A 72,089-nucleotide genomic window follows, 5' to 3' on the forward strand; every position below is an offset into this window, starting at 1 on the left:
AAAAAAAACTTCGGATTCTGCTCTCACTGAAAGGGGATGGAACAGAGCTTGAGCTTTAATGTAGGGTTGCCAATCCAGACCTTGAGCCATAAGGCCTTTCTTGCAGAGTTTGATAACACTGCTGCCTTTGCAGGAACTTGTACTGATTGAGTAGAAGCATCCGCCAGGAATCCTGTACCTTTCTGTAGCAGTGTGAGCCCAGCAGTCTTCTCAAGGGGTACAATGGGTGAGGTGTTGCTCAAGCTGACCCAGCCATTTAAAACAGAGATGTGGCTACGCATGTGGAAGCCAAGCTAGTTTTCCATAGGACCACCGACATTTCCCAGGCCTTTCTCAGTAGGCTCTCCATTTTGTGATCCATCGGATCCTTTTGCTGTGAAGAATCTTCAAATGGGAGTCATTCTCTTGACTACTATGGACACTTGAATCTCCTCCTTCGGGACTTCCCAGCAGTTGGCAGGATCATCATCTAGTGGGAACCTGTTTCTTAACTCTGGAGGGACTCCTAGGCGCTTTTCTGGAGCCTCCCAATTCCTGAAGAATTAGGTAACAGATGTACCAGGAATCCCACTTCCTTTTGGGGTCTTAAACTGCCGAACATTTCGTACTGCACTAATCTAGGTGTCCTTTCTTCCTCAACCCCCATAGTGCTTTTCACTGCTCCCAGACGTTCTTCTATGTCTTTTGCTGAAAAGAAGTACTTCTTATTTTCCAGCCCTGTATCTGAGGCGGATATAAAGTTGTCTTCATCTTTCATTTCATCAGGCATTGAAGATGGACCCTCCAAAGAGTCAAACTCTTTTTTGGAATTAAACTTCCTTTTTTTTGGTGTTGGGATTACTGAGGAGAGAGACTGGGAGAGGGATGCAATAGAAGACTGTACTTCCTGACGCACAAAATTTTTAATTTGCTCAATGAGGGAAGACAGTTCTTCTCTAACTACATGATCAGTGCAGGGTTGGCATAATTTATTATGGGAGGATGGGAGCTTCTTGGCGCACATGGCACATTTGTGGCTTGAAGTTTTCTCCTTTTTGGGTGCAGGATTCTTGTCTCCTTAAAAGGGGGAGAGAAGAGTATGCAAGAACCTGCCCCAAACGGATTGAAGAACTCCTACATATGTAAGAGTCTACACACAATGCATATATACATGCGACCCGACCCCCAAAGTTACAGTATACTCACTGAACCGGGGACAGCACTGGGCTCCACAGATGCAGAGCGAGCAGAACGATCACCCTACATTGCAGTCCTACCTGAGTGTGTCTTCAGGCTGGGGGTTCCTATGTATAAGTTCTGGTCATCAGCTCCAATTCGACCACGTGGATGACTCCTCCTACTGATGGTCAGGAGTGTAGGCCTCGGGATGAGGTGTACACATGGAAATGCTGCGACCCTGGAACAGCACGTGCGTTCCACTGTGGAACACATACTGCTACAAGTGACGTCAGGTAAGCGCCGCACGCCGGTGACGTCACTTCCTATGCGCCCACACGGCCGCCGCACGTGGAAGAGGAGGAGGTGCCGGAGAGCTCAGGGAGGCCTCCAGCGAGTCAGCCTGCTCTGCTTTACCTCAGCGAGGAGCAGGAAAAACAGGAAGGTCCCGAATGCCAGGAGATGGAAGCAGCGTTGGAGGAGGAAGCGGGTGAACTCTCTTTGGCAGCAGCGTTCCGGTCACTGGCCACAGAAGCACTGCAGGTAACCTCTTCATGCCCCAAAGGGACAGGAAACAACACTGGAGATGGGAGAGGTTATTTAACCTCTTTGTGTCTCCTGTTCCTATTAGGGCAGAGAGTTAACCTCCTGTGGTGCTGTCTTGGAGGGTGACTAGAGAAATTATGTATGTTTGCCAAATGTCAAAATTATGAGAGAGAATGTTTTAAGGCATTTTTTTACTTTCTGCAAAGTCAAAAAAGTTTACATACACAAAAAGTACTATGCTTTTAAACAATGTGGGACAGCCCATATGATGATATCATGCCTTTGGAAGCGTCTGATAGATTTATAGGCAACATCTTTGTTAGAGACACACCTGTGGATATATTTTAATGCACACATGAAACACTACTTTTTTTGTGTATCATCATGGGAAACTCGAAATAAATCAGCCAAAATCTCAGGAAGAGAATTGTGGACTTGCACAAGTCTGGTTCATCTTTGCGTGCAAGTTCCAGATACCTGAAGGTAGATAACAGAAAGAGGTAGAAACCGGGTTCTTCAAAGCCGCGCCAATGATCACCAGCCAAAGGATCAGATCAATGAAGCTTTATTGTTGCATCGGTCTACGCGTTTCAGGAGCCCTGCTCCCTTCCTCAGGACCATCAGATACAAGCATACATCAAATCTACCAAAGACCCTATTGCGCTTTATTTTTCCACAGCTTCTTCTAGATACCTGAAGGTACAAACAAGATGCGAATGTCCAGTCAGCATACTGCTTAAGAAGAAGATGGGTTCTGTGTATCGGAGATGAAGGTGCTTTTTTCAGACATGTGCATATCAACCCAAAAACAAAAGCCAAAGACCTTTGGAACATGCTGGCGGAAGCCGGTAAGATTGTGTCCTTATCCACAGTGAAATGACTACTGTATCAACATGGGCTGAAAGGCCAATCTGCCAGGAAGACGTCATTACTCCAAAAGAAACATAAAAATGCCCAAATGCACACAGGAACAAAGACCTTAATTTTTGGAGACATGTCCTATGGTCTGACGAAACTAAAATTTAACCGTTTGGCCATAATGACCATCATTACGTTTGGAGGAAAAAAGAGAAAAGCTTTGAAGCCTAAGAACACCATCCCAACTATGATACATGGGGTGGGGGGGGGGGGGTGGCAGCATTATGTTGTGGGGTTGTTTTTCTCCAGGAGGGACTGTTGCACTTCACAAAATTAATGGCATCATGAGGAAAGAACATTATGTGACAATACTGAAGCAACATCTCAAGACATCAGCCAGGAACTTAAAGCTTGGGCGGAAATTGGTCTTCCAAATGGACAATGGCCCGAAGCATACCGCCAAACTGGTTAGAAAGTGGCTTAATGATAACAAAGTCAATGTTTGGAGTGGCCATCACAAAACACTGATCTCAATCCTATTGAAAATTTATGAGCAAAAAGTTGAAAAGACCGGAGCGAGCAAGGCGACCTACATACATGGTTCAGTTCTGTCAGAAGGAATGGGCCCAAATTCCTACCAACTATTGTGAGAAGCTTGTGGAAGGATATCCAAAACATTTCACCCTAGTCATACAGTTTAAGGGCAATGGTACCAAATACTAATGAAATGTATGTAAACTTTTGACTTTGCAGAAAGTAATAAAAACGCCTTATAACATTCTCCCTCGCTCTCATTATTCTGGCATTTGGCAAATATAAATAATTTTGATAATCCTAATTAACCTAAAACAGGAAAGGTTTATTCTGATTTCATGTCAGATAGTGAGAAAAACATGCAGATGTGTCTTTTTAGATAGTGTATGTAAACATCTGGTTTCAAATGTATAATACATATATGGCATTAATCCACTAGAGAGGGAACCACTTCCATACAGAAGTGTCCTGGTTGTGTTTTTTTCTTCAGCAGGGTAATTGCAATCAGGTTTAAAATTCACTGAGAAGGACAACAAATCCACATACCATCACTGAAAAAGGCATTAAAAGGTGTTTTTCACTACTTTTTTACCTACTTGCATATATCATAGCAATACCTTTTGTAATATACTTGGATGAATATCTTCTATGAATGCATCTTAGCAGGGATCACATATTGCTAGATTGTTATGCAAATTATTCTTCCTTCTCCGATGCTTCATTTTCCAGTACAAAAATCAGACCATATGAAAGGAAGCTGTCACTGGGCTCCTGATGGTGGGTGTAGATGTTTTAGAATGAATCATAAATTAGTCTGCATCACAAAAGCTAAGCTGACAGTTTCATTTAGCAGTAACAGCAAAGGCCTTTGCGTTTGAAATGCAGATTGTAGCACTTCACTAGGAAAGGGTTTAAGTAATCTAATCACAGACATGGACAGCTGAAAAATCGCCAAAATTTGCATAACACACACAGTGACAGGATTTTATTGGTCATCACGCAATTTCCAGATGGGCTGGTACCTACCTTGGGCTGCTCTGATGACACTTGGTATCTCCCAATATATTCAGCAGCAGAGTGAAGAAGGGAGGGGGAGTGCGAAGTGCTGGATCACAGGCTACTACAGTGCATTATAGAAATTATAGTAATAGAGAACAGTTAGCCTTGGAAGAGGAAGGGATCAGAGCTGCTACTGTCAGACACCAAGTGATGCAATCTGCATGATAAAATAAGAGTATGGATCTATTTGGCACATACTAGTATGATTCATGACTAAAAAAAATAAATTAATTATGGTAGTGGTTAACTTCTTTAATTCTCAAAATAGTTAAATACATTTTTTTCACAGTGATGTGTTTTAGATTTGATGTCTTTTTCAGTGAATTGCTCGTAATTACAGTGTAAGGACTGGCAATACTTTGAGTTCCTATGACGCGTGTTGTGAGCTTGCTTATTTTGGCCAAAATATATACTAACACCATCTCCTTCCAGACAAATAAGGGAAATGAGAAGAGTTAAAACCAATTTACTTTTCTATATAATCTTTTTAAATTCCTTTTGAAAAACACTGCGTTTGTTAAGGAAAGCCCTATATTTTAACCTATACTCACAGGAGAAATCAGAAGTCAGATACAAAATTGCTTTCTTAAGGCCTTTATTCCATATAACGTGGTAAAAATGTATTGATAAGAAAGCATTTAAGCGCTAAACATTCATATTAAAAAAGAAACAAACCAGAAAAACTCGAGTTCTGTCTAAACGGTTATACTTCATTAGCTCTTAGGTAAACACTCCCACGAAAATTATTGACTAAACCCGTCTAAATGTATTCATAGTGTAGTGGCAGTGCGGTACTACAACCACTGATCGTCGATTTTCCTGCTCCGATCTTCTTCTGGGTCATGTGACTTCTATTCTGACTCGCCTGATCACACTGGGGTCTATATATGGCCTGGAAGTCACTTTTACAATGTTAGGCCCTGTGCGCATACTGCGTTTTTTGCCGCGGATTTGCTGCAGTTTTGAGTGTAGAATTGGTGCAGTTTGTGTTCATGAACTTCATGCAGTCCTTTCCCAGCAAAGTCTATGAGAAATCCAAAATGCTGTGCGCACATAGCTTATTTTTGAATTACAGGTTTTACTGCAGATTTTCTGCAGTGAAAATAAGAAGCATGTCACTTCTTTTCCGCAGGTCCCTGCGCATTTTTCCATTGTTAATGTTTAAAAAACGCAGAAACAAAAACGCAGCAAAACGTGGTAAAACCGCATGTGTTTTTTGGGTGCGTTTTTTCGCCGGAGAAACAAATTTGCAGTGTGCGCACAAAGCCTAACACTTTGTCAGCAGATTTCTGCAATGTAATCTGATGACAGCATGCTGCAAAGGTTAGAACAGAGAACTTATCCCTGCATCTGTTATGTTAAGCTGGGTTCACACATAGCGACAGCGACAACGACGTCGCTGTTACGTCACCATTTTCTGTGACGCAACAGCGACCTTGTATGTCGCCGTTATGATCGCTGCTTAGCTGTCAAACACAGCGACGCAGCAGCGATCATAACGTCGCTATATGTGCAGGGAGCCGCGCACACTGCTTAGCGCTGGCTCCCTGCACTCCTAGCTACAGTACACATTGAGTTAATTAACCCGATGTGTACTGCAGCTAAATGTGCAGAGAGCAGGGAGCCGGCACTGGCAGCGTGAGAGCTGCAGAGGCTGGTAACGAAGGTAAATATCGGGTAACCACCTTGGTTACCCGATGTTTACCCTGGTTACAGCTTACCGCAGCTGCCAGATGCCGGCTCCTGCTCTCTGCTCGCTTCATTTCGTCGCTCTTTCGCTGTCACATACAGCGATCTGTGCGTCACAGCGGGAGAGCAACAATAAAAAAACGAACCAGGGCTGTGTGTAACGAGCAGCGATCTCACAGCAGGGGCCAGATCGCTAATGAGGTCACTGCTTCGTCACAAAAACCGTGACTCAGCAGCGATCTCAGCAGCGATCTCGCTGTGTGTGAAGCACCCCTTAGTCTTTTTTTGTTTCCCTGCAATGTTAGCTTAAGCCTCTTATCTTTATCAATAGTGGGTCTAAGCGGTGCTTGAGTTGTAGTCCGACTCAGTCTCCTTCTGTGATCAGCAGCTTCTGTCTATGGAAATGTCTGTGTGGGCGGGGAGAGCTCTCAGCGCTCTACTACATGCAAAATCTCAAATCAGACACTGTCAGAACGGCTGCATACACATTGAACTCAGGATCTCTTTGCCTACATCATGCTCTCTCAGATGAGGTAACAAAAACCTGCTGACATATTCCCTTTAATATATATTTAGACAGATTAAGGCAGTCAATGGTTTTGAGAGAGTGGTGCGTTAAATAAAAAATTAATAAGTTAAGTATTTATATATATATAAAAAAAGATAATGCATGGTGTCTAAAATCATAAAAGCATCTTTCAGTTCATTTTGCCTCATTTTCTATCCAGTGCAATTACCAATTACTGTAATTGGTATGACAGTGGCGAAATCATTGATTTGGATATCAGACAGTAACATGAGGCAGCAGTGCTTGCGAGTATATAGGTAAGGCTGAGTCTTCAGAGTTTGATGAAGGCATTATCCTGGGTCTGCTGCACAGTGTCACTGAGAGGAAAGACCATAGAGATGGCCAGATCCACAATGCCTTGGCAAAGTTCTGCATAAAGCTTCCTGGAAATCAGGAAAAATACAAATATTAGAAATACTTGTGCTCGCCACTACATTTCCAAAAGTTAGAGCTTGGTTACACCACCACATAAGTCAGACAAGTTATACATATAAAAAAAAAAAGAAAAGAAAACAAACAAGGGATTAAACTCAGATCAAATGATATTCAATGAAGCGGTACTGAATGCAATATTTCTCACATTTAATCTGTGTCTGAGAAAACAAAAAAAAACTGCAGGCTGCGATTTGACTTTGAAAACAGACAAGACTCACCTATTCAAATGCAATAAAAAAATAAAAATTGGATGCCATCTGATTTATATGGTAACAGCAATTCTGTAGCATAGTTAACTATTAATCGTGCTGTAAATGATGAGCCCCTTCATAACTTTTGACATATATGTACGTCAAAAGTCATGATTCTGCCTTTGATGCAGGCTCACACGCAGAACCTGCATCATTCCCTGCACATGATGGCGGATTTAATCTGCTGTCATATGCCTCTGACAGCAGTGCGTGGATTGGAGCTCCAGTTAAATCCCACTGTTAATCTTGGGCAACAGGATTTAACATGTGTCGGCAGGGGGGGGGGCGCATCATTCCTTACTCCCATCAATGTGCACGTGACGTGATCTTGGAGCACCAGATGATGAGACCTGTCTCCATCATTACGATCCTCCTGTGAAAGCTGGCTACGAGCTGACATTCATAGGAGATCATGAGGCTGAAGTATATCACTCCTATCAATCCCCAAACAGGATTTGAAAATGTCATTCCATGCACAGGACCTCTGTTTGATGATATACTTACTGTGCACAGGCAGGGGCACCATTGACTTCAAGTAACCAGACATTCAACTCTTCATCCACCATGAAGTCAAAGCCAAAGAGCTGAAAACTCTGGTAGGGTAAATGCTTTGTACTGATTGCAGGTTCTATACAAGTCAGACAGATCCTAAATGGAGAAAGAATTATACAAAAGTTACAGCAATATCCACAGGTTAGCCGGCATATTATGAAGATTGAAACATATTCATTAAGGCAGACATGACACTTTTTCCCATTTGTACTGTGTTTAGCACATTCCTACTCACTAAGGCAATGTCCACATAATGCGTTTATATATAATTGCCATTTTTGGTGAATAAAACTAACTTTATTAAACATGTATCGTAGACAAATTCCTAATCTGCATGTGAAGATGAGGTTGTGGGTTGTATTAAGGCCCGTTTCACACACTCGGCATTTCGTCGGATGCCGGATCTGGAACGCATGCAGTACAGTAGATTAATTTACAGTGGAAGCGCGACACCATGCGGTTGTATGCTTCATGCACAACCCCATTTGTCCGCATGGTGTCGCGCTTCCCATGTAAATTAATCTACTGTACTGCGTGCGTGCCGGATCAGACATCCGGCAAAATGCCGGATGTGTGAAACGGGCCTAATCATCTAGGCAGATTAAAAATAATTGCATAATTATTCTTCCATCCATGGTCTTAGGTGTCAGCTCCATTGGCGTTTTACTATGGCCAGTGTAATTTGATAAAACATCTCGCACCAGTGTTAAACAAGGAGGCCGTTTACATCTGCTATTTTTGTTCTTATGCCATATTGGCATAAGAAAATAATCACTGCATGCTGCGTTTGGCCGCGAGTCTCAGCTCACACGCACCCATACAAGTCTATGGGAACGTGTGAAAAATCGCACTGCACTCTCATGTCATCCAAGTGTAAGGCGATGGATGCCGAGACAGGCAGTGGAGAAGAGGGACAAAGTACTGTCTCCCTCTTCTCCGCAGCTGTGATCTGACCACAAGTTCGAATCTCAGTAACATGACTCGCATCAGAGCCTGAGTTGAGGGTCAATAGCATATCACATCTGATGCTCTCACATTGGAAGCAATACACAAGTGGAGCTGAGGACTTACAGCAACTCCGGGTAGATGGTCAAAACGAGATCCCAAACTGGGACCAGTACTTCTACTGCCCCCGTACGAGGCGGTAGCTGCTTGTCTCCCAACATTTGGGAGGCCCACAGTTTTTCTATTTCCAGTATGGTCTTAGTCATAGCCTATACTCATCTAGACGATGAATACCACAACCGTAGCACATGTATCCAGCTCCAGCCAGCAACATCTCCCATCCAGTCATCAGTCCAAGCCGCCCCCTGGGATCGAGTCAGGCCCCCAGGAAACACCCACCCCCGCCAACGCAAACTGTGCATTGGTGGAGGTGTTTTCTTCAAGCAGAGCCCCTCACCTGGGACTGCATATGAGCCCCTGCAGTGATGGCTCCACTGGGTCTACTATCACCATCCACATAATGGGTGAACAATGGCTTCATTGAGGCGCCTGTGACACTAACGTGAGTAAAGGAATGATTGTGTGTCTAATTACCAGTCTTGTGCCTGGCCTTCTGTGTACATAAAATCCAGCCAGCACATTTCTGCCTCATTACTCCAGGGGTTTGGATGAGCACGATATGCGTACATGTGAACTGTGTCTCCCACGGTGCTCCTTTCAATCCATTACCATTTTATTGTGAACCTTAAACTGTCGAGCAAAAAAATATCTAATAAAAAGGTAGCAATGAGAGTGACAGAACCAGTGCTCCATGCTTGAAAAAGTCTGCATCCCTTAAAGCCGAGGACTCTGCTCTACGTCCATTGGTCCAATAGACTTTATTCGCAGCCAGCTCCTCAAACAGCATAAAAAAAACAAGCAAAAAAACGGACCGAATTTTACTTTTTATAAGCTGCTTTTTTACTACCAAGAGAGCAGATTTTGCCTGCGGGAAAAAAAAAATCCGCTACAAAAACACAACATGTGAATATAGCCATATAGCTCACCCCTTTTAGCAGGATTTGTGTTGCCTAGGGAAGTAATACAAAAACAACCATACAAATGACAACAAAATGTGTCTTTTTTTCCCCGAAAATGCTGTTTGGGTTCACAGACAGCATTTTTGAAAAAAGTCACAGCTATGAATATACAGATCACTTAACCATATAGCATTTACATACCAGTCAGAAGATTGGATACTGTCCTTACATTCAGGAAAGGTTTTTGATAGAGGATTCCAGAGAGCAGGCCTCGTTAATATAGTTTTGTGAGGTTTTTTTTTTTTTTTTTTTTTATGCGATTAATGTTATTTTCTCTCAACTAAATTCTAGAGCATAATATCAATGGCTTTCAGTCCAAGTCTTAAGAGTATGTCCCCTTTCAGACAATATGTTGCCCCGGTGAATAAAATTACAAACCATAATGTACTCCGCTTCCCTGGATCTACAGGTGAGTCTCTGCTGCTCCTGATTTTTGACAATGGCTGAGGGCTTAAATCACGCCGATAGCCAATCAGTGAGCTTTGCCTGAGTAGTGCCACTTAGTTCACTGATCGCCTGCCATGCTATCGATGATAACGTCATAGCAAATTCAAGATACTGGGAGCAGGGGCAGAGACTCACCAGTGCTAACGAGGAAGGAGAGTACAGCCCTTTGTCATTTTGTATCTCAAGCTAGGGCAGAACACTGTCTGAAAAGGGATGACACAAGCAAAAGACACAGGGTTCATCATGGAGGAGCGGTGCTGATCAGAAGGTAAGTATACATTTTATTTTTTTTTTATGAGAACAGACCTGTCTGATTGCCATGATGTAAAATGTAGTTCTGTGCAGTCGCCAAACAAGACTGTACTAACAAGTGAGCAGCACGTCACAGACCAGTAGCCAGAAGGCAGTGAAACTGAAACGTACGTCGGGGCCTGGCACCATACTGTGCGGGAGATCATGTTGTTATATACACTTTTTCTCTTCCACCCTTTCCTTTTATTTATATATCTCAAACAGCTGTTTAATGGTTCTTATTAACGTCATAATCATTTGTATACTACTTTACATTATCTGGCTGTGTTTTGGTCTATTCTGCTATACATGTATCTACAGTGGATCCAATAAATACTATATGGGAAATTTTATATGATTATACTGCCAAATACCCTCCTGACATTGTGTTGTGGTGCCACCTGCTGGTTTCCCCACTTTTTGACCATCAACTTCTTTTCAACATACTTTTTAATAGGCACCAGGAACCAAGCTGCAATGTGCACTAGTTGTGCAGACTACCACATATATCTATCTTTATTTTTTTTTTTATTTTAAATAGGAAAAGAAGCGTGATTCAAATTTTTATTTTATATATGTTTAGTATTTTTAACTTTTTTTTTTAAAAAAAAAAAAAACTTCTTTGCAAATGTATTGTAAAACCTAGTAAAAAAAACAGGGTCTATTATGAAAGCTAGTCACAGGCTAATAGGTTAACAGAAGCGGGCGGCGCTCCACTCGCCATTGTTAGCAGCAGATAAGGGCTGTATAACATAGCCATCATCTGCTGATAATGGTGCGGGTTCATCACCTTACCTGCACTATACCCATGTCAAGCTTCGTAAATGCGTAGTGAAGTGGTTTATATATATATATATATATATATATATATATATATATATATATATATATATATATATATATATATATATATATATATATATATATATATATATATATATATATATATATATATATATATATATATATATATATATATATATATATATATAAAAATAAAGATGCATAAAAATAAAGATCTACACAATTTGACATAGAAATGGTCGGTACTCTAAATACAATGCTAACTATGTGAACACGTATAGATACAGATATACCGCCATCAGAACTTCTAACTTAGGTCAGATACCTTATTATTTGCTTTATCTGATAAAGGATGCTGTTCTCTAGATTGATATTTAAGGATGTTAGAAGGTATTGACTGAACTCTTCAAAAAACATCTCATTTCCTTCTTCGTATCGCCCATAGTTTTTAGAATGTTCTTTCTGGATGCAGTGATTAGTTAAGTGGCTTGTCATGTCTTCAAAGTCAGAGTCATTGTATGGTTCAGACGATGTTCTTAAGACTCCCTCACGATACAGGAAAATGTTGTACTGATTGTCCACGAGGACCCAGCTCCTGCAAGACATCAATATTGAAACAATACAGATTATTTTTTTGTCTATTCGGTACCATATTTCCACAACTGACTTATCCCTATTCTTATCTTAACATTACAACGTTACGTTTACTAAAAAAATGTTCAGGATTTTTGTTAGTGACCACCAGGGCTGTGGACTCGGTAAGCCAAACCACCTTTTCCATATGTCTCCAAGATGGAATCAATTTTAGGGGTTCTGGCAGAAATAACTAATTTTCTCACTTTGCCAATCAATCAATGTTCCAGCATGTCCCTCTTGCATGTCTTATTGCCGGCTGCAGCGTGTGCAGCACACAGAGCATGGGACGAAGAGGACAGCGATGTGAAGCAGCTTCAACAAGATCATCTAATTCTAAAAAGATGATTTTATTTGCTGTTCTTCTGTAATAATATATATTTGTTCCTCCTCAATTACAGGAATAGGACTGTGGCTCCATCTCAATCACACTGAATCTGACGTTTTCTTCCATCTGCCGTTCCCCTTCATTATTCTCATTCATCAGTTTAATTGTACTTATCATGCTTGAAGCATTTGTCAGTTGCAATAGCAAGAACCTGTTCTAGCAGTTCTGAGATGAGTGCAGACATTCCTTCCTTCCCAGTGTGATTTTTACTCTTATCTTATGTACATAAATTGCAGCACAGATTCATCTCAACTAAAAGCCTAGATCCTTTGATCAGGAATAGAACAGTCATTTATAGGACATTTCTTAACTTTCCCAAATTCTTATGAAAAACACTATTCAGCACTGAATTACTGTATCCAATTTATTATATATTTTAGGAGTCTGTCCATTTTAGACAGATTCCGACTTCACAAAAAATGGACACATACTCTGACTCTACAACCCTTGTGGCCACAAACATTACGTAAATACCTGCTGTGTTCTATAAAAGATGTTAAAGGGAAGTGGTCAATGGATACATTTAATCCGGCTCAAACCATGTATCCGAGCCTGGCTACAAGACGGCAGCCAGGTATATTTTCCTCTGAAAAGCCCTGGCATTTCAGAGATAATACACTGTACAGATTCAGCCGGGAACAATGGCGAGAGACCAGTTTAATCCGATGCCGCCACTGGTCCACTCTTCTGAGCATTGATGCAGGTGACTGACAGGTCTCACTATGTATACACAACCGAGAAACCTTTCAATTACCTGTAGTAGAGTTGGGATTTTTAAAAGCTGTCTCTGAAACGTCTCTGGAGCATTTTAGAGAAAAATATATCTTCCTGCAATTGTATAGATAGGCTGGGTTTCATGTCTGCTGTTTGAGCAGTATGTATCAAGTGGCAGGTTCCCTTTCGAGATAAAATTGAAAGGGAACCATGGGTGACTATGCCTTGTGTGTTCATAACATTCATGTTGGGTTACTTAAAAAAAAAAAAAAAAACCTTAAAAGAGGTTGTCCGCTACTTTTAACATTGATGGGCTATCCTCATCATTGTCTGATTGACTGGAGATGCTCAGTTCCAGAGCTGCCCCCTTAGTGGCTGTGGCCGGGCACTGCAGTTATCCTCCTACTGTTTTGAACTGGAGGCGGATGTACAGTACCCGGCTGCGGCCACTATCCGTTGACAGGGCAGCTCCAGATCTGAGCATTTCCAGCCTCCACCGGGGCAATGAGAACAGCTAAGGATAGGCCATCAATGTTAAAGTAGTGGACAACCTCTTTAAGTCAATTCTATGAACAATTGGGAATATTAATGTAGTACAAAATCAATATCAATAAAACAGACCAGAACAGTAAGGGGATCCTATCACCTGATATCAAATTTGCGGTGTCCTGGTTCTAGAAGCAGTGGGTTTTCTAGGTACTTCTGGATCACATGAACCTGACCTTGGTTGTCAATGAAGTCTAGGAGTTGTGTAGCATCAGAGGATATAAGGATTCCTTCTCCTGGAAAGGAAGCATAAAAAAAAATAAAAATATTAAAAAATATCGAGGTCTTACATAATATATTAATTATAATTGGAATTGCATAGCCATTCCAGAAACCTGCTGCTTGCTACGGACAAAAATTCTAGAAAACATTGCAAAGAGACTATGAAGTGCTGGTGTCCATGAGACTCTGCTGCTTCAGACTTTCCTAGTGATGTACCATAGTGGTGCTGTGAAAGTGTGACTACTAGAGATGAGCAATGTTCGAGGTTCGCCAATTTCATGTTCGAGTGATTTTGGGGGCTGTTCGACGAACTTGAGCCTTTTGCTAAAAGCTCGACAGTTAGAGTAGCGTTCGAGAACGGTTCGATCAACAAAAGCGTGGCTTTTCACAGTAAGGCTATGTGCACACGTTGCTATCTGCATGCGTCCTGCGTCCCCAGCACAATCCCGCTCTTTCCTACTCACCGACCACGGGCGGCTCGCTGAACGGCTGTCACAAATCTGCAGCGTCTTTTCCTCTTTTTAAAATGGCTGACACTTTATTATTCAGTTATTCCGTGCTTTCCCCTCCCACCGGCGCCCATGATTGATTGCAGTCAGACACGTCCCCACAATGAGTGACAGCTGTCTGACTGCAACCAATTACAGCCGCCGGCGAGCGGGTCTACATTTTGCAGTAAAATAAATAAAAAAAAAAAAAAAAAAATGCGGTTCCTCCATATTTGATACCAGCCAGGATAAAGCCGCACAGCTGGAGGCTGGTATTGTCAGGATGGAGAGCGCCACGGTATGGGGATCCCTCCAGCCCAGACCTGGGCAAGGGGCGGCCCGCGGGCCACATCCGGCCCGCCTGCTCTCTGTGACCGGCCCGCCCGTCTTCAGCCTGTGCAGTGGAGCCGGGCTGCAGCGTGCCGAGCAGGGAGAGGGAGAGAGCCTGTGCAGGTCCGCACAGTCAGTGCAGGCAGCAGAACGCAGGAGTCTTTCCTCTGTTCCCTGCCGGCACTAATTGTCAGTGACACACGCGAGCGCTCTGACGTTGTCAGTACTGCGCTGCGTGTGTCATTTCAAAAGTTCCCGCCCGCCCTGCAGGAGAAGGAGCAGCACAGCAGACGGAATAATTCATCTTGCAGGACCTGCGATGATGTCACGCCCATGTGACTGTGTGGGAGGAGACACGGGATGCCGGGCAGAAAGCAAGACATGCTGAATGCTGAAGGAGATGTGGACACATGATGACTGGTAATGAGAAAAGAGGGGACATGAGGGGGAGGAGGGCTGCAGGGTGAGTGCATATGTGGAAAGATGGAGTTGCAGGGTGAGTGCATATGAGGGCTGCAGACTGACAGAAGGATGTGAAGGGGTGCAGAGTGTTTGAGAGGGGTAAGTTGGGGTACAGGCAGGGTGAGATATGTGGGCATGGTGTGTGACATATGGGGGTGTAGTGTGTGTGATATGGGGGTGCAGGCTAGTGGGGTAGTATATGGGGGTATAGTGATGTAGTATATTACAGGTGTGCTATATGGAGGTGTAGTATATTACAGGTATGCTATATGGAGGTATAGTATATTACAGGTGTACTATATGGAGGTGTAGTATATTACAGGTATGCTATATGGAGGTGTAGTATATTACAGGTGTACTATATGGAGGTGTAGTATATTACAGGTATGCTATATGGAGGTGTAGTATATTACAGGTATGCTATATGGAGGTGTAGTATATTACAGGTGTGCTATATGGAGGTGTAGTATATTACAGGTGTACTATATGGAGGTGTAGTATATTACAGGTGTACTATATGGAGGCATAGTATATTACAGGTGTGCTACATGGAGGTGTATATTACAGGTGTGCTATATGGAGGTGTAGTATATTACAGGTGTGCTATATAGGGGTGTAGTGATGTAGTATATTACAGGTGTGCTATATGGAGGTGTAGTATATTACAGGTGTGCTATATAGTGGTGTAGTGATGTAGTATATAGGGGTGTAGTGATGTAGTATATTACAGGTGTGCTATATGGAGGTATAGTATGTTACAGGTGTAGTATATGGGGTGTAGTGATGTAGTATATTACAGGTGTACTATATGGAGGTGTAGTATATTACAGGTGTATATAGGGGTGTAGTGATGTAGTATATTACAGGTGTAGTATATGGGGTGTAGTGCTGTAGTATATTACAGGTGTACTATATGGAGGTGTAGTATATTACAGGTGTATATAGGGGTGTAGTGATGTAGTATATTACAGGTGTGTATATAGGGGTGTAGTGATGTAGTATATTACAGGTGTGCTATATGGAGGTATAGTATATTACAGGTGTAGTATATGGGGTGTAGTGATGTAGTATATTACAGGTGTACTATATGGAGGTGTAGTATATTACAGGTGTATATAGGGGTGTAGTGATGTAGTATATTACAGGTGTAGTATATGGGGTGTAGTGATGTAGTATATTACAGGTGTGTATATAGGGGTGTAGTGATGTAGTATATTACAGGTGTGCTATATGGAGGTATAGTATATTACAGGTGTAGTATATGGGGTGTAGTATATGGGGTGTAGTGATGTAGTATATTACAGGTGTATATAGGGGTGTAGTGATGTAGTATATTACAGGTGTATATAGGGGTGTAGTGATGTAGTATATTACAGGTGTGCTATATGGAGGTATAGTATATTACAGGTGTAGTATATGGGGTGTAGTGATGTAGTATATTACAGGTGTATATAGGGGTGTAGTGATGTAGTATATTACAGGTGTATATAGGGGTGTAGTGATGTAGTATATTACAGGTGTGCTATATGGAGGTGTACTATATTACAGGTGTAGTATATGGAGTGTAGTGATGTAGTATATTACAGGTGTATATAGGGGTGTAGTGATGTAGTATATTACAGGTGTATATAGGGGTGTAGTGATGTAGTATATTACAGGTGTGCTATATGGAGGTGTACTATATTACAGGTGTAGTATATGGAGTGTAGTGATGTAGTATATTACAGGTGTATATAGGGGTGTAGTGATGTAGTATATTACAGGTGTATATAGGGGTGTAGTGATGTAGTATATTACAGGTGTGCTATATGGAGGTGTACTATATTACAGGTGTAGTATATGGGGTGTAGTGATGTAGTATATTACAGGTGTATATAGGGGTGTAGTGATGTAGTATATTACAGGTGTATATAGGGGTGTAGTGATGTAGTATATTACAGGTGTGCTATATGGAGGTGTACTATATTACAGGTGTATATAGGGGTGTAGTGATGTAGTATATTACAGGTGTATATAGGGGTGTAGTGATGTAGTATATTACAGGTGTGCTATATGGAGGTGTACTATATTACAGGTGTAGTATATGGAGTGTAGTGATGTAGTATATTACAGGTGTATATAGGGGTGTAGTGATGTAGTATATTACAGGTGTATATAGGGGTGTAGTGATGTAGTATATTACAGGTGTGCTATATGGAGGTGTACTATATTACAGGTGTAGTATATAGGGGTGTAATGATGTAGTATATCGGAGGTGTATTATATAGTGGTGTAGTAGAATACAGGTGTATATGGGGGTGTAGTATATTACAGGTATATGGAGGGAGTGTAGTATAATACAGGTGTATATGGGGGTGTAGTATATTACAGGTATATGGAGGGAGTGTAGTATAATACAGGTGTAGTATATAGGGGTGTAGTGGTGTAGTTTATTACAGGTGTAGTATATGGAGGGGGTGTAGTGATGTAGTATATTGGGTAGAACTGAGGTAATTATATTAATCCGGCCCTCTAAACCAATCCCAATTTCTCATGCGGCCCCATGGGAAAATTAATTGCCCACCCCTGCTCCAGCCTAACAATATCACCCAGCAGCCGGCCCGGAATAGCCGCATCCATTAGATGCGACAGTCTTGCGACTTTACCCAGCTCATCCCGAATTGCCCTGGTGTGGTGGCAATCGGGGTAATAATGAGTTAATCATGCCAGGCGTCTCCCAGAGACACCTTCCATGATTAAACTGAAAGTAAAGAAACACACAGCGAAAAATCCTTTATTTGGAATAAAAGACAAAAAAACCCACCTCATTTACCTCTTTATTAATCCCAAAACAACAATCCAGGTCCGAAGTAATCCCCACGACACTGTCAGCTCTGCTATATGAAGATGACAGGGAGCGATCTGTGTTCTCTCCAGCAGCACCTGAAGTGAACCACGCTGTAATCTGAGACTTCAGTCTGCAATGCAGAAGTCAAGATTACCAAATCTGCCGAATGTTTTTCATTAGAGCTAGTGGCTGAATGGATAGAGATCCCGTCTAAGAAGCAGTACTTCATGAGTTCTAGCCCCGGCTGTACCGGGAAAAAAAAATTATTTTTAATTTTAAATTAGAATTATTTATTTATAAAATTCTAATTTAAATTTAATTATGCACTGGGGGGGAGGAGCCGGATATCAGCTGTGAGCCACACCTCTAAAATCGGAGCAGTTCACGGAATGAGGCTGCATTGCTCTCTTTCTCTCAGTCAGTCAGTCTCCCTCTCCCTTTTCTTTCTCTCTCTCTGACCTGGCGATGATCAGCAAACCGATCAGATGATATTGGATCCGGATTGGACGGCGTGGGACCCTTGACCCAGGATTACTGCGGAGGGGGGGGGGGGGGGGTTCTTTATTTCAATAAAGATGGAGTCACTAATTGTGTTGGGTTTTATTTCTAATAAAAATATTTTTCTGTGTGTTGTGTTTTTTTTTTTTATCTGTACTAGAAATTCATGTGGCCATGTTTAGTATTGGCGTGACACCATGAATTTTGGGCTTAGGGCCAGTTGATAATATACAGCTAGCCCTAACCCCATTATTACCCAGTGAGCCACCCATCACCAGGGCAGCTGGAAAAGTTGGATACAACCCCAAAAGATGGCGCTTCAATGAAGCACCCTTTTCTGGGGCGGCTGCGGACTGCAATTCTCAGCAGGGGTGCCCAGAAAGCTTGGGCACCCTGAGCTGCGGATTCCAATCCCCAGCTGCCTAGTTGTACCTGGCTGGACACAAAAATTGGGCGAAGCCCACTTTTTTTTTTTTTTTTTTAAATTACTTCATGAATTTAATGAAATAAAAAAAAAAAAAAAAAAAAAAAAAAAAAAACACATAGGGCTTCCCTATATTTTTGGTTCCCAACTGGGTACAAATAGGCAGCTGGGGGCAGCCCGTAGCTGCACCTGGCTAGCATACAAAAACATGGCGAAGCCCACGTAAGGAGAGCAGACAGCAGCTGCAGAACTACAAGACTCAACATACTCCATCCAGGACTGTATGCAGGAGTTTTTTGTACACCAAAAAAATGACGTGGGCTTCGCCACATTTTTGCATGCTAGCCAGGTACAGCAGGCAGGTACGGCTGCCCCCAACCCCCAGCTGCCTATTTGTACCCGGCTGGGAACTAAAAATATAGGGAAGCCCTTTTTTAAATTATTTCATGAATTTCATGAATAAAAAAAAAAAAAAAAAAAAAATATATATATAAATAAATAATAATATCGACATGAGCTTCGCCCCATTTTTGTGTCCAGCCAGGGACAACTAGGCAGCTGGGGATTGGAATCCGCAGCACAGGTTGGCCCGAGCTTTCTGGGTCCCTCTGCTGTGAATTGCACTCCGCAGCTGCCCCAGAAAATGGCGCTTTCATAGAAGCGCCATCATCTGGCGCTGTATCCAACTCTTCCAGCTGCCCTGAAGCCGGGTGGCTCGTTGGGTAATAAATGAGTTAATGCTAGCTTTGTTTTACTAGGTAGTATGAAGCCAGAGATTCTTAATGTCAGGCAAGTTTGACCCAGACATTAAGAATCGGACATGCTGGAACGATCACCGCGTACCGGAGAGATGCACTGACAGGACCTAGCATGACGTCATAGCCATGTGACCAGTCTGTAGCCAATGAGATAATAGACACGTGACTGGTCACATGCTATTTTGACGTCACGATAGGTCCTATCATCAGTGCTGGTTACCGGGAGGACGCAGCGATTATCGGAAGGAAAAGCGGCGGGAGACCGCGTGCAGGACGCATCGCGGGGACCTGTAAGTGTTATGGCAATGTTTATTAACTGTATGTGTACATGTGTTTTTATGTGTTTGCCTCCCATTGTTTTCAATGCGGTTTGAGAGGTTCGTCGAACGGTTCGTCGAACCGAACTCGAACGGGGCCTCAGTTCGACGAACCGAACTCGAGCCTTCAGAGGCTCGCTCATCTCTAGTGACTACTTGTCCCAAGAAGGAGCAGATCACATGACCATTTTCTAGTCTTGCATTATGACGTCTGGATATTCACAACATTAAGAAGTCTCATATATATCAATATATGTCAAACGGTATATCACTCAGTTGATAAATATTCCTTCACGGTTTTCCGGTTATGATATACGATAATGTTATGTACAGTTACTGCAATAAGGCCATTTTTTTCCCATATTTTTTTACTTTTTTTGTTATTTTCCTTCTAATTTTAATATTTTCATGATAGTGGTCTCTATCTTTATTAGGTAAATGCTGGCAACATTGAAATAATTCATATTGAGACGATTTCTCGGTTTATTTGAATCAAGCAAGTTCTTCTTTCTTATTAGGCAATTGTTATTTATGGATTTGTCTGTGTAGTACTGATTTATGGACACTAGAGAGAGTGCCTCAAACAAGGATTGCAGTCACTATTATCAGTTATAATGTATTTAATGATTTTTTTATTTTTTTTCTCATTTATGCTTTTAATATTGTATGAAAAATATTAATACAATGTTTTTTTTGTTATTCATTAGTCAATATTGTCGAAACGTCTTATATTGTTGACTGAAAATTTTTGAACACTTTTTTTTGGACACGTTTTGTGAAATAAAAACAATAAAGAAACAAATTTTGTTCCAAATTATACTGGTGCCAGTCTTCCTTTTCTACTTTATTAATTGTGCCGGGGTCATACATTATTGTAGTTTTGATTGATTTTTTTACGGCTTCATTAAGCCTTGCAGCAGTGAGCCGGGTCTTACTTATTATAAACTACCTGTCTCATAGACATACACTACCATTCCAATCACTGGGAATTTGGGACCCCTATTTTCACAATCAGCAGAAATCCAAATGAGGAGTCCCCAGGAATGGAGCATTTATCACCTATCCAATACATAGCGGTTACATGTAGTTCATGAGAAAGCCTCTTACATTCATTCCGTTTACACTGCAGCCCTGCTAAAGGCTAATACACACACACAGTATACAATATACATACACAGCATACAACAGATTAGAACTAAAAAAAAAAAAAAAAAAAAAAAAAAAAAAATAAATAAATAATGACATCCATAGTCACACACTGTACCGCCTTCTTTGGAATATACATCAGATGCATTACATGCATATCAGGTTGTATCAGACTACATTCCACTATCATTAGAAGGGAATCTATCATGTCCCCAAACTACCTGTGGACATGGTGTTGTATCTACCGGACCACTGCACTGACAGCCCGGCTACAAGCAGGACGTGAACATTACTCAGCTGTCAGTCAGTGACGGGAGCAGTTGCAGCTGCCACTGCTATGTATTGAGCAGTGACTGAAGTCGCACTGGACACATCTCTATGACTGAAAGCTGGAATCTGTCGGGAGGAATAAAGAGCATTCCTTCCCGGTGTCTGGACTTAGAAAGGTTGGCCACTACTTTTACACTGATGGCCTATCCTTAGGATAGGACATCAATGTCTGACTGGGGTCTGACATCAGACACCCCCCTCAATTAGTTGTTTTCTCTGACTGTGGCAGGCAGCCAAAAATACTCACTTCTGGACCTGCCCAGTCACCTGATCGTCGCCGCGGCTGTTTGCTGCACATCTGCCTCTGATTCAAATCAACAGGCAAGGGATGTGCAGTACCCGACCACAATCAGAAGACGGGGCAGCTATCGGCACCAAGAACAGCGTGGGTGCTGGGAATAAGACCGAGGCCGATTAGACATTGATGGCTTATCCTTAGGATAGGTCATTAATGTAAAAGTAGTGGTCAAGCCCTTTAAAGTACAACAGCTGCCCAGCTGTAGATCACTATTAACCAGCAGATTAACCCATTATCTGTGAGTTAAAAGCTTTTTTTTCCATATGACAAGGTCCCTTAAAAGATCCACTCCTACTAGCAAAAAAGGCATGGGAACAACTTAGGCCTTGTGTGCACTAGACGGAATTTCCCGCGGATTTGCTGCATGTTTCGCTGCAGAAAATGTTCATAACATCTCTTCAGTGATGCACCAGCAAATTCTATGGGAAAAAAAAATGCTGTGCGCACTGGGCGGATTTTGACAGCTGCATGTTTTGCTGCGGGATTCCCTCAGCAAAAACAATTGCATGTCACTTCTTTTCCGCAGGTAGCTGCGGGACTGGCTACCGGAGGAATCTCCAGTAATGCCAGGCCTGGATTCAGTTACCTGCACTGAACTCCGGAGTTGTCACCTGAGCACCGGAGTGCAGCGTAGACTAAACTGCGAGCGCCAAGTGATTGTCTCCCTGGCGATTGCCGTTTAGTTCAGGCTGGGTTGATCTCCGGTGACAGCTGTAGAGAGGCCGGGCTGCACTCCGGAGCTGTCACCTGAGCTCCGGAGATCAGCCCGGCCTGAACTAAACAGCAATCGCCGGGGAATCATTCGGCGCTCGCAGTTTAGTCTAGGCTGCCATCGCCGGGGAATCAATCACTCGGCGCTCGCAGTTTAGTCTAGGCTGCACTCCAGAGCTCAGGTGGGAGCTACGGAGTTCAGTGCAGGAAACCGCGGCCAGGCCTGGTATTACTTGAGATTCCTCCAGGTGCCAGTCCAACGCTGGCTGCGGCATTTCCGCAACAAATCCGCACAAAACGCAACAAACCGCATGCGGATTTCGGTGCGGTATTTTCCCGCAGCTGTGGAAATCTTACTGAGCCTCCAGAATTTTCTTAACAAAATTCCTTTTTCTAGTGCAACAGTGCCTTCGAAAGAAACCGTTAACAGAAGAGATGAGCGGACTCGTTGAAGTTTGGTTCGGCTGGAACTAAGTCACTAATTGGGCTGTTCAGGTCTCCACTCACATGCAGCCAGCCATAAACAGATCACTTCCGGGGGGAGGTTGGGCAGGGTGTTTCCATTTTATCTAATGCACACTACATCTGATCATGTTGTTATCCCCAGTGAGAGCCGATCAAACAACAAGCGGCTCATACTGGGCTGAGCTCCGAGCATACCCGAGGACAGTGATGCTTGCAAAAGTGGTTTACACATGTAATGCACCTGAACTCTGGGTTCACTCATCTCTAGTCAGATGTTATTGTTCTAAATAACCCGCACTGGTGTGTTCTTACTTCACGCACCTTTTAAAAGATATGCTTAGTTTACCCAAAGGTGTATCTAAGCTTTCCGGCACCCGGGGCAAGAATTCAATTTGGTGCCCCCCCCTCATGTGACCAATTATTTATATGTGATTTGCACACTTAGTCACGTGATGACGAGCTGCTCTTAATAATTCTCTCGATGTATAAAGAGAAACATAGCTTTTCTTCCTAATTGTCTCAATCAAGTATGAAAATCACATATGAGTGGAGAGGCCATGTGGTGTCTGCTGGAACCAGAGAGCAGAGCTGAATCCTGACAGAGTATATTACATGCTGTTAGGATTGGGCTACAGTGCTTAATTTTATAAGTAAAGGGCTTCTCCAGGTACAAGATAAAAATCTGCAGTCACTGTGTATCACTATGTGACTACAGATTTCTGAATTCTCAAACTGCACACTGTCAGGATTCTCTGGTGCCGGCGGTGAGTGGGAGGTCACGAAACTGCAAGTATGTGATTTAGCCTCTCACAGCTGAGAGGACGGCCGGTGGGCGGGGAAAGCACGGAAAGCTGTGTGATTGTGTGCACAGCAGAGGAAGTGAAAGCGCAGCCCGGAAGCAGAGTGCCGCCATGACAGAGTCTCGGTAAGTATAAAACGCTCATTTAGGTTTTTTTTTTTTTTCATTTTTATTAATTGCCGATTCCGGGTCATGCAGCCGGAATCCCGGGTCCAGCCCGGCGATAGCGCTGAAACCGCGCGGATCCGGACGTTTACAGTGCGGGTCCGCTCAACACTAATTGATACTTGTGTACAGGATCAGAACTAGTAACAGCACCAGAACCACCAGAGGTACAGAAATACATAAATAGAACCCCCATCAATACAGAAGCACAGCATCACAACCACCAGCAGCAAAGAAATTCATCATCAGAACAACCAGCATTACAGAAATACATCCATATAACCCCATCAGTTCAAAAACACAGCATCAAAACTCTCATCAGTATAGAAATACATAATCAGAACCACAAGCAGTACATGGTACATCAATTGTAATGTTAGCTCCTTACATCCTTAAAGGGAATTTGTCACCAGGATTTTAACACCTAATCTGAGAGCAGCAGAAATCCTGATTCTAGCGGTGTGTCACTTACTGTGCTGCTTAGCGAAGTTTTGATAAAATCACTGTTTAATCAGCAATATATTATCATTACAGGACTGCTTGGCATGCTGCCAGGTAGTCCAGCATATGCATCAGCTCTGTATAACTGCCAGATCTGCAGCAGAGAAAACATTGATTTTATCAAAATAACAGCAAAGAGCTCAGTAAGTGACACATCGCTGGAATCAAGGTCTCTGTCACTATATTATGCTGCTCTCATATAAGGGAGCAATTACCTGGTGACAGATTCCTTTTAACAATGGTAAGGAGATACTTGGGAGTTATCAATCATCATCAGACTGCGGACTATACAGCAACTACAGTAAGGCCTCAGTTCCACTTGCGTTTTGCATGGGCGAGTGCAATCAGATTAAACATCGAATTGCACTTGCACCAGTGTAAAACTATGGGGCAGTGTCCATCTGCGATTGATTTTTCATGATATATATTGGCATGAGAAAAGAATTGCAGCATGCTGCGTTTGGCAGCGAATCTCAGCTCACACACCCATACAGGTCTACGGGAGCGTGTGAAACATCGCACTGCACTTGGATGTCAGAGTGCAGTACGATTTACGCACAGACAGGCCATGTAAAAGGGGGAGAATTACCCCCTCCCTTCCTCTAGTCCGTGCCTGTGATCCGATCACAAGATTGGATCACAGTCGCATGACACTCGGCGTAGGCTCGCAGCAGAGCCTGAGCCAAGGGTCATTAGCATATTGCATCTGATGCTCTCGCATGGGAAGCAATGCGCAAGTGGGACTGAGGCCTAATGATGAGAATTAGTCACTATCACAAATAAAGGCTGTAGCCTCATTAGCGTATGGCATGGTGGGGGGAAATAGAAGGATTTTTGTGTACTCACCGTAAAATCTTTCTCTGAGTCTTCATTGGGGGGGACACAGGACCATGGGACACAGGACCATGGGTGTATGCTGCTGTGACTAGGAGGCTGACACTAAGTAGACAAAAAAGGTTAGCTCCTCCCTAGCAGTGTACACCCTGAGCCGGAGGCTGACTTAAATCAGTTTAGTGCACAAGCAGTAGGAGGAGAACAAAAACACAACCATACATAAGTCAAGGTAATAACTTCAACAAAGTAGAAGTGCGACCCAAGACCAGGGAACACGGGCCACTGAGATAGACAGTCAATATGTAACAAAACAAGCAGGGTGGGTGCTGTGTCCCCCAATGAAGACTCCGAGAAAGAGATTTTACGGTGAGTACACAAAAATCCTCTCTCTCTTTTGTTTCATTGGGGGACACAGGACCATGGGACGTCCAAAAGCAGTCCCTGGGTGGGGAGCGGCAAGCCCCGCGGATAGGAAGGAAAACGGCCTCCCTCGGCGGGCTTGCCCAAGAAGTGAATGTACCCGCCTTGTACAGGTGTGCTACTGCCACCTGCAAAAGCTATTTCCCAAGACTGGCCTCTGCCGATGTTTGGATGTGAACCTGGTAGGAGTTGTTAAAGGAATGCAGACCAGACCAGGCGGCGGTGCTACGGACCTGGTCGGCCGACGTCTAATGCGTAATCGGCCAAAAAGGTTCCCACTGCACTAGTTGAGTGTGCCTTTACTGCCCGTGGTGGAGATTTGTCCTTTATCCAAGAGGCCTCGGAAATGGCGGAACGAATCCATCTGGCAATTGAGGCCCTGGGTACCAGCATGTCCCTTTTGGGTCCGGATGGGATTATGAACAGCACGACCGTTTTACGGGAAAGTGCGGTCCTGTAGGCACAGAGTGTGAGGACTCGCACCAGGTCCAGAGTATGGAAGACTTTCTTGAGGCTGTGAGAAGGACCAGGACCGGAGGACAGAGAAAACAAACTCCTCATTTGACTGGAATGGCGAGACTGCCCTAGGCAGAAGGGAGGGAGCTGGCCCGAGCACGACCTTGTCCTGGAGACAAATCCGAAAAGGGGTAAGTACCGAAAGACCCTTTAGCTCTGACGTACTTCGCAGAGAAGTGATGGCAACGAGGAACACCACTCTTCCACAACCGGTGAGAAGGAAGGAATCTCGAACGGTGCAAACAGCGGACCTTGAAGCAAATCCAGCCCTAGCATAAGATCCCACAGTTCTAGTGGCCGACGATACGGCGGAGCTGGATGGACAAATCCCTGAATGAAGGCCTTGATCCGTGGACGAGAAGCGATAGACTTCTGAAACAGGATTGACAGAGCCGACACTTGGCTTTTTAAGTGTGGAGAATGCGAGACTCGCATCTAGACCTGCCTTGATGGGAGGGAGAAGAGATGCTGTGTTCTTCAGACCACCGAAGGAAAAATGCTCCCCGTGCGGTAGTGGATTCTCGCAGAAGATATAAACCTGACTGTAATCATTGTCTGCATTAACTCTGTTGAAAAGCCTGCCTGAGGTATTACCCAGGATACAGTGGCCAGACTGTCAAATTTTAGGACCTCTGGGTTCTCGTAGGAGAGAAGAGAGAGAGAAGGCTCTGCCAACCAGTAGCTGGACGGTCTGGAAGGCGTCCCGGGAGGACAGCGTGGGTCCTGAAGACGTTCCGCGAACCATGCTAGTCTGGGCCCCTCTGGAGCCATTAGAATGGCTGGAAAACCTTCCGCCCTGATGTTCTTAAGAACCTTCGGGATCAGGGGCCGCAGTGGAAAGAAGAAGTACGGGGCCTGCACTGGGTCCACACGTCGACCCCTAGTGGCAGGTGGTCGTGGTAGCCCGCGATGAACCATGGAACCTGCCAGTCGAATCGGGAGGTCATTAGGACCACCTTTGGAGTCTTTTATCTGCCGCCGATCTGGTTGAGGCTTTCCCTGTTGAGGGACCATTTGCTTGAAGCAAGGACTACCTGCCAGGTAGGCGTCTTGAATGTCCAGCGACGTCAGAACCTCACCGACTTCAATGGATGTGAACACGGAGCGGAGGAACTCCATGCTAAATGCTCAAGGTCTCACGGACCTGCTAGAAAAACTCCGGGTCGAGGAGGGAATGGACCGAGACGACCCTCTTGGGGACCACAAGAGACTGCAATAAAAAACGCTGGAAAAGTTCTGATGGCGGGACTGTTGCCACAAGTCCAGAGTGGAGGAACGACCCCATGGAGGGGAGGAACACGCGCCCACGCACAGGAGACACAGGAGGGCGAGAACGGAAAAAAACGTCTTGTGGCAATGAATCGAATCTATATCGTAGTCTGAGACTGATCTCTCTGACTTACGAACTGCTTCTAATGGGAGACAGATCTGCTGGAGGGGGACAGAAGCCCCCCACGAGACTGGCGCAGCTGTCCGCAGACCGGAAGTCATTTGGAGAAGCGGCGCTGAGACCTGGAAGAAGTGGAACTTCGTGGACTAGTGGGGACGCGATCACCAGGAGGGATTGGGCATAAAAGACGGGGCCCCCTTGTCCCTCCAAGGGGAGGATGTTTTTTGAGGAGTTCCGGACGGCTTGGGCCGAAAATAGGGAAGAAGAGTACACTTTTCTCCCGTAGCCTAGGATATCAGTTGGACTAGCCTAGGTCCTAAAGGCGCTCCCCTAAGACGGAGGGGAAGCCAGCTACCCTCAGAGCCAGATCCGCGTTCCAGGTCCTGAGCCTGAGGGCTCGGCGGATAGCTACACTGTTGCAGGGACCTGGGCCGCTCCATTGGCAGGCGCCAAGGCTGCGTAGCGAAGGTACTCACCCGCGAGTGTGATCTGCGAAGAGATGTTAGCCAGTTCCGGGACGGCAGAGAAGGCACAGAGTCCCTGCGCAGCATGTCTGTCCAGGACATAGCGGCTTCGCAACCCAACCAAGGCAAGGGCAGGGGAAGTTCCTGATGGCTCGAAGGCAGAGCGCGCCCACCTGTGAATGGTACAGTCTGTGGAGTCCCTGAGAGATGCGCTGTTAGGAGTGAGAAGTCAGGCGGGAGCTGGCGGGCTGACCACAGGGGAGTCTGCCCATTCTTCTCGGAGCCCTTCAGAGAAGGGATAATGTAAAATAATGGACTTACCGCCGGTACATACCGTGACTGGCTGTTGCCTGTGGTTGCTTCGTAACTCAGCGAACTCATGACGTCCACTGAATGCGTTATGGACTCGCCTCGTCCACTGAAAGGGGACACGGGTGCTCTGAAAAGAGACGGGATCTACCTGTATCCTCAGAGACTGATTCACCGCTTCTACCAGGCTATCCACCATGCGCCGAACATCAGCCGCTTGTACGGAATCCAGCAGAGGTGCTGCATCTGAATCATCACCCGGAAGGTCGGAGGACTCCAGGAAGGAGTGGTAGTCTGGACCTGGGGATGAGAGTGAAGCCTGGGAAGGTGCTGAAGACGAGACCTGGCGGGTCCGCTTCCGAGTAGCAGAGGACCGTGGGCCGGAGCTCACTTCCTACTTAGGAGACTGCGCTAGGCCTGTGGAGGGCTGATTACGCGACGACAGGCGACGCAGAGCTTGCGCGATGGTCCGAGAGACCTCAGAGAGGGAACCTACGGACTGCGACAGGGGCGCCAACTAGTCGGGAGGGGGCGGAACGCAGGGCCCTGCAGGATCTGAGACTGCATGGCGGCATCTGAGGCGTCGGTAGAGGAGTCCTGTGGATGCTACGGGTCTGCAGAGCAGCCAGAGCATAGCTGGACATCCTGACCTAGGGGAACTACACCAAGGCACGGGAAACTGTTTGGGTCGGGCGGAGCAGGATTATGCAAAGGTACTCTCGCTGGGACTGCTAGGCCGGAGACAGGAGAACGACTAAACTGTCGCTCATACATGAGGGCTATCTCCGTAGGAGCAAATCGTACCCAGATCCTGTGTGCTGCCTACCAGTCGGGAGAAAGGGATCCCGGTCACGTCGGAGCCAGGGAATCAGGGCGCTGCTGCGTCATTGTTAGGAAAGACAGGGTTGAGGCCCCACAGATATATGATCTAAAGGGGTTGTCTGGAACTAAGCATTTCTACTTGTTTGCTAGAAGCAGTAGCCTTCCCCTGCGGGCGTTCCTGGTAATACAGTTCCTGTCAGATTCTGTCTATTTAACAATATGAGAGAATCAAGAACCAACATTAGGGCAATTAAATCCTAATGATACCCAGAGACCTGCAGAAACCAATAGGAGGCGGCATCTTGGCCGATGCACCGCAGGACGGTGCTATAGACATGCTGAAAGTGAATCATGAAATCTGGAAATAATCTTTTTTTTTTTTTTTTTTTACTAAAATTGTAGAAAAAACTTCTGGGGTTAAAAACCACATAAAACTGAGATTTTTCACCTAATTTGTGAATTCTACATGTATTATATCGTGAGTGGTCATACATCAGCAGTCCATTCACATGAAATCGATCTTGTGTGATTAGAGATCTTTTACACTCTGCTTACAACCACATAACTGACAGATTACAGCTAATTGCCTGTGTGAGCAAAATGGGGATGGGAAGCTGGAGTTGGCTGGGGGAGGGGCTGGGGGAGGGGCCGTGTGAGGGTGGGAAACAGGGCATCCACCGCCCACACTGTGGAAAACGCCGGCACAGTAAGCCAGGAGGCTGAGCGGTGGGAGGAGACAGGGCCTGACGTTCGGCGGCCAATAGCGCTGCAGCGGGGGGGCGTGGCTAGGACGCAGGGGCGACTAGGCCGAGACTGGGGCCTAAATTTTGCAGCAGCCGAGGGAAGAAGGTAGGAGAAGGTCGATCCTACCTGATCTCGGCGGCGCTGGGCCCAGCAATGAATGCGGTGCAGGCAGGGCGCTCTGCCCCTGCCTGTGTGCAGCGCCCACCTCATGGAAGACTGCGGGCTCCAGGGAGGCAGCGTGGAGAGGCAGGGAAGTGGACGTCGGGAGGGGGGAAAGGAGCCCCCCTGCAGGAGAAGGCAGCGATGCGGGTCCCAACAGATTCCAGATGCGCTGCGGAGGTCCAGTCCCTGCTGCATGTCCCTGTGCACCCTTTGGGGTGATACCGCAGGGTGGATCAGGGGTGCCCATGAAGGTTCTGCCCCACGCGCAAACCCGGGAGTGGTACCACGGGGATGGACGGGGGAGAGGGCCCGATGTCTCAAGCCTCTGCGACCCTGGGGAGTGGTACCCACAGGGCTGTAGAGTATGAGTGATGAAGAAGATACCTGCAGAAACGAGAAGACAGGTATGAGAGCGATGAGCGGCGCCGAAAAAAAAAAAAGGGAAAAAAAAATGCAAAAATCAAATAACTGAGGGGGGCAGAGACGGCCCACATCAGCCTCCTACGACACTAAGCAAAAAACTGATTTAAGTCCGCCTCCGACTCAGGGTGTACACTGCTAGGGAGGAGCTAACCTTTTTTGTCTACTTAGTGTCAGCCTTCTAGTCACAGCAGCATACACCCATGGTCCATGGTCCTGTGTCCCATGGTCCTGTGTCCCCCAATGAAACGAAAGAGAAAGACCGTTTTGGGGGGTATACAGCACTGGGGTCAGGGGATAGACAGTTCTGGGGGTATACAGCCCCGGTGTGGGGGTGAGGGGGGGGGGGGGGGTAGACAGTTATCGGGGGTATACAGCACTGGGGTGGGGTGAATAGAGAGTTTTGCAGGGTTTATTGCTCTGGGGTGGGGGGGGATAGACAGTTCTGGAGGTATACAGCACTGGGGTCAGAGGATAGACAGTCCTCGGGGTATACAGCACTGGGGTGGGGTGAATAGAGAGTTTTGCAGGGTTTACTGCTCTGGGGTGGGGGGATAGACAGTTCTGCATGGTATACAGCTCTGGGGTGGGGGGATAGACAGTCCTGCATGGTATACAACTCTGGGGTGGAGGGATAGACTATTCTGCAGGGTATACAGCACTGGGGGGACAGGACATACAGCTCGTCGGGATGTTAATGCTTCGGCTCTTCTCTTTATCTGTGGGTTGAGCCTAGAATGTATGGGCTCCTTCCAGGTTAGTGGGCGTGACCAGCTTCATGACAAATTAAGTCATACCTGGAAGGAGCCCGTATATTCTAGCATCTACCTTCATCTGTGGGAGCGCTGTGCACAGATGAACTTAGACCCTACACGCAGCGGTGAAAGCTGCGGGCAGGTGAGGATTTAAGAGCCTGCAGCCAGGGAACTGCGGCTGCCGACATGAGCACTGAGGTCCCCGGAATTCGGCCCGAAGCATACATCACCGCCCTTCCTGACATGTGCTGAAGCAGGCCCTGGCCACCCGGGAGACTCAGTTCTGTATCAGTCGGCCCGACAGCGCCCACCCTGACACTGCGCCCAGGGCACATGCCCCGCCAGCTCCCCTACATATGCCTCTGGTTTACCACCGCAGCCCGGGGTAGTTTTAACAGCCGTTATTACTGTACTGCGCTATAGGCAAATGACCCCCCCAATAGTCCGATGGTGTACCCAGACCATCCTCAGAGCATCCTGCCCCTCACGTTCACTGGCTGGGATGTCATTGATCTCTTCTGTAGCAGTCACTTTTGTGCAGGTCACTTAGGATTGGCGCTCTTCACTCATCCCTCCCTCAACACTTCAGCTGAGTAGATGTGAAGTGAGGTCTAAAGTCACCATGCAGCGTTAATAAGAAATCACAGCTTCCTCACAGGTACCATCAGCAGAATAATTAGGAAGAGAATAGGACGCTGCACATATAAAAATGCACTAATATGAAGACTTAACTACCAATAATGAGAAGATGGCAAGGTAGACTTTCTGAATGTTTAGACAAACCTTTGGCACCTGATGAGGCTTTAGCGATCCACACATTTCCTTTTCCACTCTCCTGCCTTCCATTAAATGATTCTAGAAATTCCTCTCGCTCATCTGTACGGCTGCTATTGATTAGATCTTGGAGCCCATTCCTTCCTTTTGCCACAGGAGACTTTGGATTAGTTGGATAAATCACATAGGATTCTGGGAACCACGGGCAGGACCCAGAAAGCTCGGGACTGGTTTTTATTAATCTGTAAAATAAATTATCAAAACATTATAACTAAAATTTAAGACACTGGAAATGCTTCCAAGCTCTTCTACCTTAGGCCCCCTTCATACATCAGTGTTTCCAGTGGGTGTGGTGCACGTTTTCACATGTACTGGAGACGCCCAATCTCAGCTGATCTTCTCCCCTCTGTTTTTTGTTTTACACGGACCATGTGAACCACATGTGTCTGTTTGATCCACACGAAGGAATTTCCATTTATTTATTTTTTTTACACTGATGAAAAAGAGCCAACAGAAGTCTATTGGTTTGTGAAAAACACATACCCACACACCGATGACATTCGTGTGCAGTCCGTGTGACACGTACCAGAATTAAATGCATTCAGATAATTTAATGATTTTTATGTGATAAAGATGATAGATTTTACAGCTATTAATCGAATATTTAAATAATTTAAAGAAAAAAAAAAAAAAAAAAAAAAAGAAGACATGGTGTCCCCCCCTTTTTTGATATCTAGCGAAAGGTAAAGAAGACGGCTGTGAAGTGATATTATCAGGCTGGGAAGGTCCATGGTTATTGGTTCCTTCCCAGCCTAAAAATACAAACCTGCAGGTGCCCCAGAAGTAGCACACTATGAGATGCTCCAATTTTTGGTGCTTCGCATTAGCTCTTCCCGATGCCCTGGTGCGATTGAAATCGGGGTAATGGTTTTTGCAGTTGACGTTAGCTGTTAAGTGTCCAAAAACGCAGCTAGAATAATCCCTTTCCATAAGTAGCACGAGGGCTTGATGCCATATGTGTTTTTGGAAATTACACAGCTGGCATCAGCTCAAAATACCATTTACCCCGATTGCCAAGGCACCAGGGCAATTGGGAAGATCCAGAATTGGAGCATCTAATGTGATGAATCACTTCTGGGGAATCTACGGGCTACTTTAGGCTGGGAAGTGCCCAATAACCATGGACTTTCCGAACATGATAGCCGGTAGTGCTTTACCTTTGCTGGTTATCAAAAATGGAGGGGACTCCATTTTGTTTCTTTCATTTAGTTATTTATTTGGCTAAATGGCAGTACAATCCATTTATCCATCCGTCATCAATCCATCTATCAGTCATCCATCTATCAGTCATCCATCTATCAGTCATCCATCTTTGCACATCTCTTACAAAATTCAAACCATTATTTTCAGGGTCATGTGGAGGTCACGTGGACAGTGCACATGTGCACAAGGATGTAGAAAACGGAAGCTCATTCAAATAAATTAAAGAAACCCCCATCAAAATGCAATTTAGGATATGAGTGCACTGAGCATTTTGGCGCGTTTTTTTGGACTCAAAACTGCATGACTTAGTTAGCTCAGCAAAGTCTATGACTTTTCATTTTTGCTGTCTGCACACAACTTTTTTTCTAGCTGTGTTTTTGAGCTTAAAAAAAAAAAAAAAAACAGGACGTCAACTCTTTCCTGCGTTTTTCACCCATGCAATGCTTTGGAAAAACACAGCAAAATGCAGTAATCAAAAACGCAGCAAAACACAGCTAATAACGCAGCGAAACGCATTTTTGCTGTGGGTTCGTTTTTGTGCATTCTTTGTGGCCAAAAACACAGCGTTTTTGAGACATGCAAACATGTCAGTGCGCACCTAGCCTTAGAATGCATAAAAAGTGCACACATAAGGCTATGTGCGCACGTTGCTTTTTTTTCCGCCGAAAAGCTGCGGTTTGAACTGCAGCGTAACTGCATGCGTTCAGCTTCCCCAGCAAAGTCTATGAGAAAGCCGAAAAATCAATGCACACGCTGCGTTTTGGATGTGCCCAAAAATCGCTGCGGAAAAAAAAAAGCAGCATGGCACTTTTTGTGCATTGTAGCTGCATTCTCCACCCATTGAAATCAACGATGTGGGTCAGAACGCCAACAAAATGCACTTAGACTGCAGCAAAACGCATGTCTTTTCAGTCTGTCAATGTCGGTCAATTTCTGTCTGGAGGTCGGTGAATCTCCCTCTGTCTGTCGGTCGGTCGGTCGGTCTCTTTCTCTGTCAGTTGGTCGCTCTGTCTGTCTCTCTCTCTGTTGGTCGGTCTCTCCCCCTCTCTCATACTCACTGATCCCCGATCACCGGCACTGCGTTCACACTACTCCGGCGGCTTTTCCTCTTTTGAAAATGCCGGCCGCTCATTATTCAATCTCGTATTCCCCGCCCACCGGCACCTATGATTTGTTGCAGTCAAACACGCCCCCATGCTGAGTGACAGCTGTCTCACTGCAACCAATCACAGCCGCAGGAGGGCGGGTCTATATCGTGCAGTAAAATAAATAAATAAAAAAAAAAAAAAAAAAAAAAACACAACGTGCGGTCCCCTCCAATTTTGATACCAGCCAAGATAAAGCCACAGGGCTGAAGGCTGGTATTGTCAGGATGGGGAGTGCCACGTTATCGGGAGCCCCCCAGCCTAACAATATCAGCCAGGAGCCACCCGGAATTGCTGCATCCATTAGATGCGACAGTCCCGGGACTTTACCTGGCTCATCCCGATTTGCCCTGGTGCGGTGGCAATCAGGGTAATAAGGGGTTAATGGCAGCAGCCCATAGCTGCCACTATGTCCTAGGTTAATCATGACAGGCGTCTCCCCGAGATACCTTCCATAATTAACCTGTAAGTGAAAGTAAATAAACACATACACCCGAAAAAATCCTTTATTTGGAAGACAAAAAAAAAAAAATCCCCTCTTGCACCACTTTATTAAAATCTCCAAATACCCCTCCAGATCCGGTATAATCCAGAGGTCCCGCGACACATCCAGCTCTGCTACATGAAGCTGACAGGAGCGGCAGTAGAACACCGTTGCTCCTGTGAGCTCCACGCAGCAACTGAAGTGAATCGCGCTGTCAGCGGAGACATCACTGAGGTAATGCCGGTGTGTGTGGTGAGGATGAGGGCTGTAATGTCGGGATGTGTGCGGGGATGTCGGCGGTAATGTCGGGATGTGTGCGGGGATGTCGGCGGTAATATCGGGATGTGTGCGGGGATGTCGGGATGTGTGCAGGGATGTCGGCGGTAATGTCGGAATGTGTGCGGGGGATGTCTGCAGTAATGTCGGGGTGTGTGCGGTGATGTCGGGGTGTGTGCGGTGAAGATGCTAATCAGGACGCCACACACAGACAGAGCCGCGGTACGACAATGAAGTCGGGTGCAGTTCACCCGAGTTCATTCTCATCACGCGACTCTGTGTGTGCCGTCAGCTGGCATGTAGCAGAGCTGAATTTATACAGGTACAGGGGACAAGAATTGGAAGTAAATTTTATGAATGGCAGAAAGGAACTAGATTAGATTAGGGCGGTGAGGTGATAGGCTAGGCTAAAGAAATGCGTTTTTAGGGCCCGCTTAAAAGGTGTGGAGGTTGGGAATTAATCGGATTGCTCTTGGTAGTGTGTTCCAGAGCATAAGCGCAGCTCGTGAGAAATCTTGCAGGCGGGAGTGGGAGGTTTGAATTGTTGAGGATGTCAGTCTTAGGTAGTGTTGAGCGGCCCCAGATCCGCAAAATCCGGATCCGCACGGTTTGAGAGCCCGATCCGAGTCAGAGTGTCAGAGTGTCAGAGTGTCAGAGTGTCAGAGTGTCAGAGTGTCAGAGTGTCAGAGTGTCAGAGTGTCAGAGTGTCAGAGTGTCAGAGTGTCAGAGTGTCAGAGTGTCAGAGATTTGTATGGCCGCGGATTTCGGATCCGGACTTCGGCGGCAACCCGATCCGGAGGACCCGGATTATGACCGATCCGTTCAACTCTAGTCTTAGGTCATTAGCAGAGCGGGGGGCACGGGTGGGGTGATAGACAGAGATGAGGGAGGAGATGTAGAGTTGTGTGGAACCGTGGAAAGCGTTGTGGGTGAGAGTGATAAGTTTATGTTGGATTCTGTAGCGGATAGGCAACCAGTGCAATTGTACCGCCCCACGCTCGGCTGCAGCCGAGCCACTCGGATCCAGGCTCGCTGGTAGGTGGCTCGAGCGTCTCCGGACCCGGGGGGCCCTGTGGTCACTTCGATCTGAAAGGGGCTGGCAGCTTAGGGGACATAGATGTACGGCCGGAGCCGTGGTTAAGTTCGTGACGCCACTCACGGGATGTGGTGAAGGTAGACACCACCGCTGCAGTTAGGGGGGAGATGTTTATGAAGCAAGATGTTAACCCCTCCGTGGGTAGGGATGATGGCCCCGGGACCCGTTGGGTGTTGTGTGGTTGGGCGGTGCAGGGAGGTGCGCGGCCGGAGGGCACTGTTGTACTCACGATTAGTAACACACACAAGTCTCTTGTAAAACAAGTTGATGGTGGTCGGTGCCCGCAGCTGGTTGAGTCGGGTCCCCCACCCGGTTGGTGGTCTCTGCCTTTTTCCTGCACCGTGTTGTGTATCGGTGGACTGCCTGCGCTTCAGCGACGCGAGTCCGCTCACCGGCTTTGTGGATGTCGGGAGAGCCCTTTTGCCCGCAGACGCTGGCCCGTGGGATCTCTCTGCCTGTGAGGTGGCTTTCCATCCCCCTTGTTGGGCTGTTGTCTTCAGTCGGGATTTTGCGGTCTGGACTATAGGTCATTTCCCACCCAATCAGTTAATTAACTTAGTCCAGTGGCTTCTGGACCTCGTTTCAGGGTCTGAGTACCCCCCTTTGTGCTCTGGTTTCCGAGTCGGTTCCCCGGGTCGGTACCAGTGGTCCACTACCCTGTCCCGGTCCACCACGGTTCCACCGAGCAGTCTTCCCGGCTCCTGCAGGCTGAGGCCACCGCTTGCCTCCTAGCCAAAGGTGCCCGGGCTCCAACCCCGGCACCTGTCAGATTTTTGCAGACCTGGCACAGGCCTGCCCTCCACTCACTGATCTGACTACTACTACGACGACTGACTGACTGACGTGGCCAACCGCCTGGCTCCGCCCCCTGGTGTGAACATCAAGCCCTGAGAGGCGTGACTAGGGTTTTACTGGTTGGCTGCTGACACCTTATTAGGGGACAGGTGTTGTGCGGGGCGCTGTGACTACCTGGCTAGTCCACGGCGTCACACTACGACTGGCAAAGAGCAGAGGCATCAGTGAAGCGGTTGCAGAGGAAAATTATCCTGGCTGCGGCATTCAGAATGGATTGGAGAGTAGAGAGTTTAGAAACAGGGAGACCAATTAGTAAAGAATTACAATAATTCAGGCGAGAATGAATGAGAGAGACAGTAAGAGATTTTGCAGTCAATGGTAAGAAAAGGTTGAATTCGAGATCTTTTTGAGGTGGAATTGACATGAACGAGCAAGTGAACGAATATAGGGAGTGAAGGAGAGATCGGATTCAAATATAACCCCAAGACAGCGGGCGTGCTGCTGGGGCGTAATGGTAGAGCCACACACAGAAATGGTAATATTGGGTTTCGGAAGGTTGGGGGAGGGGGAAAACATGAGGAGTTCAGTTTTTGACAGGTTCAGTTTTAGATAGAGGGAGGACATGATGTTGGAGACAGTGGACAGACAATCGCTAGTATTTTGTAATAGTTTGACACAGAAGGAAAAAGGAGTTTTTGAATGCAAAATTAGTTTATTTTAAACAAGGAGGGGTTTTGGCAGAGACATGAGACATGTATACATCTTTGTAATAGCCTGTGATATCTATATTTATTTGCTGCCTCTCTTGCCCTCTATGCCTGTTTTTAATGTCTCTGCCAAAACCCCTCCTTGTTTAAAATAAAATTTTTTGAATTCAAAAACTCCTTTTTCCTTCTGTGTCTCAATGTTCTATATGGAGTTTATGCTGGCTTTTAAAGGGACCTTGACATAGGTACCCTTTTGCCAAATTTTTCTAAAATGGTTTTATGGAGATCTGTTCTACTATTTTGTAATAGTGCAGGGGTGATGTCAGGAGAAGATGTGTACAGTTGGGTGTCATCAGCATAGAGATGGTACTGGAAACCAAATCTGCTGATTGTTTGTCCAATACGGGCTGTGTATAGAGAGATAAGGAGGGGGCCTAGGACTGAACCCTGAGGAACCCTGACCGTAAGGGGAAGAGGAGAGGAAGAGAAGCTGGCAAAGGATACAGTGAATGAGTGGTCAGAGAGGTAGGAGAAGAACCACGAGCGAACGGTGTCCATGAGCCCGATAGAGCGGAGCATAGTCAGGAGGAGCTGGTGATCCACAGTATCGAATGCAGCAGACAGATCCAGGAGGATCAGCAGGAAGTAATGACCATTAGATTTAGCTGTAAGTAGATCATTAGAGACTTTAGTAAGAGCAGTTTTAGTAGAGTGCAAGGAGCGGAAACCGGATTGTAAATGGTCGAAGAGAGAGTTATCTGACAAATAGCGGATTAGACGGGAGTAGACCAGACGTTCCAGGAGTTTGGATATGAAGGGGAGATTAGAGACGGGTCTGTAGTTAGCGAAACACACTTATGCTCATTTAATAAGCTGCAGAGGATGTTCCCCGTTATGTTTAGACACTAATCTTATGCTGAACACCGAAATAACACTTATCGTTAAAGTGTAACTGCTCCTTGAATAGACTTTTGATATGTTAGATGTCCTGATCGGTAGAAGTCTGTGTGCTAGTAGGAAGTCTGGCTCAGTTAGCTCTGTGTATCAAAAAGAGGCAATTATTTTGGATCCCACAGGGAAACCCCCTTTTTAATGGGGTCTGATTAGGTCAAAACCCCACCCAACCACAGCTAGCCATTAGCGCATTTTTCAGGGTTGGTAGGCCAGCTTTCCATTTAATCCACATCTGAACATTAGATTTTACACCAGGAACTGCAAGTGGCTCTCACCAGAGTGACTACTATCGCTCACAGAAAGGAGTCTGCTCTTTCTGCTGGATTGGTCATGAACGACCATTCACTAGTGCCAAACCCCAACTGATGTCTAAAATAAAAGAGCAGAAGCTCTAAGCTGAGTGCTGCTCTCCTCCAATGCTGAAGATGGTCTGTAGGCCTCTTTTCCACATGCGATTTTCATGTGCAAGTACAATCCGATAAAACTCGCACCAGTGTTAATCAATGAGGCAGTCCTCTTGTATTTTATTTCTCGACACGAATCGCTCTCTCTGTGCAATCGCAGCATGCACCCCCAAACAAGCCTATGCATGCACCCCCATACAAGCCTATGGGAGTGTGTGAAACATCGCACTGCACCCACATGTAATCAGAGTGCAGTGCGATATACGAAGAGACAGACAGCAGAGGAGATGGGAGTGTTTCCTCCATCTTCTCCGCTCCTGTGATACGATTGCAAGATCACATCACAGTCGCATGACCCTCGGCTGATACCCGCAGCAGAGTGTCATTAGCATATCACTTCTGATGCTCTCACATGGGATGCGGTACGCAAGTGGAAAAGAACCCTAAGGGTGGAGTCACATTAGCGTATGGCATCCGATGCGAGATAAACAAATGTGATATGCTAATGACCCCCGTCTCAGGCTCTGCTGATTCTGATCAATGGATATCTGGATTAGGCCGGCTTCACATTTGCGATTAACTCACATGAGTGCAATGCGAGAAAAACTCGCATTGCACTCGGACCCATGTTAATCAATGAGGCAGCTCCTATCTGCTAATTTTTTCTCACTCCAAATCGGACTGAGAAAAAAATTGCAGCATGCTGCGTTTTGGTGAGCTTCTCGCACGAGTCAGTCCAATGCAAGTCTATGGGTGCGTGAAAAAAAAAACGGATGTCACACGGACGGCACCTACACCATCCTAGTGACATGCGTTTTTCTCAATACATTTCACGCATGTAGTAGAGAACACTGTAAATGCTTCTGTACATAACAGTACATGAATAGCAGCTGCTGAGGGTAAAAACTGATTGCACACTGACAGCACACTGATGAAAAGTGAACTAAAATCGTCCGACTTTCTAGCATGAGAATCGGACCGATTTTACACGCACAAGTGTGATTCCAGCCTTAGTCTCATGAACCCTTGGGAAATACAGGCTGATGTTGTGTTTTTGCAAAGTTTTTACCATGTGCATTTTTGCCACAAAAAATGCAGCATTTTCCTGAGATTTTGGAAATCTCATGCAGAAGTTGCCTATTTTTTCCTTGCAGATTTGAAGCAGTTTCACAGCCGCAGCATGTCAATTTTTAATTTTTTATTTTTTTGCAGCGTTTTTCATACATTCCAAAAAAATGGGAAAAGTAAAAAAAATAAATGCGTTTTTTTGTCTTTTTTTATATACAGCATTCTTCTTGACAAGAGACTTAAGCGGGTTTTACACGCAACGCATCACTAACGAGATGTCTTTGGGGTCACAGAATTCGTGACATACATCCTGCCTAGTTAGAGATGTCGTTGCGAGTGAAACGCACGACCGACCGTTAATGATCAAAATTACTCACCTAATCGTTGATCGGTCGTTCTAATCCCGATTATCGTTGCTGTTGCAGGACGCAGATTGTTCGTCGTTCCTGCAGCAGCACACATCGCTACATATGACACCGCAGGAACGAGGATCATCACCGTCCCTGCGGACGCCCGCAATGCGGAAGGAAGGAGGTGGGCGGGATGTTCGGCCCGCTCATCACCGCTTCTATTGGGCGGACGCTTAGTGACGCCACACGAGCCACCTTTCGGCCGCGGTTCGCCGGCCACATCGATGTCGCTAGGCAGGCAAGTATGTGTGATGGGTACTAGCTGTGTCTAGCTCTGTCGCTGTCTGTAAAGCCCGCTTTATACTTAACACACGCAGCAGAAATTTCTACATCAAGACAAGAACACGGCTCTTGGCAAGAGAAACAGGGTTTTTTTGCATGCACTTTTTCCCACCTTCATTTGAAACTCCATCAAGAAAAAAATAAGCAGAAGGAGCATGAGATTTCCAAAATTTACTGGCACAGTATAACGCTGTGTTTTTGCAGCAAAAAATGCACAGAAAAAAACAAAGATATACCGTTAATGTTCCTACTTGAAGGTTTCACTTTTTTCCACGATTTAAGCAGCACAATTTGACATAATGGCTCAGATTTGTAGGAGTTTATCAGTGTCATGAACTTCTGTTTTTTTGCTTGTTTTTTTTTTAATTTAATCTATTAGATTCATCCTCTTTGAATGTGAACTACATGATAGGGTGGAACCACAGACTAGCCTGTGAGGCTAAGATCCTGTGGATGGATCCTCACCATGCCAAACGCTTTAGAGCTCAGGGCCACCTGATGGTCCCTGGTGGTGCGAGTCTACGCTCTGTTCAAGGACAGGTGGGTGGTAGATGGGGCCTTGGGGGACCTGTGGCCTGTTCATGCCTAGGGCCCCACAATAATCCGGATTCTAAGGGGACTGAGTGGAGTGGAGTCCATATCCCTTCTGTAATAAGGGAGTAGAGCATCCCCTCGTGCCTGCTTGAGGCTGCCTGACCCTTCTCCGTAGATCAGGAGCAGTAGAACCTCACCTCACGTGGCGGTGACCATCCAGAGCCTATGTGGAGCATTTGTTGCAAGATATCTGCCTTAGGAGAGCTCGTCTGCCTGCCTGGGCCCCCTGACTTCCAGCACAGAATCCTGTGCTGCTGATGTAGCTCCTTTTCAGTCCTCTTGGACACAATTCCTGGCCTCCATATATCCTGGTTCTCCACAAACTGCAGCTCTATTCCTGAACTGTGAAGATCCTGCTTATTTTGCGCATCTTCAATATACAGTACTCTGCTGCCATCTAGTGGTACTGTCCTACAATAGCACCCAGAGTTTCTTATCTCGAGTTTAAACTGAAGTGCATTTCTATGCAGCACCTCTACTGTAACACACATACAGTGCATTTAAATAACTCTGCTCTTGCATTTTAATAAAACCCTCATATTTACACCCCATTAAGGATCTATGATGATTGCCTGAAGCTTTGTCTCTGTCCCTCCCGACATGTCTTTACCCTCAAAGCCACCTCTTTACTGTGTCTTCAAGTGCCTATTTCCACACATCTCAATTTAACAGTGAATTATGCGGGGAGAAAAAACCCCAAAAAAAAACAAAAAAAAAAAAAACATATGGCACCTGGATATCCCGCTTATTGTTTCTGAGGATGTGCTTCCAAAAGGTGATAATTTGCACTTGTGGTGGACTGGCCCTCAGGTCTCTCGTTTCTCCTCTTGAGTACATAAATTGCCGTGAGCCAGTTTCCATTCCCCCGTGATAAGAGATCCCTGGAAAGCTGTCACACCACAAATCTTCCGCACCCCAAGACATACTCCTCATTTTCTTCTTGCCAACAAAACAGACAATAGCTTATGCTTGGAAATAAAAGTCTTAAATCACACTCCGGTAAAATCCTTCAGACTCAGGGACCCATGGATGATAACACATGCACATCCCCATATACCAACCACCGGTCTTTCTTTTGTTAATCAGACACAATCTCCTCATCCATTCCTGATTCTTCCCTATCTATTGTCTGTGTGCCCCTTATTCCCCCCCCTTTTTTTTGTTTCTTTGTTAATATATTAAAGTGATATATTTCACTTTGTTAAAACATAAAATTCAATAAACAGATTTCAAAGAAAAAGAGCTAAAGAAGGGGGGCACTTACTTTACTAAGGAAGCCTTACGACAAAGTTTATCTGCTCCGCGATAGTAATTTACCAGTTGCACAATGCCAGGCTCATATCCTGTAGAAGAAAACACAAAAAGACATCAGATAAGACAGGCTGTAATATCAGCGGCCCTAATAATCGCCCCCATCGCTTGCTGACTGACATTTCTTATGCGATTATGTAAAATTGTAAATTTACAGTGACGGCAAGAAACCACAAGGCAAAAAAGAAGGGAATTTTGTTTACTTACCGTAAATTCCTTTTCTTCTAGCTCCAATTGGGAGACCCAGACAATTGGGTGTATAGCTACTGCCTCCGGAGGCCACACAAAGTACTACACTTAAAAGTGTAAGGCCCCTCCCCTTCTGGCTATACACCCCCCCGTGGGATCACGGGCTCCTCAGTTTTAGTGCAAAAGCAAGAAGGAGGAAAGCCAATAACTGTTTTAAATACAAATTCAACCCGAGAAACAACCTCGGAGAACTGAACTGTTCAACATGAACAACATGTGCACCCGAAAAAAACAAATTTCCTAAGAAAAACAGGGCGGGTGCTGGGTCTCCCAATTGGAGCTAGAAGAAAAGGAATTTACGGTAAGTAAACAAAATTCCCTTCTTCTTTGTCGCTCCTAATTGGGAGACCCAGACAATTGGGACGTCCAAAAGCAGTCCCTGGGTGGGTAAAAGAATACCTCGTGATAGGGCCGTCAAACAGCCCTTTCCTACAGGTGAGCCACCGCCGCCTGAAGGACTTGTCTACCTAGGCCGGCATCCGCCGAAGCGTAGGTATGCACCTGATAATGCTTGGTAAAAGTGTGCAGACTCGACCAGGTAGCCGCCTGGCACACCTGCTGAGCCGTAGCCTGGTGCCGTAATGCCCAGGACGCACCCACGGCTCTGGTAGAATGGGCTTTCAGTCCTGATGGAATCGGAAGCCCAGCAGAACGGTAGGTGTGAAGAATTGGTTCCTTGATCCAACGCGCAAGGGTGGATTTGGAAGCTTGCGACCCTTTACGCTGACCAGCGACAAGGACAAAGAGTGCATCCGAGCGGCGCAGAGGCGCCGTGCGGGAAATGTAGATCCTGAGTGCTCTCACCAGATCCAATAAATGCAAACCTTTTTCAAATTGGTGAACTGGATGCGGACACAAAGACGGTAAAGTGATATCTTGATTGAGATGAAAGGAAGATACCACCTTGGGAAGAAATTCTGGAATTGGACGCAGAACTACCTTGTCCTGGTGAAACACCAGGAATGGAGATCTGCATGATAACGCCGCCAGCTCGGACACTCTCCGAAGAGACGTGACCGCCACTAGAAAGGCCACTTTCTGTGAAAGACGAGAAAGGGAAACCTCCTTCATAGGCTCGAAAGGCGGCTTTTGGAGAGCAATTAGAACCTTGTTCAGGTCCCAGGGCTCCAATGGCCGCTTGTAAGGGGGGACGATATGACAAACCCCTTGCAGGAACGTGCGTACCTGACGAAGTCGCGCCAGGCGTTTCTGAAAAAATACGGATAGCGCGGAGACTTGACCCTTAAGGGAGCCAAGCGACAAACCTTTTTCCAACCCAGATTGCAGGAAGGAAAGAAAAGTAGGCAATGCAAAAGGCCAGGGAGAAACTCCCTGAGCCGAGCACCAAGATAGGAATATCCTCCACGTCCTGTGGTAGATCTTGGCGGAGGATGGTTTCCTAGCCTGTCTCATGGTGGCAACCACCTCATGAGATAAACCTGAGGCCGCTAGGATCCAGGACTCAATGGCCACACAGTCAGGTTCAGGGCCGCAGAATTCAGATGGAAAAACGGCCCTTGAGACAGCAAGTCTGGACGGTCTGGTAGTGCCCACGGATGGCCTACCGTGAGGTGCCACAGATCCGGGTACCACGACCTCCTTGGCCAGTCTGGAGCGACGAGAATGGCGCGGCGGCAGTCGGACCTGATTTTGCGGAGCACTCTGGGCAACAATGCCAGAGGTGGGAACACATACGGTAGCCGGAACTGCGACCAATCTTGAACTAAGGCGTCTGCCGCCAGAGCTCGGTGATCGTGAGACCGTGCCATGAAAACCGGGACCTTGTTGTTGTGCCGTGACGCCATCAGGTCGACGTCCGGCATCCCCCAGCGGCGACAGATCTCCTGAAACACGTCCGGGTGAAGGGACCATTCACCTGCGTCCATGCCCTGGCGACTGAGAAAGTCTGCTTCCCAGTTTTCTACGCCTGGGATGTGAACGGCGGATATGGTGGATGCCGTGTCTTCCACCCACGTCAGAATCCGCCGGACTTCCTGGAAGGCTTGCCGACTGCGTGTTCCCCCTTGGTGGTTGATGTATGCCACCGCTGTGGAGTTGTCCGACTGAATTCGGATCTGCTTGCCTTCCAGCCACTGTTGGAAGGCTTGTAGGGCAAGATAGACTGCTCTGATCTCCAGAACATTGATCTGAAGGGTGGACTCTTTCCGAGTCCACGTACCCTGAGCCCTGTGGTGGAGAAACACTGCTCCCCACCCTGAGACTCGCATCTGTCGTGACCACCGCCCAGGATGGGGGTAGGAACGACTTTCCTTTTGACAATGAGGTGGGAAGAAGCCACCACCGGAGAGATTCCTTGGCTGCCTGAGAGAGGGAGACCTCCCTGTCGAGGGACGTCGACTTCCCGTCCCATTGGCGGAGAATGTCCCATTGTAGTGGACGCAGATGAAACTGCGCAAAAGGAACTGCTTCCATTGCTGCTACCATCTTCCCTAGGAAGAGCATGAGGCGCCTCAAGGGGTGCGACTGGCCCTGAAGGAGAGATTGCACCCCTATCTGTAGCGAGCACTGTTTGTCCAGTGGAAGTTTCACTATCGCTGAGAGAGTATGAAACTCCATGCCAAGATATGTTAGTGATTGGGTCGGGGTTAGATTTGACTTTGAAAAGTTGATAATCCACCCGAAACTCTGGAGAGTCTTCAGTGCCACGTTCAGGCTGTGTTGGCATGCCTCTTGAGAGGGTGCCTTGATAAGTAGATCGTCCAAATACGGGATCACGGAGTGACCTTGCGAGTGCAGGACTGCTACTACTGCTGCCATGACCTTGGTGAAGACCCGAGGGGCTGTCGCCAGCCCGAAAGGTAGAGCTACGAACTGCAGGTGTTCGCTTCCGATAACGAAGCGTAGAAAACGCTGATGCTCTGGCGCAATTGGCACGTGGAGATAAGCATCCTTGATGTCTATTGATGCTAGGAAATCTCCTTGAGACATTGAGGCGATAACGGAGTGGAGAGATTCCATCCTGAACCTCCTGGTTTTTACGTGTTTGTTGAGCAGCTTTAGATCCAGGACGGGACGGAACGACCCGTCTTTCTTTGGCACCACAAACAAATTGGAGTAAAAACCGTGACCTTGTTCCTGAAGAGGAACAGAAGTCACCACTCCTTCCGCCTTTAGAGCGGACACCGCTTGCAGCAGAGCATCGGCTCGGTCGGGCGGTGGGGAAGTTCTGAAGAAGCGAGTTGGAGGACAAGAGCAGAACTCTATCCTGTACCCGTGAGACAGAATGTCTCTCACCCAACGGTCTTTGACCTGTGACAACCAAATGTCGCCAAAGCGGGAGAGCCTGCCACCGACCGAGGATGCGGAGAGAGGAGGCTGAGAGTCATGAGGAAGCCGTCTTGGTAACGGTTCTTCCGGCTGGCTTTTTTGGGCGTTATTGAGTCCGCCACGAATCTGAGCCCCTCTGATCCTTTTGAGTCCTTTTGGACGAGTAGAATTGGGACCTGCCTGAGCCTCGAAAGGACCGAAAACCAGACTGTCCCCTCCTCTGTTGAGGTTTGTTTTGTCTGGGCTGAGGTAAGGATGAATCCTTACCCTTGGAGTGTTTAATGATTTCATCCAAACGCTCACCAAACAATCGGTCACGAGAAAAAGGCAAAGTGGTTAAGCACTTCTTGGAAGAAGAATCTGCCTTCCATTCTCTCAACCACAGGGCTCTGCGTAAAACCACAGAGTTGGCTGACGCCACCGCCGTACGGCTCGTAGAGTCTAGGACAGCATTAATCGCGTAAGACGCGAATGCAGACATTTGAGAGGTCAAGGGTGCCACCTGCGGAGCAGATGTACGTGTGACCGTGTCGACCTGTGTAAGCCCAGCTGAAATAGCTTGGAGTGCCCATACGGCTGCGAATGCTGGCGCCAACGACGCTCCAATAGCTTCATAGATGGATTTTAACCAGAGCTCCATCTGTCTGTCAGTGGCATCTTTAAGTGCCGCCCCATCTTCCACTGCAACTAGAGATCTGGCTGCAAGCCTGGAGATTGGAGGGTCCACCTTGGGACACTGTGTCCAGCCCTTGACCACGTCAGGGGGAAAAGGATAGCGTGTATCTTTAAGCAGTTTGGAAAAACGCTTATCTGGATAAGCGTGGTGTTTCTGGATTGCGTCTCTAAAGTCAGAGTGGTCCAGAAACGTGCTTAATTTACGCTTGGGATACCTGAAATGGAATTTCTCCTGCTGTGAAGCTGCCTCCTCCGCAAGAGGAGCTGGTGGAGAAATGTCTAACATCCTATTGATGGACGCTATAAGATCATTCACTATGGCGTCACCATCCGGGGTATCTAGATTGAGAGCGGCCCCAGCCTCAGACTCCTGATCAGTTACATCCGCCTCATCACACAGAGAGTCGTCCCGCTGGGACCCTGACCAGTGTGATGAAGTTGAGGGTCGCTCATAGCGAGCCCGCTTAGGTTGTCTGGGACTGTCGTCCGAGTCAGAGCCGTCACCCTGGGGTGCATATGACACCCCCGGAGCTAGGAAGTGGTCCAGCTGAGGGGGACCAGGGGGCAATGGATCAACAGTGCCCATGGTCTGAGTTACTGGTCTAGACTGCAATGTTTCAAGAATTTTAGACATAGTCATAGACAATCTGTCAGCAAAAGCTGCAAACTCCGTCCCTGTCACCTGGACAGCATTTACAGGTGGTTCTCCCTGGGTCACCTCTAGCAGCGGCCCCGGCTGAGCAATTGCCACAGGGGCCGAGCACTGCACACAATGGGGGTCAGTGGAACCTGCCGGTAGAGTAGCCCCACATGCGGTACAAGCAGCATATAAAGTCCGTGCCTTGGCACTTTTGCTTTTTGCGGACGACATGCTGTTATCTCCTTGAGAAATCTAAGGAGGGTATATAGCAGAAAACCACCAGCGACTGTACAGTGCAAAGTATTGCCAGCACAAAATACAAAGTACACTATGGCACAAGTGGGGGAGAGCCCTTGAGGGCTGCTTACCGCCCGCTGAAAAGCGGGTGTGAGATCGTAGAATCCCTTGTCTGGGTCTCCCAGCCTCCCCTCCGCAGTTCAGCGTGCAGGCAGGAATGGCTGCCGGCGTCCTGTGAAGAGGGGCGGACCGTGGGCGTCCCAAACAAAAGAGCGGGAAACTGCGTCCCCCTGTGCCTAGTGTGAGGGCTGGAGTATGTAAAACAGACTCCAGCTCTTAACGCTGCTGGACTGTACAGCGTCCCGCCCTCCTCCTGACTGGCAGGTCCGGGGGCGGGAACGATACGAACTAGGCCGCAAAAGCCGGGGACTGTAGTAATCTAGCGCGGCCGTCATATATGCCCGGCCAGCGCGGAAGTCCCCGGCGCACCACAAATCCCAGCCGCGACCAGTAAACATTGACCCCAGCGGCCGGATTGGCCGATCGTACAAAGTCACCTCACTCAGCAGAGCTGTAGTGAGTAACGGCACCAGCGCAGCAGCGCTGTTTACCCCGGCGCACTAACACACCCAGCAATGCTGCAGTGTGCGTGCGATAAGCACGGGGACACGGAGTACCTTGATGGAGCAGGGTCCTGTCCCTGAGAAAACTCCGCTCCGTATCCAGCAGATCCTCCAGGGGCTGTGGATGGAGCACGGCCTCAGTGCCCGGAGACCGGTAAAGTCCCACTTCACCCAGAGCCCTAATGGGGATGGGGAAGGAATCAGCATGTGGGCTCCAGCCTCCGTACCCGCAATGGGTACCTCAACCTTAAACACCGCCGACAGAAAGTGGGGTGAGAAGGGAGCATGCTGGGGGCCCTAGTATGGGCCCTCTTTTCTTCCATCCGACATAGTCAGCAGCTGCTGCTGACTAAACAGTGGAGCTATGCGTGGATGTCTGGCCTCCTTCGCACAAAGCATAAAACTGGGGAGCCCGTGATCCCACGGGGGGGTGTATAGCCAGAAGGGGAGGGGCCTTACACTTTCAAGTGTAGTACTTTGTGTGGCCTCCGGAGGCAGTAGCTATACACCCAATTGTCTGGGTCTCCCAATTAGGAGCGACAAAGAAATATTTATATATATATATATATATATATATATATATATATATATATATATATATATATATATATATATATATATATATATATATATATATATATATATATATATATATATATATATATATATATATATATATATATATATATATATATATATATATATATATATATATATATATTCACAGAGCTTTTCAACTCTTATGTTATAGTGCAAGGGTTGGGAACCTTTTTGGCTGAGAGAGCCATGAACGCCACATATTTTAAAATTTAATTCCGTGAGAGCCATACTCACCAGGGGTAAGCGGCGGTGGTGGGCGGCTCTGCGGCCATTTTCTTGAAGTTTATCTCGTCAACAGAGAGATTCAAAGTAGCCCACCAACTACTGCGGGCTCGCTGCCTCGACACCCGATGAGCCCGCAGTATTGCGGACCCTGCGCCACCACTGCCGCCCGATAAGTCATATGCGGTTTAAGACGCACCCCCGTTTTCCCCCCAGTTTTGGGGGCAAAAAAACTGCATCTTACAAACCAGAAAATACGGTATTTTTTTTATTATTATTATTAAAGATTTGTCTGCAAGCCAGATGCAGCCATCAAATGAGCCACATCTGGCTCACAAACCATAGGTTCCCGACCCGTTATAGGGTTTGTCTGCTGCCGCCCATTTCCACATCAGTGACAGGACTGGTATTGCTGCGCGTATGTCATATATGTCATATATGCTGGGACACTTGAAAGATTGCCAGGTATCTTCCACCTTCCACTGCTAATGGTTTCTCCGCTTCACACCGGTTACTGAGTAAACAAACACGCGTGTCCTCCACACGGACACACGGTCCTTGTGAAATCATGGACGTATACACAGACCTACTGATTTTAATGGGTCTACCAAGGTCCGTGTCTCCACTACGTGTGAAAACGGACATCACACATACCAGACACATGGATGTGTGAAGGAGGCCTCACATGGTTTCCACTTGTGTACAGAACTATCCCCAGGTAGAAGGTAAACAAAAGTACAGAAGGAGATTGTGTAATTTGCAGTAAATTGGCTGAGGTGTGTAATTAATGTTTAATAATCTGGAGATCTTGTTGTTATCAGACCTTTTTTAATAAACTATTATTTTGTCCATGTGGGCAATTTTCCATGTGTGACTACAGCCTTAGCCCTTTTTACTAAACTGTTAATAAACTGTTGCTATTTTATCCTGTGGGCATTTTTCTGGTCGCCTTATTATTCTTGTCCTGTGTGGACCTCCAGTGGTCATTGACGTGTACTACATCTTGTTCTTTTTCTTTCCCATCTTTTCCTTCAAATTATAGTTTACGAGGGATTCATCTATTTAGCGGCATTTGCAGTAGAAGACTTCTTCTATCAGTATTATCATTATTCTTCTGTCTGTACCCTCTTTTCAATTTATTCCTTTGTATTTAGGTTTTGATTTTCTGTGTCTTTGTACTTTTATGTGGCTATTTTGTCTGTTGATGGATTCATTAATTTGTGTATATTCCCGTTTAATATTTATATTTTTGTTTCAATAAACATTAAATTATTTTTTTTTTATTAGCTCATGTTGATTCATAGGTTTTTCTGATTTTTAGGAGTTAGGGCTAACTAGGGATAACATTTATCAGTTTCGTTTGATTGTCATTAGTTGAAATTCAGTAAGTTTAAATTAAATATTACTTTTGTCAGTTTCATGTTATCTCAGCGAGCACTGTAGCTTTTTCTTAATTCGACACAAAGGTAGGGAACCTCCGGCCCAGGGACAGTTTACGGCCAGTAATGTCATTTTTTTTTCATCTCCTGGGCAGATTCCTGGGGTCCGCAGTGCTCAGGCTGGTGGTCTCGTTTTGCTGGCCATTTAATTCCTCTTTACACAGCGAGCATGTGCATGCAGTATTCACTACAGAGTGCTATGGCGCATGCAAAAAAAGATTACATACTAATGCTAGCCTTTCCCAGCAAGACATACTTTTTTGGGTAGAGTTCTCATCAGGGCTGTGGAGTCGGTAAACCAAACCTTCGACTCCGACTCCTCAATTTCTCTTGCTCCGGACTCCTACATATATTGCTTATAGTTAGGTGAAAAAATTATTGCAATACATGAACATGTGTATGTGAACATCAGACATTTAATCATTTTTATGATCCAATAATCAAGATATTTAGAACATAAAATATATTTATTGGAATACAACTTTAGAACACAAAAAACTGTAATTGTAAATGTTATACAATATGTAATATACAGTAGATTACATATATATCTTTATATCTTGTGTGTGTATATAACACACAAGATATAAAGATATATATGTAATCTACTGTATATTACATATTGTATAACATTTACAATTACAGTTTGTGTTCTAAAGTTGTATTCCAATAAAATATATTTTATGTTCTAAATATCTTGATTATTGGATCATAAAAATTATTAAAATGTCTAATGTTCACATTGTACTACAATACATTTTTCACTTCAATATAAGCATTATACTAAATGTTATTATTTAGTAAAATATTCAGCACATTCTGCATTGCACTACTGTCCCCAATTTATTATATATTTTAGGAGTCAGAGACGGAGCATTTTATACCGACTCCGACTCCACCAAAATGAGCTCCGACTCAGACTACACAGCCCTGGTTCTCATTCCACCGATTTGGACAGCAGCACCAGCGTATCCAATGTGATGAAAGTCTGCAGTCTCAGCATTTGCTATGTTATGTATATGACACAGTGTATCCTATGTGATGTATATACCACAGCCCTGGTGTCTCCTATGTGATGTACATGGCCAAGCCCCAGTGTTTCCTATTTGACATCTGTGCTCCAGCCCCATTATCTTCTATGTGATTATTAAGCAGTCTGTGTCTCCTTTGTGATGTATCTATATCCGCCCCAGTGCCTCCTGTGTGCTGTATACAACAGTTTGACTGTCTCCTATGTGAGATTATATATATATATATATATATATATATATATATATATATATATATATATATATATATATATATACATACACATACATATACATATACACACACACACACACACACACACAGCTGGCCAAAAGTATTGGCACCCCTGCAATTCTGTCAGATAATACTCAGTTTCTTCTTGAAAATGATTGCAATCACAAATTCTTTGGTATAATTAACTTCATTTATTTTGCTGCAATGAAAAAACACAAAATAGAATGAAACAAAACTCAAATCATTGATCATTTCACATAAAACTCCAAAAATGAGCCAGACAAAAGTATTGGCACCCTTAGCCTAATACTTGGTTGCACAACCTTTAGCCAAAATAACTGCGAACAACTGCTTCCGGTAACCATCAATGAGTTTCTTACAATGCTCTGCTGGACTTTTAGACCATTCTTCTTTGGCAAACTGCTCCAGGTCCCTGAGATTTGAAGGGTGCCTTCTCCAAACTGCCATTTTGAGATCTCTCCACAGGTGTTCTATGGGATTCAGGTCTGGACTCATTGCTGGCCACTTTAGTAGTCTCCAGTGCTTTCTATCAAACCATTTTCTAGTGCTTTTTGAAGTGTGTTTTGGGTCATTGTCCTGCTGGAAGACCCATGACCTCTGAGGGAGACCCAGCTTTCTCACACTGGGTCCTACATTATGCTGCAAAATTTGTTGGTAGTCTTCAGACTTCATAATGCCATGCACACGGTCAAGCAGTCCAGTGCCAGAGGCAGCAAAGCAACCCCAAAACATCAGGCAGCCTCCGCTATGTTTGACTGTAGGGACCGTGTTCTTCTCTTTGAATGCCTCTTTTTTTTTTTTTTTCCTGTAAACTCTATGTTGATGGCTTTTCCCAAAAATTCTCTACTTTTGTCTCATCTGACCAGAGAAGATTCTTCCAAAACGTTTTAGGCTTTCTCAGGTAAGTTTTGGCAAACTCCAGCCTGGCTTTTTTATGTCTCGGGGTAAGAAGTGGGGTCTTCCTGGGTATCCTACCATACAGTGCCTTTTCATTCAGACGCCGACGGATAGTACGGGTTGACACGGTTGTACCCTCGGACTGCAGGGCAGCTTGAACTTGTTTGGATGTTAGTCGAGGTTCTTTATCCACCATCCACACAATCTTGCGTTGAAATCTCTCATCAATTTTTCATTTCCTTCCACATCTAGGGAGGTTAGCCACAGTGCCATGGGCTTTAAACTTCTTGATGACACTGTGCACCGTAGACACAGGAACTTTCAGGTCTTTGGAGATGGACTTGTAGCCTTGAGATTGCTCATGCTTCCTCACAATTTGGATTCTCAAGTCCTCAGACAGTTCTTTGGTCTTCTTTCTTTTCTCCGTGCTCAATGTGGTACACACAAGGACACAGGACAGAGGTTGAGTCATCTTTAATCCATGTCACCTGGCTGCAATTGTGATTTAGTTATTGCCAACACCTGTTAGGTGCCACAGGTAAGTTACAGGTGCTGTTAATTACATAAATTAGAGAAGCATCACATGATTTTTCAAACAGTGCCAATACTTTTATCCACCCCCTTTTTATGTTTGGTGTGGAATTATATCTAATTTGGCTTTATGACAATTTTTTTTATTTTTTTTCATTGAAGACAAATTAAATGAAGATAATAATACCAAAGAATTTGTGATTGCAATCATTTTCACGAAGAAACTGAGTATTCTCTGACAGAATTTCAGGGGTGCCAATACTTTTGGCCAGCACTGTATATATATATATATTTCACATAGGAGACAGTCAAACTGTTGTATACTCTGCATAACCCCTCCCACACAACTGATAGGCAGCTTTCTGTAACACTGAGCATGGGCAGAAAACTGTCAATCAGTGATGGGGGTGGGGTTATGCAGAGATCATTAATATCTGGACTACTGGGCAGCAGTCTACTAGTCCTCTAGTGATAATCTCTTGCTGATAAAACTGATTTTAGCAAAACCACACTAAGCAGCCCAGTATGTGACAAATCGCTGGAATCAGGATCTCTTTTCCTACATTATGCTGCTCTCAGAGTAGGTGGAAAAAAACAGATTCCCTTTAATATCTCACGCGCTATACTGCAGTATAAAACACAAAGTTTTCAGAAAGTGAAAAAGCTTTTAGCGGTTTTAAGCTATGGTCACATACTGCTTCTTTTCTAAAGCACAACGAGGCAGCGTTTTTGGCCCCAAAAAACGCACCGACCGCAAAAACGCATGTGTTTGACGCATTTTACCGCATTTTGTCCAATGCGGTTTTTTATGTCAAATCTATGGACGGGAAGGGCTTAAACACGCTGGCAAAAACGAAAAAAGAATTGACATGCTGCATCTTCAATAACGCAACCAAGATGCAGACTAAAAAGATGCCCAGTGTGGACCGCAAAATAGAAATCTCATGCATGCATTTTGGTGAATCTTTGTGACCTCATATATGCACCAAAAATGCAGTAAAAGATGCCCTGTGTGAACATAGTCTTAATCATAATTTATGCATCTATCATTTTTTGGACTGTAATCTCCAGCTTAGGCCTAAGCCGCACGGCATGAAAATCGGAGCGAGTGGAATGCAATGTTTTATCGCATTCCATTCGGACCAATATTAGCCTATGTCCCAGTACCCATGAGCGATTATTTTCTCAGCCCTAATCGGACCGAGAAAACAATCGCAGCATGCTGCGATTGTAATGCGATCCTAGTTTCTCTCGCACCCATTGAAGTCTATGGGGCGAGAGAAAAATCGCACTGCAACGGAGAGGGAGATACATCCGGCCTGCTCCTCCGCAGAGCCGGCCAGCTTTGCCAGCCCTGTATAAAGCTATTCACTAATCTAAATGGTTAAGAAAATGACTTATAAACCTCACTGTCCCTATGGTAATTAGGGCCTTGACTAGACAGAGGGGCGTTAGTTCCCCTGACTAATCGTCCCTTTTTCCATGTGGTCACACCCCTGTGGGCATGATAACGTGATTTCCACAATTCAATGATTTCCTCCTGGAAATCTCCCGCATGTATGAGGCTCATTTCAGCCATGTCCGTGCGCCTCAGAAGCAGGCTGGATGCTTCCCGGCTTCATTCGGTGCACTACGCGTGACTGGTAGTTCAGAAGACCTGAATGTGAGCCGTCTTCTAAACGTACGGTGATGTGCAGTGCGCCTAATGAAGCCGGGAAGTGTACACCCTGCTTCTGAGGCAGCCGAAATGAGACACATGATAACAAGGAAAAAAGGCAAACTAGTCAGGGGAACTAGCGACCCTTCGACTAGTCAAGGCCCTAATAAGCATAGGTACTGCAAGGTTTAGAAGAGGATTTTTTTTTTTTTAAAACATTTATATCAGTGAATACAGGGCTGGTTAGGTAGGGATTTGGAGCAAACAGGATGCTGTTGGAGGGCATAGGGGATCTGACAGGTATAGATTCCTGCTGGGTTGGAGGGAATAGGGGATCTGACAGGTATGGATACTGCTGGGTTGGAGGGAATAGAGGATCTGACAGGCATGGATACTGCTGGGCTGGAGGGCATAGGGGTTCTGACAGGCATGGATACTGCTGGGCTGGAGGGAATAGAGGATCTGACAGGCATGGATACTGCTGGGCTGGAGGGCATAGGGGTTCTGACAGGCATGGATACTGCTGGGCTGGAGGGCATATAGCATCTGACAGGCATGGATACTGCTGGGCTGGAGGGCATATAGCATCTGACAGGCATGGATACTGCTGGGCTGGAGGGCATATAGCATCTGACAGGCATGGATACTGCTGGGCTGGAGGGCATATAGCATCTGACAGGCATGGATACTGCTGGGCTGGAGGGCATATAGCATCTGACAGGCATGGATACTGCTGGGCTGGAGGGCATATAGCATCTGACAGGCATGGATACTGCTGGGCTGGAGGGCATATAGGATCTGACAGGCATGGATACTGCTGGGTTGGAGGACATAGGGGTTCTGACAGGCATGGATACTGCTGGGTTGGAGGACATAGGGGTTCTGACAGGCATGGATACTGCTGGGCTGGAGGGCATAGGGGATCTGACAGGCATGGATACTGCTGGGCTGGAGGGCATAGGGGATATGACAGGCATGGATACTGCTGGGCTGGAGGGCATAGGGGATCTGACAGGCATGGATACTGCTGGGCTGGAGGGCATAGGGGATATGACAGGCATGGATACTGCTGGGCTGGAGGGCATAGGGGATATGACAGGCATGGATGCTGCTGGGCTGGAGGGCATATAGGATCTGACAGGTTCCCTTTAACATTGCACAGTTTATCATGAAAATGTACTTTGGGTCAGGCACTGAATAGTCATCAGGTCCGGTTGTCTGTCTGGCAGTAAATCTTGGCCGCTGTCCATCTTCAGACGCTGCATTTGGGGGAGGTGGGCTTCTAAGTAGCGGTTCTTGTGCTGAGCACTTTCTATAGAGGACAGGATTCGGAGCCCAATGTGAATGGTAAAGTATAGGATGGGAGCTGCAGCAGACTCAGATCCACTTGGTGCAATAGGCAACACCCAAATGCAGCTCCCAGCACTTCTACACATAATGGAAAGGGGTCAGTGGAAATCCACAGCAATCCGGGGGAATACTGAGTGTACGGACACGGTCCACCATAACTTTCCGCCCCATTATTTGGCCTTTTACAAACATTTGGTGAGAATGGCCAGAATGATAAGAATGGCTGCCACTGCTCCTCCTTATTGCTACAAGAATGAAAAGATCTAGAAAATGACATGGATTCAGATTTTTTGGACTGGAAGATAATTGTAAGTGCAATAGTTAAAGCCAGGCCTAATGGGGTGAAGACGGATGCTAATGTAGGGATCGGGCGATGGCATAATCTGCGGGGACTTACCCAACCTCCCGAATGGCAGCCTGTTCCTCTCCCCCAGCATGAGGTTAAACCTGGGATTGTCCTTCTTTAGTCGCCTCCATTGTCCTGTGGCTAGGAGGATCTTGGCCACTTCAGCAAACACTGAGCTGTTCTCATCCCTGACCACGAAGGTATACATCATCCCACAGAGAATAGAGTGCAGGCTCTTGTGTCCACAGCCGGCTAGTCACTCAGGTCTATTGTGCTTCCCTGCACCATGCACCGTGCAGGACGAGGCCCCATAGAAGCCCCTCAGGGAGGAGATCACCCGGGGATGTGCTCGGAGCCTCCACCTATCAATCAGATAGAAGGAAGCAGCTGCTGCACAACAGCTTCTGTACCCAGCTCCGTGCAACCCCTCCCCGGCACTGGAGGCTGAGCTATGGGGTCAGGGGGCAGGAGGAGGGGCGGCATTGCAGGAGGAGGGGCGGCAGGCGGCATTGCAGGAGGAGGGGCGGCAGGCGGCATTGCAGGAGGAGGGGCGGCATTGCAGGAGGAGGGGCGGCATTGCAGGAGGAGGGGCGGCATTGCAGGAGGAGGGGCGGCAGGCGGCATTGCAGGAGGAGGGGCGGCAGGCGGCATTGCAGGAGGAGGGGCGGCAGGCGGCATTGCAGGAGGAGGGGCGGCATTGCAGGAGGAGGGGCGGCATTGCAGGAGGAGGGGCGGCATTGCAGGAGGAGGGGCGGCATTGCAGGAGGAGGGGCGGCAGGCGGCATTGCAGGAGGAGGGGCGGCATTGCAGGAGGAGGGGCGGCATTGCAGGAGGAGGGGCGGCAGGCGGCATTGCAGGAGGAGGGGCGGCAGGCGGCATTGCAGGAGGAGGGGCGGCATTGCAGGAGGAGGGGCGGCAGGCGGCATTGCAGGAGGAGGGGCGGCATGGAGGGGCGGCATTGCAGGAGGAGGGGCGGCATAGCAGATGGAGGTGCGGCATGGAGGGGCGGCATAGCAGATGGAGGGGCGGCATGGCAGGAGAAGGGGCGGCATGGCAGGAGGAGGGGCGGCATGGAGGGGCGGCATTGCAGGAGGAGGGGCGGCATAGCAGATGGAGGTGCGGCATGGAGGGGCGGCATAGCAGATGGAGGGGCGGCATGGCAGGAGAAGGGGCGGCATAGCAGATGGAGGGGCGGCATTGCAGGAGGAGGGGCGGCATGGAGGGGCGGCATTGCAGGAGGAGGGGCGGCATAGCAGATGGAGGGGCGGCAGTCGGCATGGCAGGAGGAGGGGCGGCATGGAGGGGAGGAAGACGGCATTGCAGGAGGAGGGGCGGCAGGCGGCATTGCAGGAGGGGCGGCGGCATGGCAGGAGGAGGGCCGGCATGGAGGGGCGGCAGGCGGCATTGCAGGAGGAGGGGCGGCATGGAGGGGCGGCAGGCGGCATTGCAGGAGGAGGGGCGGCAGGCGGCATTGCAGGAGGGGCGGCGGCATGGAGGAACGGCAGGCGGCATTGCAGGAGGAGGGGCGGCATGGAGGGGAGGAAGACGGCATTGCAGGAGGAGGGGCGGTAGGCGGCATTGCAGGAGGGGCGGCGGCATGGCAGGAGGAGGGGCGGCATGGAGGGGCGGCAGGCGGCATTGCAGGAGGAGGGGCGGCATGGAGGGGCGGCAGGCGGCATTGCAGGAGGAGGGGCGGCAGGCGGCATTGCAGGAGGGGCGGCAGGCGGCATTGCAGGAGGAGGGGCGGAGGCATAGCAGGAGGCGGAGCAGCATGGCAGGAGGAGGGGCGGCAGGCGGCATTGCAGGAGGGGCGGCGGCATGGCAAGAGGAGGGGCGGCAGGCGGCATTGCAGGAGGGCCGGCGGCATGGAGAAGGAGGGGCGGCGGCATGGCAGGAGGTAAGGCGGCATAGCAGGAGGAGGGGCGGCGGCGACATGGAGGGGAGGAATGACAGGAGGAGGGGCGGCAGACGGCATTGCAGGAGGTGGGGCGGCATAGCAGGAGGTGGGGCGGCATAGCAGGAGGTGGGGCGGCATAGCAGGAGGAGGGGCGGTATAGCAGGAGGAGGGGCGGTATGGAGGGGTGGCATTGCAGGAGGAGGGGCGGTATGGAGGGGCGGCAGGCGGCATTGCAGGAGGTGGGGCGGCATAGCAGGAGGAGGGGCGGTATGGAGGGGCGGCAGGCGGCATTGCAGGAGGTGGGGCAGCATAGCAGGAGGAGGGGCGGTATGGAGGGGCGGCGGGCGGTATGGAGGGGCGGCAGGCGGCATTGCAGGAGGTGGGGCGGCATAGCAGGAGGAGGGGCGGTATGGAGGGGTGGCATTGCAGGAGGAGGGGCGGTATGGAGGGGCGGCAGGCGGCATTGCAGGAGGTGGGGCGGCATAGCAGGAGGAGGGGCGGTATGGAGGGGCGGCAGGCGGCATTGCAGGAGGTGGGGCGGCATAGCAGGAGGAGGGGCGGTATGGAGGGGCGGCAGGCGGCATTGCAGGAGGTGGGACGGCATAGCAGGAGGAGGGGCGGTATGGAGGGGCGGCAGGCAGCATTGCAGGAGGCGGGGCGGCAGGCGGCATAGCAGGACGAGGGGCGGCGGCGACATGGAGGGGCGGCATGACAGGAGGAGGGGCGGCAGACGGCATTGCAAGAGGTGGGGCGGCATAGCAGGAGGAGGGGCAGTATGAAGGGGCGGCAGGCGGCATTGCAGGAGGAGGGGCGGCGGCGACATGGAGGGGCGGCATGACAGCAGGAGGGGCGGCAGACAGCATTGCAGGAGGTGGGGCGGCATTGCAGGAGGAGGGGCGGCATGGAGGGGCTGCAGGCGGCATTGGGGAGGGGCGGCATTGCAGGAGGAGGGGCGGCATGGAGGGGCGGCAGGCGGCATTGCATAAGGAGGGGCGGCAGGTGGCATAGCAGGAGGAGGGGCGGCGGCGACATGGAGGGGCGGAATGACAGGAGGAGGGGCGGCAGACGGCATTGCAGGAAGTGGGGCGGCATAGCAGGAGGTGGGGCGGCATAGCAGGAGGAGGGGCGGCATAGCAGGAGGAGGGGCGGTAGGCGGCATTGCAGGAGGGCCGGCGGCATGGAGAAAGAGGGGCGGCGGCATGGCAGGAGGTAAGGCGGCATAGCAGGAGGAGGGGCGGCGGCGACATGGTGGGGAGGAATGACAGGAGGAGGGGCGGCAGACAGCATAGCAGGAGGTGGGGCGGCATAGCAGGAGGTGGGGCTGAATAGCAGGAGGAGGGGCGGTATGGAGGGGCGGCATTGCAGGAGGAGGGGCGGTATGGAGGGGCGGCAGGTGGCATTGCAGGAGGTGGGGCGGCATAGCAGGAGGAGGGGCGGTATGGAGGGGCGGCAGGCGGCATTGCAGGAGGTGGGGCGGCATAGCAGGAGGAGGGGCGATATGGAGGGGCGGCAGGCGGCATTGCAGGAGGTGGGGCGGCATAGCAGGAGGAGGGGCGGTATGGAGGGGCGGCAGGCAGCATTGCAGGAGGAGGGACGGCAGGCGGCATAGCAGGAGGAGGGGCGGCGGCGGCGAAATGGAGGGGCGGCATGACAGGAGGAGGGGCGGCAGACGGCATTGCAAGAGGTGGGGCGGCATAGCAGGAGGAGGGGCAGTATGAAGGGGCGGCAGGCGGCATTGCAGGAGGAGGGGCGGCGGTGACATGGAGGGGCGGCATGACAGGAGGAGGGGCGGCATGGAGGGGCTGCAGGCGGCATTGGGGAGGGGCGGCATTGCAGGAGGAGGGGCGGCATGGAGGGGCGGCAGGCGGCATTGCATAAGGAGGGGCGGCAGGTGGCATAGCAGGAGGAGGGGCGGCGGCGACATGGAGGGGCGGAATGACAAGAGGAGGGGCGGCAGACGGCATTGCAGGAGGTGGGGCGGCATAGCAGGAGGAGGGGCGGTATGGAGGGGCGGCAGGCGGCATTGCAGGAGGTGGGGCGGCATAGCAGGAGGAGGGGTGGTATGGAGGGGCGGCAGGCGGCATTGCAGGAGGTGGGGCGGCATAGCAGGAGGAGGGGCGGTATGGAGGGGCGGCAGGCGGCATTGCAGGAGTTGGGGCGGCATAGCAGGAGGAGGGGCGGTATGGAGGGGTGGCAGGCGGCATTGCAGGAGGTGGGGCGGCATAGCAGGAGGAGGGGCGATATGGAGGGGCGGCAGGCGGCATTGCAGGAGGTGGGGCGGCATAGCAGGAGGAGGGGCGGTATGGAGGGGCGGCAGGCAGCATTGCAGGAGGAGGGACGGCAGGCGGCATAGCAGGAGGAGGGGCGGCGGCGACATGGAGGGGCGGCATGACAGGAGGAGGGGCGGCAGACGGCATTGCAAGAGGTGGGGCGGCATAGCAGGAGGAGGGGCAGTATGAAGGGGCGGCAGGCGGCATTGCAGGAGGAGGGGCGGCGGTGACATGGAGGGGCGGCATGACAGGAGGAGGGGCGGCAGACGGCATTGCAGGAGGTGGGGCGGCATTGCAGGAGGTGGGGCGGCATTGCAGGAGGAGGGGCGGCATTGCAGGAGGAGGGGCGGCATGGAGGCGCGGCAGGCGGCATTGCATAAGGAGGGGCGGCAGGTGGCATAGCAGGAGGAGGGGCGGCGGCGACATGGAGGGGCGGAATGACAAGAGGAGGGGCGGCAGACGGCATTGCAGGAGGTGGGGCGGCATAGCAGGAGGAGGGGCGGTATGGAGGGGCGGCAGGCGGCATTGCAAGAGGTGGGGCGGCATAGCAGGAGGAGGGGTGGTATGGAGGGGCGGCAGGCGGCATTGCAGGAGGTGGGGCGGCATAGCAGGAGGAGGGGCGGTATGGAGGGGCGGCAGGCGGCATTGCAGGAGGAGGGGCGGCGGCGACATGGAGGGGCGGCATGACAGGAGGAGGGGCGGCAGACGGCATTGCAAGAGGTGGGGCGGCATAGCAGGAGGAGGGGCAGTATGTAGGGGCGGCAGGCGGCTTTGCAGGAGGAGGGGCGGCGGCGACATGGAGGGGCGGCATGACAGGAGGAGGGGCGGCAAACGGCATTGCAGGAGGTGGGGTGGCAGGCGGCATTGAGGAGGGGCGGCATGGAGGGGCTGCAGGCGGCATTGGGGAGGGGCGGCATTGCAGGAGGAGGGGCGGCATGGAGGGGCGGCAGGTGGCCTTGCAGGAGGAGGGGCGGCAGGCGGCATTGAGGAGGGGCGGCATGGAGGTGCTGCAGGCGGCATTGGGGAGGGGCGGCATTGCAGGAGGAGGGGCGGCATGAAGGGGCGGCAGGCGGCATTGCAGGAGGAGGGGCGGCAGGCGGCATAGCAGGAGGAGGGGTGGCGGCGACATGGAGGGGCGGCATGACAGGAGGAAGGGCGGCAGGCGGCACTGAGGAGGGGCGGCATGGAGGGGCTGCAGGCGGCATTGGGGAGGGGCGGCATTGCAGGAGGAGGGGCGGCATTGAGGGGTGGCAGGCGGCATTGAGGGGCGGCAGGCGGCATTGAGGAGGGGTGGCATTGCTAGAGGAGGGGAGGCATGGAGGGGCGGCAGGCGGCATTGGGGAGGGGCGGCATTGCTAGAGGAGGGGAGGCATGGAGGGGCGGCAGGCGGCATTGCAGGAGGAGGGGCGGCATTGAGGAGAGCCGGCATTGCAGGAGGATGGGCGGCATGGAGGGGCTGCAGGCGGCATTGAGGAGGGGCTGCATTGCAGGAGGAGGGGCGGCATGGAGGGGCAGGAGGCGGCATTGAGGAGGGGCGGCATTGCAGGAGGATGGGCGGCATAGAGGGGCTGCAGGCGACATTGAGGAGGGGCGGCATTGCAGGAGGAGGGGCGGCATGCAGGGGTTGCAGGCAGCATGGCAGGAGGAGGGGCGGCATGGTGGGGTGGCAGGCGACATGGTAGGATGTGCTGCAGCGTCTGATCACAATCTGCAGGACAGGGTGGTCGTGAGGACAGACCTCCCCACTGAGGAATGAGCCGCTGAATCCTGGCTGAGGGCCAAATGGTGCTGAGGTTTCATAATCACAAACATGTACTATTGGTTAGGACAAGTCTATTAACCCCTTCACCCACAGGCGATTTTCCGTTTTTTGGGGGGGGGGTTCTTCCCCTTCTTCTGAGAGCCGTACCTTTTTTATTTTTCCGTCAGTCTTCCCATATGAGGGCTTGTTTTTTGTGTGGGACAAGCTGTACTTTTATGTGAAACCATAAGTTTTACCATATGGTGTACTGGAAAATGGCAAAAAAAATTCCAAGTGTGGAAAACTTGCAAAAAAAAGTGCCAATGCACAATCGTTTTTGGGATATTTTATTAACATATGCTAACACCGATGTGTTGATGTGATGCTGCAGGTCGGTACAAGTTCATAGACACCAAACATATAGGTTTACCTTTATCTAAGCGGTTAAAAAAATTCACAAGTTTGTCCAAAAAAAAGTGGTGCACTTTTTACGCCATTTTCCACAACCCGTACTTTTTTTTTAAATTTTATTAGTCCCCCTATATGGATCGTCTGATCACTCGCCACACAGCGCTGATCAGCAAAAATGCAGCATTCCTGTTAGAGTCGGCTCTCTTTCGCCTCTAAGAGGAAATACGTGATGATAGCAACAGGAGTCATCACATGACCCGTCGCTACTATAGCAACCATCGGCTTCCCATGATCGCATCACGGAGCCTCCGATGGCAGCAGTGAAAGGCATATTCCCCACTGTGGCCATTTAAATTGCACAATCATATTTTGACAGCGTTATCTAAGGGGTAACAGGTGCAAGTGGAACGCAGATCCTCCCATATTTGTGAGCCACACATCTGCTGCTCAAATCAACGGACATGTGCAGGGATCACCGCCAGCTCACCGCAGCAGTTGGCGGTGATTACCCTGACATGATCTAGGACATACCTGTACATCCTCGGTCATTAAAGGAGTTGTCCACTGCTTGGACACCCCCTTCTCATTCCCTATATGCACCTCCATAAAAATAACAAAGCCTATACTCCCATCCGCTGTGGCCATGGTTCCAGCGGTGTCGGAACTGGCGTTCCCATGGCCCACGTGGCATTGTTATTACACGCCAGCCCTGAGATCCAATCAGCAGCAGCTTACTTCTCCTCGCCTTCGGACGGGTAATTCAAGTGAGTTGCAGCCACAGCGAGGCTCCATAGGAATCGATGGGTGTCGTGGGACATTACACCATTGTATTACATCAGAACTTGGAGGGTTTTTTTTTCATAAATTAGTAAACGAAGATACATGGGAAGTCTTTATTTACTATAAGATTATATCAGGACTTCAAGGATTTTTTTAAATGAATAAATTGGTGAATGAGGGAATCTATTCAAATAAACTATTTTTTCCTGTGTGTGTTTTAACTCTACACTTAGCGTGTTAGTAATGGGGGTGTCTGATAGACACCTCTCCATTACTAATCCCTGCGCTTGATGCCAGCTGTCAAATTACATCAGCCACAAAAATATTACCCCAATTGCCAAAGCACCAGGGCAATTGGGAAGAGTTGGGCAAAGCTCCAGAATCGGTGCATCTTATGGATGCTCCACATTTGGATCAGTTGTGGACTGCTATTTTTAGGCTTGGAAGGGACAAATAATCATGGCCCTATAATCATGGCCCTTCCCAGCCTTATACCAGCCCCCAGCTATCTGCTTTATCTGCGCTAGTTATCAAAAAGGGGGACACCACATAATTTTTTTTTAACTTTATTCAGCATCCGAAAATGGACATCTGTGAGAAGTCTGTGTTTGAATTCAAGCCTCCGAAAATGGACATCTGTGAGAAGTTGGTGTTTGAATTCAAGCCACTAGGTGATCAGTACGAATCCCAAACGTTACTGTTCGGGTTCGCTCATCCCTACATATGTCTTTTTCACGTGGATTCTGCTCTGAACCCTCCTGAGAAAGCACTTAAAAATCGCAAAAAATAAAAAACATATGCATGGAAATGTCAAAATGACTTGCTGTGCTCACGTTTTATCTTTTGTCACTGGCAGCATGGTGGCTCAGTGGTTAGCACTGCAGTCTTGCAGCGCTGGGTTCCTTGGTTCAAATCCCACCAAGGACAACATCTGCAAGGAGTTTGTATCTTCTCCCTGTGTTTGTGTGGGTTTCCTCTGGGTTCATTGGTTTCCTCCCACACTCCAAAGACTTAAGGCCCCGTCACACTAAGCAACATCGCTAGCAACATCGCTGCTAACGAACAACTTTTGTGACGTTGCTAGCGATGTTGCTGTGTGTGACATCCAGCAACAACCTGGCCCCTGCTGTGAGGTCGTTGGTTGTTGCTGAATGTCTTGGGCCATTTTTTAGTTGTTGCTGTCCCGCTGTGAAGCACAGATCGCTGTGTGTGACAGTGAGACAGCAACAACTAAATGTGCAGGCAGCAGGAGCCGGCTTCTGCGGAGGCTGGTAACCACAGTAAACATCGGGTAACCAAGAAGCCCTGTCCTTGGTTACCCGATATTTACCTTTGTTACCAGCCTCCGCCGCTCTCAGCTGTCAGTGCCGGCTCCTGCTCTGTGCACATGTAGCTGCAGGACACATCGGGTTAATTAACCCGATGTGTGCTGTAGCTAGGAGAGCAGGGAGCCAGCGCTAAGCATTGTGCGCTGCTCCCTGCTCTGTGCACATGTAGCTGCAGGACACATCGGGTTAATTAACCCGATGTGTGCTGTAACTAGGAGAGCTGGAGCCAGCGCTCAGTGTGCGCTGCTCCCTGTTCTCTGCACGTGTAGCTCCGTGCGCTGGTAACCAAGGTAAATATCGGGTTGGTTACCCGATATTTACCTTAGTTACCAAGCGCAGCATCTTCCACGCGGCGCTGGGGCTGGTCACTGGTTGCTGGTGAGCTCACCAGCAACTCGTGTAGCGACGCTCCAGCGATCCCTGCCAGGTCAGGTTGCTGGTGGGATCGCTGGAGCGTCGCAGTGTGACATCTCACCAGCAACCTCCTAGCAACTTACCAGCGATCCCTATCGTTGTTGGGATCGCTGGTAAGTTGCTTAGTGTGACTGGACCTTTACTGATAGGGAACGTAGATTGTGAGCCCCCAATGGGGACAGCGTTCCTTATGTATGTAAAGCGCTGCAGAATGTGTGAGCGCTATATAAAAATAAAGATTTATTTTTTTATTATTTTTTTTTACCACTTCACCCGTCCTCCATTCTTCTGGCAGTTACCTCTTGGAGGCTGCCACTATTTTACATAAGGAATTTTATTTTTAAATCTGTTTGCAAAGACACCCCAAAATCGACTAGAAAGATGTCAGAAAAGAAGCTTCAAGAAACCACAATTTACTGAAGTGTATTTTCCTTAAAACATGATGCAGGTACTCCGGCGCCTATAAGATGCCATGTGCACGTGCTGTAAGACCGGGCCTACAAGGAGCTCTTTAGAGGCAGAGAAATCTGATGACTTTTTCAAGAGGAATCATTTCACGAAAGATTTTTTTCATTGTTTTCGGGAGGTGTTTTTTTCTTTCTGACATGCTTTTTAAGTGTTTTTGAAGATGTTTTTCCGCACTGTTTTGTAGTATTATCATACTTTATGGGGTTTTGTATGTTTATTAAAAAGTGTTTGAACGTCCAGGAGGGGTCGGGTTGTTGGAATTCATCGATTCCTGTACTTTTTTTTTTCCTCTCCACTTTTTGAAGTGCCATAACATGACAAATCACAGTGAAAATTTTTGACAGTTAATTTCTGGCATAGATGATATTTTTTGGCCAAGGACGACCCAAGAGTCCCACCAATTTTTTAGGAGGCATTTCTAGTTGAAGAAGAGATATTACATTACCAGCATGAGGATGGGATTTATGTAATCTACTCTGGACACAATGGAGAAACCCTGTAGCACAGTCACCAGCGCTGATGATGTGGTGCCCGAGGCCATCCAGTAGATTTCACCCTTTTCTGTGACGTTGTGACGTTGGCTGTATACTGATAAAAATACATCATCCAAAACACATGTAAAATGCATCCAAAATACAAGCGTTTTGGATGCATTCTTTTTGTCAAAACGCAGCGTGAAGTCTGCCAGAGGGTGCATTTATTTCTGCACTGGTCAGGATGCAGTGTGCGCACGAGCCCTTAGTGTTGCAACCACATGGCATCAGAATGCTATTAACAAGCTGATTAACCCAATATTTGCAGGCTGATAGTGTTTTTGACATGACAGGTTCCCTTTAAACCAGGGCTGTGGAGTCGGTAAGCCAAACCTTCGACTCCGACTCCGACTCCTCAAATTCTCTTGCACCGACTCCGACTCCGGCTCCGACTCCGACTCCGACTCCGGCTCCGACTCCGACTCCTACATATATTGCTTATAGTTAGGTGAAAAATTTATTGTAGTACATGAATATGTGTATGTGAACATCAGACATTTAATAATTTTTATGATACAATAATCAAGATATTTGGATAGAACATAAAATATATTTATTGGAATACAACTTTAGAACACAAAAAACTGTAATAAATTGTAAATATGTAATACACTATGTAATATACAGTAGATTACATATATATCTTGTGTGTGTATATACACTGTATATATATATATATATATATATATTTTACATATTTACAATTTATTAGTTTTTTGTGTTCTAAAGTTGTATTCCAATAAATATTTTATGTTCTATCCAAATATCTTGATTATTGTATCATAAAAACAATTAAATGTCTGATGTTCACATTGTACTACAATAAATTTTTCACTTAAATATAAGCATTATACTAAATGTTATTATTTAGTAAAATATTCAGCACATTCTGCATTGCACTCCTGTCCCCAATTTATTATATATTTTAGGAGTCGGAGTCGGTGCATTTTATACCGACTCCGACTCCGACTCCACGACTCCGACTCCGACTCCACAGCCCTGCTTTAAACCATTAACGACTTATCACATACTATGTGCGTTGTAATTTGTTTCCCTGCCTTTGATGCGGTCTGCAGATGAAGGCTGAATTATGCAGCCTTCATCTGCCTCTAACAGCTGCAGGTGGAGGAGAGCGCAGCTATTAACATGTTTAATGCCACTGTCAATCTCCAACAGTGGCATTTAACACACAGTGGAAGGGGACTTGTTGTTCGGGCCCCTCATTGGCATGATCCTGGAACACCAATGTGTTGTCTTGCCAGCTAAGGGTCTCCTGAAGACCCCTGTGTCTGTCATCACCAGTCTATGGCTTGTGTTCTTGGGAGACTGTGATTTCTTCTATATACTACAATGCGGTGAAAGTAATATATCACAAGTGATCAGACCATTGCTGGTCCCCTAAGGGGACTAATAAATACAGTAAAAACTAGAAAAAAAAATATAAAGCTAAATATCACCCTGCTTTTACCACATTCAAAATTATTATTTTTTTTTCCAAAAATACACACATTTGGTATCACTGCGCTCGTAATTGGCCATCGGAGTGTATTGCGGTGCAGGGATCCTATGGACTCTGCACTGCAATACATTTCACCTGGATGTGTCATCGGACGCACAGTCACCTTAGGTGGACACTGGGGTGGCGGACGCACTGTACCCCCGGGCCCGGTGGCAATACATCCCTGGTTACGGCTCTTGGAAAGTTGCGACACAAGTAAGATTTTTTTTATTTTGCAAATTTCTGCATTTTTTGTTAGATATGTTTGGTATCTGTATAATCATACTGACCTAGAAAGTCAGTTTTATAGTAAAATATGAAGCCCTCGTATGGTTAAATCTATAGAAAAAAAATAATTTATGGCTCTAAGAATAAAGGAAGGAAAAAAAGAAAGTGTAAAAAGGAAAAATCGCCCAGTCCTTAAAGGGTTAACTGCCCCAAACTCCCGTGTTCTCTGTGTGGATGTAGTGGTTTGGGTGATGTTTTTGAAGACAATCCCTGGTGACAGGGTGTAATACACAGTCTCGCCATGTGACGCCGTACTGGCATTACAACCTACCATGTGAACACACTGATAATGACAGGGAAGGCGCACAGCAGCTGTAACCAAACTATACACCACTGCGCCTGCGCATAGCATGATAGACGCGTGGGGAAATGGGCGTGGTTAATGAATGGCCCGGAACTATATTACTGAGTCACAGTGGGCGGAGCCACGGCAAGGACGGACAGTCAAGTTGAGAGGAGCTTGCGCCATAGCTCACAGTAGCAGTCAGTCATGTTGTGCAGACTTAGCGTGTGCGGCAGGTGAGTGCTCCCTCACATTGCGCCATCTCTCCAGCTCGTGTAGGACTTGTGCACCTGTTTTCTGCCAGTTCTGAGTGTCCCTGCGCCCGCTCATGTGTCTGCACAGTTGCAGAACGGAGGACATTACTGACACCGCTGTGCACGGGGCACCACAAGGCTCAGCAGACCCCTGCCAGGGTTCAGGATATGTGATACATGGAGCTCAGCTGCGAGGACCCGTCCTATGTTTCCCTCCATTAGACAGTCCACTGCAACATTCCCTCATAAAGTGTATGGACGTTATGGCGGGGTCTTCTGCCACACTTAAAGGGAACCTGTCAGCAGAAATTTTGCACTAAACCTAAAAGTTTCCTCCTCTGCAGCTCCTGGGCTGCATTCTAGCAAGGTTCCTATTGTTATTGTGCCCCCTTTTAGACCAAAATAAATACGTTATAAAGTGGTACCTTTTTTCCTATGCAAATCTTGTTAATCGTACACGGGGGCGGGCTGTCTGGTGTCCGTTATTCTGCCGCTTTACGCCGTCCCCCATTGCTCAATTTCATACCTCAGGATGCCGCCCAGTGCACCCGAGGTCTTGCGCATGCGCTGTGCCACTCTAGTGGAACTGTGCACAGTGTGACCACTGGTGACGTGTTGCGCAGGTGTGAGATTATAAGCGGCGCTGTGATTTTCATCAGCAACTACCCGCCCATAAGCTCATGCCTGCGCTTTCCCCTCTGCCTCCACTGTTCTGTGCAAGCGCTGGCCAGATGACCCCCACGTCACCTTTCCCATCTTGCCCTGGAGCAGGAAATAGATGGGAAGAGCGGAGCAGCATAACTGTGGAGGCAGAGTGAAAAGCGCAGATACTTGCTGATGAAAATCACAGTGCCGCCCATAATCTCACGCCTGCGCAGCCGTCACCAGCGGTCACACAGTGCACTGTCCCGCTAGAGTGGCACGGCGCATGCGTGAGACCTCGGGCGCACTGGGCGGCATCCTGAGGTATGTAATTGAGCAATGGGGGATGGCGTAAAGCAGCAGGAGGCAGAACAGACAGCCCGCCCCCGTGTACGATTAACCAGATTTGCATACAAAAAGGTACCACTTTATAAAGTATTTCTTTTGGTCTAAAAGGGGGCACAATAACAGGAACCTTGCTAGAATGCAGCCCAGGAGCTGCAGAAGGGGAAACTTTTAGGTTTAAAATTTCTGCTGACTGGTTCCCTTTAAAGGGAACCTGTCAGGTCCAATATGCACCCAAGACCACGAGCAGTTCTGGGTGGTTATTGTTAATCTCTGCCTAACCGTCCCTGTATACACTACCATAGATAAAGAGATCTTTAGAAAAAGTATTTCTAAAGATTCATGATATGCTAATGAGCGCAGGGACTAGTCGCAAGGGTGTTATTTCCCTTGGCTAGTCAGGTTATGATAGTATGCCCCTATGGGTGTGCAAACAGGCTATTCAGTGCAGTGTCACTAGCATCATTGGCAGTGATGTGCATACCTGTGTCTGTTATCATTGCCTTAGACACTGGGTTTAGGCTTTGTGTGTGTGTGTGTAATCAGAATGCCGGGCACTTCCGGTCATGCACACCATGAAGCTGGGTGTACGCAGCTTGGCTTCAGAAAGGTTTAGTGTGCATTGCCAGAAGTGCTGGGACTTCCGATCATGTGCTCTGGAGTCTGACGTGGTGCCAACAGACAGATGTGTGTCACCGCTGATGATGCTGGGCAATGGGCATTGAATAGCATGTTAGTACACCCCTGTGGGTGTACAAACGTGCTAAGAGGGTGGACTAGTCGGGGGCTATAACTCCCTTGCAACTAGTCGCTTACAACATTAGCATATCATAAAGGATCTTAAGAAATACTTTTTCTAAAGATCTCTTAATTTATGCTACTATATACTATGAGTTAGGCAGTGATTTGTAATATGCACCCAGAACTGCTTGTGCTTCTGGGTACATATTGCACTTGATAGGTGCCCTTTAATGCACAAGGGTGATTCATCAAGATCTGCTGCTGGCAGCTTTCTATGCAGTTTCCAATGGTGATTAACAGGCACAACCATGCTTGGTTCTTGTAGTGAGCAGTTGGTTACTGGAACAGGTGTGACTCCTGTACCTGAGTATAATTTTGTTAACTTGGTACTTGAGTGGTTTTCCAGAAACTCATCCAGAAATGCTCAAGTTCCCCATTGACTTGCATTATACGCAGGAGCTCGAGTTATGCCTGTCCGAGCGTCTGACCTGCTCTTAATTAGTACTGAGTGCCCGCTCATCACTAGTTTCCAACAAGTGACTTTCTAGATATGCTCAATGTAAAGTCCAGAGACATGGCAGGTATTATGCCACATCGGATTATGGTGTGGCGTGACTTAATGGTCAATTGCTGGACCACTGTTGTCTTCATTCCAGGTACTCAAACAGCTTGGTGTAACATTAAAGGAAACCTGTCACTAGATTTTGACCTAAACTACAACTAGCGCCTGTGCTGCATTGTATAAAGGTGCACATTACCCCATGCCTATCCCTGTAGACCCCACAAATACCTTTTTTAAAATCTCCCGCCATGTATGTAAAATTGTCCAGTGGGCATCCTAATCTGCGCCTACTGTCCTTCCGCTGATTGAAAAGGATGACTCCTCGGGTGCCATCTATGTAGGCAGGCAAAATCTTGCCCTGCCCTGTTGCAGACAGAACTAAAAACATAGGTGTGCCTGTGCGAACTGGGGAGTTCTCTGCACAGCAGGTGTAAGACTTTGCCCAGCAATGTGGATGAAGCAGGTGATGTCATCCACAGCGCCAGGCAAAATCTGGCTCCTGTGCAAAGAACTCGCCGGTTCGCGCAGGCGCACCTGTTTTCAGCTCTGGCTGCAACGGGACAGAGCGAAGTGCGCCTGCGCAAGCTGAGTGTCTGTGCAGGCAAAATATTTTGCCTGCCTACATGGATGGCGCCAGAGGCATAATCATGTCAATCTACATAGGTGGATGGTGAAAGGAGGGACAGGAGGCGCGGATTAGGATGCTAATCAGATAAAACAACTGACATACATGGCGGGAGATTTTATAGAGGTAATCGTGGGGTCTACAGGGGTTGGTCAGGGGGTAGCCAGCACCTTTATAGAATGCAGCACATTGCTTAAGGTGCTAGTTTTAGTTCAGAAGGCCAAAATCTGGTGACAGGTTACTTTTTTTTTTTTGTTTGTTTTTTTTTTTTAATTTTGATCTTGGAACCAGTGGTACAACCATTTTATTTAAAAATAACAGCTCCCCAGACCGCGTG

The 72,089-nt window shown here is 47.7% G+C and overlaps 2 protein-coding genes across 2 annotated transcripts in view; one reads left to right on the forward strand and one right to left on the reverse strand.

Annotated features, from left to right (window-relative positions):
• Nucleotides 1-4,730: 4,730 nt before the first annotated feature.
• TTL (tubulin tyrosine ligase) lies at nucleotides 4,731-57,123 on the reverse strand. Its single transcript, XM_075339592.1, has 7 exons — nucleotides 56,724-57,123; nucleotides 42,588-42,666; nucleotides 31,855-32,087; nucleotides 13,595-13,730; nucleotides 11,539-11,808; nucleotides 7,600-7,743; nucleotides 4,731-6,792 (listed from the first exon to the last, which is right to left on the reverse strand). Exons 1-7 carry the CDS (start codon nucleotides 56,881-56,883, stop codon nucleotides 6,681-6,683), a joined length of 1,134 nt encoding a protein of 377 aa, XP_075195707.1. The 5' UTR covers nucleotides 56,884-57,123; the 3' UTR covers nucleotides 4,731-6,680.
• Nucleotides 57,124-68,697: 11,574 nt separating this feature from the next.
• Nucleotides 68,698-72,089, forward strand: part of SOD2 (superoxide dismutase 2) — an 18,542-nt gene continuing 15,150 nt past the window's right edge. The window contains exon 1 of the mRNA XM_075339594.1: nucleotides 68,698-68,819. Within this exon, the coding sequence (XP_075195709.1) occupies nucleotides 68,791-68,819 (29 nt within the window). The 5' untranslated portion in view covers nucleotides 68,698-68,790. The remainder of the gene's footprint in view (nucleotides 68,820-72,089) is intronic.

This window comes from Anomaloglossus baeobatrachus, chromosome 3 (assembly GCF_048569485.1).
Source record: "Anomaloglossus baeobatrachus isolate aAnoBae1 chromosome 3, aAnoBae1.hap1, whole genome shotgun sequence".
Lineage (NCBI taxonomy): Eukaryota > Metazoa > Chordata > Amphibia > Anura > Aromobatidae > Anomaloglossus > Anomaloglossus baeobatrachus.

Excerpts from the sequence above, each read along its gene's own strand:
- TTL (XM_075339592.1), bottom strand. The coding sequence starts at position 56,883 with ATGATGTATACCTTCGTGGTCAGGGATGAGAACAGCTCAGTGTTTGCT. Across the intron at positions 42,667-56,723 it reads GCTGCCATTCGGGAGGTTGG|GATATGAGCCTGGCATTGTG; the intron begins GTAAGTCCCCGC and ends TTTCTTCTACAG. Across the intron at positions 6,793-7,599 it reads GGTGCCCCTGCCTGTGCACA|GAAGCTTTATGCAGAACTTT; the intron begins GTAAGTATATCA and ends CCTGATTTCCAG.